Source organism: Thermobia domestica, chromosome 2 (genome assembly GCF_964235325.1).
Source record: "Thermobia domestica chromosome 2, izTheDome1.hap1.1, whole genome shotgun sequence".
Lineage (NCBI taxonomy): Eukaryota > Metazoa > Arthropoda > Insecta > Zygentoma > Lepismatidae > Thermobia > Thermobia domestica.
In genome coordinates this window covers 32,576,752-32,648,840 of record NC_137455.1, presented here as the reverse complement: position 1 = coordinate 32,648,840, position 72,089 = coordinate 32,576,752, and the positions used below count along the sequence as shown (strand labels likewise).

The following is a 72,089-nucleotide window of genomic DNA, read 5'->3' as shown; positions in this document are numbered from 1 at the left end:
TTTAATCTCTTGGATTGCGAGCGAAGCGAGGAAGAAAATTTTAAAGAAATCTACGTATTTCATTGATAACCGACAGCAATATTAATCTAATAGGGCGCCAATACTTTCTGGGCGCGACTCATCTTTTATTCATGTCCAACACCACTTTTTCTTTTTCCTTGCTCGTTCGGCCCCCCCTTAGCTACGGCTCTGCTAGGGATAGAGGAAATTTTTATCAAAATTGGCAGCATACCTATATGAGATTTATCATATGTTTATTTCGCCGACGCCAACAAAATTCTCTATGAAAGGGAACTAGACTAATAAAGTTTGAACAAACGTGAAATAAGTTTTGATTGTTAAATTTTGTTATTTGAAAGTGCATGCTACTGTAAAAGTGATTGATGTAGGAACCTGTGAATCTAAAAAAAGCAAGAAATGTAAATTGTACTCTGAAGTTAAAAACAATCGTGAAAGGTAGAAAGTAAATTACCACATGAGAAACAGCCAATTTCTGAAACATCCCACACGAAATAACTAGAGAATGAAGTTTTGTCCATTTTTACTGTATTCAGCAGAATATTTTAGTACAAAAGCGTGATCAAAATACTAAATTGTGACAACAAAATGTGCTTGTTTTCATCACCTGTTTCAATAGTCTCTTTTAACTGAAGAAAATATTTAATAGAAATTTAGAAGACTGGAATTTACGAATAATTGAGTCAAATACCGAGAAAAGTAATAACATACAATAATTTCAGTTTTTTTATTTTACACATTTTGAAAACTGTAGTATAGTGCGTGGGAAATTTAAGAGCAAAAGGGGGAATTTCTGTCTTTCAAGATGAGATTTAATAAAGTTCCAGTTGGCATCACTGATTATAATTTGTTTTTCGGAGGCTTATGAGAGAAGTCACGTCCGTAAAAATGAGTTTTTATCGCTTCAAAATAAGGGGAAAGTTATCTAATCTTCTAATTGTTGTTTATAAGAATTACAAGATTAGGAACTTTTCTTCCCCAAGTTTGAAGTGAAAATCTCCTTAATTTTTACTGACGTTACTTCCCTCAAGAACCATGCCTGCTATGTTTAAATTAGGTAGATTTGAGTGCACCTCGTACCAGACTGCTATCTCTCTTTCGCACTTCACTTAGGCACCAAATTTCAACTGCAAAGAAAAAAGACCTCAAGACCCAAAGGAGAAAGACCGTCCACCAGTTTAACTCTTTTTCTTTTTTTTTACCATTGTAACGTTATTTAAGATTCCTTTTGTTACATATATTTGCCCACTGTTCGAGTAAGTCAACACGAATCGGTACTTTAATTTATACACTTAATTACAACAACTAACAATTGCATATCTTGGAAATTAGGCTCGTCAAATATATAGAACAACTAACTTTTATTCTCAAAACTCCATGAATAATAATCTTTCTGTTGTCATAGCAACACGAAACAAACAATTATCTCATGTTACAGCCACTACCATTATATGAATATCAATCTATCTCGACATATATTCTACATTTTTCTTCTTCTTCTTCATAACATGTTGTGCACTTTTAAGCACCGTTGAGCAAAATAGCTACAATTAGAAATGAAAGTAATTCTCAGATATACAATATATCAGATATACTATATCGTTGTATATATGGCTCCCGACGAGAACTTCTTAAATTGATTACAATTGAAGAAAGAATCCTGGACCGTTACATATTTTACAGACGTGGTTACCTTACTTTCCAAATAGCCCTCACATATATAAAATATAATACATATATATATATATATATATATATATATATATATATATATATATATTAATTTCATTTTGTCTCAACAATAATCTTATATTCATTTAATAATCAATTCCATTTTAATTCTATAAAATTATCGATGAAGAGGACTTATTCAAAATACGATCCTTTTGCTGATTATTTAGGTCCTAAAATAGATTCTTTAATTCAATATCATCGGAGCTCATAGACAAATTAAATTAAAGTATATTGAAATGTTACATAACGTATTTCTTCCATTTGGGCATAATTAAAATAATTATAAAAAAATTTGAAAACACAATATTGATAAGTGAAGCGAATTACCAGTGGCATATTTACGATTTTGTTTCGCGGGGGGGGGCTTTGCCTGAAAATGTGAAAATTCTGCAAGATATTTCATATACTTTACTATAGTAAGATTTCGGGGGGCTTAAGTCCGGAAGCCCCCCTAAATACGCCACTGCGAATTACAAAGAAATCATAACAATACTAAAAATAAAACAAAACAAGACTTGATCAATATAACGGAATAATACAAATAAAGAAATTACTATATTAACAACTAGCAAAGTTTATGTGGGTTAGAATACAACATATTTTATTTATTAAGGCATAGTTAATATAACTTTGATAGGCAATATTCGTATTCATTTACATTAAGAACATTATTTATATTATCTGTATAAAATTCAAACAATGGCAAATGAAATCATTACGATATTTAAAGTGAAATAAAACAAAAATCAATTGAATGTTTTCTCGGACGCCACAACATTAGCTTAAGTTATACAAAGAATTCGGTTAAGTATTACCAAAGAATTCGGTTAAGTTACATTGCACGACACAATCTTGTATACAGATCTGCCTATTATTTGTTTTCACGGTACCTTGGTTTCTATTTTGAGAATTTCTGCTACCTATGAAATTGTTACGAAACCCATTTCAAGAAAAATTAGATGTACTGTTTACCTGATTTCTAAATGTTATACGATTACTATTTCCATTTCTTCTGAAATTAGGTTCGGTTCTATTACCAGTATAATTGAATCTATCATTACTTCTTACATTAGGATTACATTCTTCACGCACATTGATATTTCGGATTGGAATATGATTGGCTTGGCTTCGGTTATTATTAGTTTGGTTTCGATTAGTGTTACTTTGCACCATTGATTGATTTTCAAAATTTTGTGTTATCATAATTAGATGATTGAAATTAATCCATTGTGCAGAAATCAATATTTGGTGCAATCTAAAAGGTAACAATATCCGGATCGATGCTATGATTCGTGATTCCTGTTGGTATGGATTAATCAATTTTAACTCATTATATACGGAAATCTCAAAATCAGTAAGATTCTTATCAATTTTAGAATCATACCGTCTGTTTCGAACGGAAGCCTCGGCTTGCCCACATAAAATCATTCTCAAAATTGGAAAGCAGTGCATTCTTAAAATCTAAATAATTGCGTAAACTCCTCCTGATCGCTTTGAGCCAAACAGAGCACGGTGGTAGCAAAACGTGTGATAAATTCTTAAGAAATTTGGATCTGTCTACCCCAATTAAATCGCATTCTTCTTCGAACTTTTCTCAAAATACACTTGCAGGTATGTCTTCTGACCTTCCACTAAATTTCGTTAAAGACCTTATTTCACTAAATCTGAAATGATGATGATTATGAAACTGTTTCAAATGATTAGACTTTACGTATCTGGTTTTGCGGCGATGTGATGAATACGGTCTTCCTTTTTCTTTTCCGGTGCTAGAAGCATTATCATCCTTCTCAGTACAGCTTTCCGGTATATCACTTTCTTCCAAAGCTAGTCTGGGTTCATTTGTCCTATGGTCGCTATTGGTGATCTGATCAGGATTATCATTTATGGTAATGATCCTTTCCTTGATAGTGTTTATTTATTCCTGTAATACTTTAATTTGGTTGCTATGCTCATTAACTTGGGTTTCAACCACTTCCACAGAACTTTGTACAATTGTAAATTTGTGCAAAATTTGTTCCATCCTATAGTCTGTTCGTTCTAGTTTAGTGTTCATTTGCTGTGTAATTTGTTCAAATTTGCTATCCATTTTCTGAAACCTAGTATCCATCTGTTGTATTTGCTGTGTCAGTTGCTCAAATTTAGTATTCATTTGCTGGGTAATTTGTTCAAATTTGCTATCCATTTGCTTAAACCTAGTACCCATCTGTTGTGTTTGCTGTGTCAGTTGCTCAAATTAAGTATTCATTTGCTGTGACAAGGATTGACCTAGCTATTTTATAAGGTCAGCCACGTTCGTTAATGTATTCGATCCTGGTGTTCCAACAACACCAACTTCATCATCATTATTACATTATTACTTTCGACTCTGGGTAAATCCATTTTAATATCCCTATACATTTTCCTTTTACTTCTTAATAAAATGTACTCCGTGTTGGCGGTTATTTATGAGATTGCTTACTTTACTTCACACAAATCTCAAGGTTCCTAGGCGGAACCACCATCCAAATATATGTGTAACGTTATTTAAGATTCCTTTTGTTACATATATTTGCCCACAGTTCGAGTAAGTCAACACTTTCTTACTTTACATTACTTCTTCGGTACTTTAATTTATACACCTAATTGCAAAAACTAACAATTGCATACTTTGGAAATTAGGCTCGTCAAATATATAGAACAACTAACTTTTATTCTCAAAACTCCATGAATAATAATCTTTCTGTTGTCATAGCCAGTGTTTCTTTCAGAAACAATGTTCCTGGGGCCCACACTTAGAATTCCGGAGGGGCACTGCTGTTTCTATTCTATTTATTACTATATTGTAGACATATTATTTTGATCTTCTCCGGGGGGGGGGCACTCTCAGAGCTCCGGGGGCAGTGCCCCCCAAAAGCATTTTTGAAAGAAACACTGGTCATAGCAACATGAAACAAACAATTATCCTAGTTATAGCCACTACCATTACATGAATATCAATCTATCTCAACATATATTCTACATTTTTTCTTCTTCTTCATAACATGTTGTGCACTTTTAAGCACCGTTGACTAAAATAGCTACAATTAGACATGAAAGTAATTCACAGATGTCAGATATATAATATCGTTGTACCATATCATCTTTTACCTTCCGACATATATTTTAACACGCCCATCAGAATACAAATGAATGATTTGGTAGAGAAAAACTAACAAAGAATACTTCCTAACCGTACAACAGGTTTAGAAAATGTGGCAAGTGGATATACATTGTATGAGTTTTGTAAAATTGTAGCTGAGAATGGCCATAAATAAATCAAAGTGTAATATCGTCGTCGTTGATACAGAAGGTACTATCTTCAAAAAGCACGTTTGGCAATAACAGGCTAAATGATGCGCAATAGATTAACATGAAACTGATATTAAAATTACCCCTTTTATTACGGCCCTTTGTTATGATTAGAGAGAGAGAAACTATGAAATATACCTCGTAGGGCGATGGAAACAAATATCTTATCTTTCATGATAATTCGAAATATCTTGTTTCAAAATTTTCATATTTCTTAATAATAAGATTTCCATATTTAACAAAAATCCTAATATTTTTTATCCAAATTCTGTATGCGTCATATAATACAGGATCTGTATTTAAAGTAATGAGAATATTTTATTCCTGACACGACTACACGTCAGAGCGCGCTGGGATTGGTTGGAGTTTGACCTTGAAAGAGCTCCAAGCGGCAGTTGCCTGTTGGCTTCCGTTGAGGCATGATCACGCGTGGCGTGGACGTCTGCAAAGAAGTGTGTAAAGAGCAAAATGCAGCAAAGCATTGAACAGCGTTACGCAATCAAATTTTGTGTTCGTCTTGCAAAATCTGGTGCATTAACGCTGGAAATGATTCGGCAAGCGTACGGCAGTGAAAGTTTATTACAAGCTTAAGTTTTTAGGTGGCACAAAATGTTCAAAGAAGGCCGGAAGAGTGTGAAGGACGAACTCCGTGCAGGTCGCCCGTCAACCTCAAGAACAGGAGACAACGAAAAACGTGTGCGAGGTTTGCTAAACTCGGATCGGCATTTAAGTGTTCCTTTTATCGCGGATACGCTAGGAATTAATAAAACAGTTGTTCACAAAATAATCACAAAGGATCTTGGGATTGGGAAGATTTGCGCCAAGCTCGTCCCGAAAGCTTTGACGAATGAGCAAATGCAAAACTATGAGGCCGTTTCGAAAGATATTTTGGAATGCATTAAAGAAAACCCTCAGTTGTTGTACAACGTCATTACCAGAGGTGAAAGTTGGATCTTCGAAAACGACACCGAAACAAAGCGGCAGAGCCCCGAATGGCACATTCCGCTGTCGCATTAACACACACACACACACACGCACACAAATCGCATGTCCAAGTCCAGAATTAAAGCATTGTTGATTGTTTCTTTCAACAAGAAAGGTCTGGTCCATTCAAAATTTGTGCCTGAAGGACAGACAGTCAATAGCTCCTTCTACGTGGAAGTGTTAAAAAAAATAAAAGAGACTGGTCAACTAAGTGCGACCGGAAATTGCCACCGATTGGAAGATTCATCATGACAATACACCATGTCACACCAGTTTCGTGGTTACAGAGTACCTGATGAAAACTGGCATCACAGCGATTCCTCAGCTTCCCTACAGCCCTGACCTTGCCCCTGCAAACTTTTTCCTCTTTCCCAGAGTGAATAAATCCCTCAAAGGACACCGCCACGGAACCCTGGATGCTATCAAAGCGGCATGCACACGTGCTCTGAAGGCTGTTCCAGTTGCTGACTTTCAGGTAGCGTACGAAGTGTGGAAAACTCGCCTCCATAAGTGTGTTGACACCCAAGGAGCATACTTTGAAGACTACTAAAGGTTTGTAGCGATATCTGTAATAATTATGTTTTCAGGATTTATTCTCATTCCTTGAAATAGAAAACCTGTAAACTAATTTCTAACTTCACTGAACCAAGTGACATTGCATCACCTTCCATGATAAGGGCACTTCTCATCTCCCATACAACGGGAAGTCCTTCACCTTCAATGATAAGAACACTTCCCTTCACCCATACAACGGGAAGTTCCTTATCATCAGATCAACAAGGAGGGATTCAAAACCCTTTATCTCCCAGTTATATCTGCTGGTAAAGGGAATTATCCTAGCGAATAGGAATTTTCCAGCATTTCCAGTATTGACACTGGAAGGTTTTAAGACAAGCTTACATTCTTCTTTTGGTGCCAGGAGGAGTACCGACATACCATGGCATCGAATCACGATAGCCATGTTTAAAAATCAACTGAAAAATTACTCCTTGTTTCAGACTTTTCAGAACAATTAACTAAATCATTACTTATTTCGATGTGTATTCTGTCCAACACATAGTCATTACCCTTATTATTATTATTATTATTATTATTATTATTATTATTATTATTATTATTATTATTTATTTTTAAATATTTTATTTTAAATATGTCCTCTTTTCAATGTTCTTGCCATGTTTGGTAGTTTTTCTTGTTTCTTTTCTGTTTTATTTTTATTTGTTGTTGTTGACAATGTAACTAGATGTAGACGGAGTGGAAGATAAGGAAGAAGCCATAACTCAGTCTTTCATAAATTGAAATTGAAACTGAAATCGAATCCCATACTATGACCACAAACCCGATAGAGTCCAATCCGTGATCTGGGAACCTTCCTCAAACCAGGAAAGGGCTACGATCCCAACCTTGCCTTTCCCATATGACGAGTATCGCTTGCAGTATTGGTACTGTACCATCGACTCACCCATTCAGGAGTGGAACAAGCCTCTCCTCCCCCGGCAGGGTGTCTTTTAACATTAGTTGACATTATTTTTATGAGCAAGCAAGATAATTCCAGTGTAGAATGTATAAATATCCCCAATATACGTATTTAACTTTTTTTTTTTTTTTTTAATATTTGACTTCTTGTGTTTATTGATATAGAAAATACTTCTGAGGGCGTGAATTTGGAATTGTTGTTGGGAGTTCTAAAGAAGAATGGGTTGGAATGGAAAGATCGAAGACTCATAAGAAACTTATATATGAACCAACAAGTAAGTGTTAGGATAGGGGAAGAACTGGCGAAAGAGGGTGCAATTGGAAGGAGTGTTGGACAAGGATGCTGCCTCGCGCCAACACTATTTAAGGTCTATGTAAGATCTATCTAGAAGAGATAGTTGAAATAGTAGATAGTAGAAGAGATAGTAGAAGAGATCATTAGTTTATATGATGAGGAAGGCATTTCGGTAGGAGATAGAATTATTAGGGGACGTATAAAATTTGCATATGATATGGCGCTTGTTGCAGACTCTGAAAAGAAAATCAATAGAATATTAGAAGTCTTGAGGAAGGGCTTCGACAAATATGGAGTGAAAATAAAAGTTAGAAATACAAAAGCCTGGTGACTGGAACGAAGCGGTCTGGGTCAAATACAAAAATTGGAGGGGAGAAAATAGAACAAGTGAATAGTTTTCGATATCTGGGTAGTATTTTTAGTAATGACATGAAGTGCGAACGTGAAGTAAAAGCAAGAATAGGAATGGCGAAAGAAGCTTTTAGGAGGAAGAAAAGTCTGTTTTGCAGGACCTTGAATAAAGAGTTGAGAAAAAGACTCATAAAATGCTTCGTGTGGAGTTGTGGTAGTCCCCTCCCACAGAACTCTGCAGGTGACGTCACCCAAAGGGTTAGCAACACTGCTGTCCAGTCTGCGAGCCTGCGAAGCGGATATACTCGGAAAGCAGCAGGAGAGGCTCGTCCACTTCGAACTCGACGGTTGCTGGTGCAGCCAGGAGCAAGTAGTGAGCTCCTAATTCAAGCAAGAAGAATAGGACGTGCTACATGGCAGAATAAATTGCATAAATATCTCAGTTTATCTGAACAGTGGACAAATATTTAGTTAAATACTTCCGCAAAATAAAATATTTTAAATTGTATTCTTAAATATTGAGGCCCTCAGCCTAATAAATATTGTTGTTTATATTCGATTGTTTTCGTTCATCCACCTGGTTAAGTCGCATGCCATTAGCTAGGTAGCGTATTCCTGCTGTTAGCTGCCTTGGCCAACAACGGTGAAATTTTCACTGTTGTGAGGGTTTGTGGGTCTCCGGATCATTTAATTTTGAATATCTCTTCAAAATTCTTTTAATTAAATGAGCCGGCGACCACAGAGTGTTGTACTGTATGGGGCAGAAACATGGACATTACGTAAGAGTAATGAGAAACGACTGGAAGCCTTCGAAGGAGAGGAGAAGAATGGAAGGAATTAGTTGAGTCGAGAGAAAAACGAATGAGACGATGTTCGAAAAGGTGGTGGAGAAAAGAACACTTTTAGATATTATTAAGAGGAAGAGAAACTGATTGCCTGAAAAGAAATTATATCATGAGGGACGTGCTAGACGGTATGGTGGCAGGAAAGAGAGGGAGAAGGCGAAGGAGACTACAATTAATGGACGATAAACAGAAAGATCATACGTGAAGACGAAGAGGTTAGCGGAAGACTGTGGAGCATGAAAGCTTCTCAGCTGTGGCAAGTGACCTGCCAATAATGGAAGAAATCCAATGATGATGATGTCCTACGAAGGACAGAGCTGTGTGACACAAATTTAAAACTGGGGGGAAATGAGGTGATGTGATATTTCAATTTTCCCAGGTTTCCATCCCTTTGTTTTAATTCCTATTGTATATTACTGTAACGAGATTTCTAGTTTTACTTTCCACGGTTATACTTCGTAGACTAAAGGAAACGAATGATTTTCAAAGAAATGGTGGAATGAGGACGTAGGAGAAAACGAAAGAGTCCCAAGAAAACCTATGGGCACAATATTGTTCGACTCATACTAAGCCAACGTGCTCTTCCTTCCCTTATATAATACTATATTTTTTAAAGCAGTGATGGCTAACCATTTTTGGCTTGAAGGCTACATTTCATTTCAGATATCATTAAGGGCGCCGATATTGGGAGGCCGGGGGGCCCGGGCCCCCCAAAGCTATTGTATTTATGAATATACAATATTTGACATAATTTGAATGCAATTTGTCTAAAATTCCTCATATATATAGTGATTGATCTACTTATCTGTTCATTAGCATGCTAGAGAGAACAATAAAACAGTAAGAATGATTAATACAGATAGTATGTCACTGTCACTGTCACCACAATCTATAATTTGCTGGTCGTTTAGTATAACGTAGTCGATGGGTTGGCCCCCTGCTTTAAAGTATAGCATGTATTAACAAGGTAAATTGTTAATAGTAAGCTATTATTATTGAAATAATGATAGAAGCCTACGCTGATATATTTTTTAAAGAAAGGTTAATTATATAGTACGTAAGTGTATATACATGTATAGTTCATCTCCTAAATAGTATATCATTAACATTCCATATTTTGAACTACCGCTACTGATTTTCATATTTTCTTATCATTCTTTTTTCCATGCGTTGCCTCTCTTTAATTATGACATTAGTCAGAACACAGTATTCACTATTGGTAAGAAAAAATACTGTAATAATCTTAGGACGAATCCTGGAGCGGATGACGCCTATTTACAACGTAAGGTCCACAGTTCATATATTTATATAAACAGTGTTACTAATTTATCAAAATTCGTATGAACACAGTATCATGATATCACCTCTTATTATATAGTACGTAACAAATTAAACTTTTACACCCCGTAAAAATTATACACGTAGTTTTCACGAGATGGATCCTTTGTTATATATTATTTATATTTCGTTAGTATGACAACTAAACTCACATCATCAAATCATTATCATAACAAAATATCATCGCATAACAACCGAAAAAGAAATTACTTCTATTTCTCTCTTCATCAACAAACATGGCGGAAACGAAAGTAGCCAATCAGACGATGGCGGAAACGAGAGTAGCCAATCAGACGATGGCGGAAACGAGAGTAGTCAATCAGACAATGGCGGAAACGAAAGTAGCCAATCAGACGATGGCGGAAACGAGAGTAGCCAATCAGACAATTGCGGAAACGAAAGTAGCCAATCAGACGATGGCGGAAACGAGAGTAGCCAATCAGACAATGGCGGAAACGAAAGTAGCCAATCAGACGATGGCGGAAACGAGAGTAGCCAATCAGACAATGGCGGAAACGAAAGTAGCCAATCAGACGATGGCGGAAACGAGAGTAGTCAATCAGACGTGCCGATGTTCTGTTGTTTTTTGGCTTCATTATTTAATAGGATGAAGATATATATGGGTAGATATTCTACTTTATAAGATCCTTGCTTTTCATATTCTTCTTCTTCCTTTCTTGAAGAGCTTGTGCACATTTTAAAAGTACATTTTGCTCATAAATACAAATAAAGATGTTAAAATACAAAGTATCGTTTTATTCTGCTAAAATTATTAAACTCTTAAACTTCTAACTATAAAATCTTTCAATTAATGTTGTTCCATTTAAACACACTTCTTGTGTTTTAATATGGGAAATAAGCTTAAAATCAAAGCAATCATTTTTTTCTACTGACCAATCATCTGAGTCCTTAGCCATTCTGCACTGTAGATATCTACAACTTGAATATATATATATATATATATATATATATATATATATATATATATATATATATATTGTTCTTTAGTGGGACCGGTAGGAGTATATTATAAACAAGTGAGTTTCGTTCCACATTTTGAAACTACGGTAGACTTCCAAATTATACGAATTCAATATTCGAACTTAAAGTGATACGTCTATAACTACTGGCTGCAATAGACTAATGAGACCAAAGATAGAATATGCTCACTGAATCTATATCAAGAAGTCATTGCTCGCTATGCCTTACTGTTGTTGTTCAATGGCGATACAGGTTAAACCGAAAGTCTCTAATTTTAACCACTTCCGGATTGAACAGATGTTTAAGGGAGGAGATTAAACCTACTCTTGGGAAGGTGAATTGATTAAAAAAAAAAAAAAAACATTTCGATGTCTCTCACTGTTTTTTTGCTCTATGAAAATCTGTATTGAAACCAGAAGTAGTAGTAAATTTCAACCATTTCTGGTTTTAGAACAGTGTTGAATGAAAAATGAAATGAAATCTTTGAGTTTTACGTCCCACGGTTATGCCGGTTAGGCTAAAGGAGACCGTGATGATTCGAGATGAGTGAAATGGTGGAATGAAGAATGTGGGACGAAACGGGAGAACCCCGAGAAAACCCACGCACACGGTGTTTGTCCACCACAAAGTCCACACTGCGCGAGCTGGGATCGAACCAGGGACCCCAAGCACCGGAGGTGAACGCTCTACCACTGAGCCACCGCTGTACACTGTAACTGAACGCTCTACACTGTAATATTACCACATTCACATTGGAAATATAATTATTTTATTACCACCTCATTTCGTTTTTAATCGGCCCGGATAGTCGTGTGGTCTAGAAAGCTAGACCACCGATTTATTAGGGATCGCGGATTCCAATCCCGCCTCGGACATGGAGGTTTTTGTTGTACTCTTCACCTTACATTTCATTCTCATCTTTTGTCTTTCATAGTGGTTCGGATCCCACTTTACGCTGTACGTCCCTCCCGTCCTATATAGCTTCGATGCTGACACAGGACGTAAAAATGGCATCACTCAATTTCTCTTTTCAAATCCATCAATCTTTTGTGACACTGCTGACATTGCTATGTTATACTGTCGGTGTTGTTCTGTACGTGAATTAAATTCATGAGACAGACATTTTTAGCACACGTAGCTCCAACAGTGTACAACACTGTACCACCACACTTCATTGTTTAGTGATAATAGTGCATTTTAAATCTGTGCACATTTGTCTACGGTGCTATTTCAAACAAAATACTTTCATACTGAGTTGGCAACACTACCTCATCTATGGCAATACTGTTTGTGGTTCTCGATACGACATTTTGTTCTAATTATATAGTGCACCTTTCGTTTTAATTGCTTTAACGGGTTTCAAGATACTTAAAACATATATTTCCATGATATAATTTTTTGGATATTCAAATGTTGAAGCCCCGTAGGTCCTATCCTTCTGGACTATATATAGCACCTTAATTTTTTCTGATTTTCATTTCTCATGATGGTGCATTTCTCATCTCTACAGTGGTTCTCAAACTTTCCGATAACGCGGACCCCCTATGCATTCGGAAAGTGATCCGCGGACCCCCCTGTTCATTCGGAAAGTGATCCACAGACCCCCTTGCAATGTTATCTGAAATTTTACACGGTATTAAGAACTATACTGATTGGAATTACCATTGACAAGAAAAAGATCAAGAAAAATGTTGCAATAACCAATTTATTCTAAAGATACATGGTTGTTTCCTAGTGAACGAAATTTCAATTGAAAATACAGTAACTTTCAAGACTGAAAATCATTTTTTAAAAAGGAAGTTCACTTGATAAACAATGTTCTCAAATGTGGGGTCACTAATATGAGGAATGAAATTCTTTCTGTTTTTCCATAATTGCACTGAAATCCGGATAAGTTTTGTCACCATTAATCTTAGGTCCGATTCCACATTTAAGAAAATTTCGCTTTAAGGCTTTCATATTGCAAAGAGCAGAAAAGGTCTGTTTACATGAGTAAGTGGTAGGGAAAGGCATCAAATAATGCAATGCCTTTGTAGACAACTCTTCATACTCACAGGGTAGAAATTTAGTAAAGTAGGAAAACATTTAAATTTACAAACGTAGGTATAATTTCTAATTGCTTTCTTTTTATAACTGAAAAAAAAACGCTACTGCATAACAGCTGTGAGTTCCATTTCATTACAACACATTTCAATTTTTTGGATTTGCGAACACCCTGGCTAGGTCCCACGGACCTCCAGGGGTCCGTGTACCCCACTTTGAAAACCACTGCTCTATCAGATGTGCTATGTGCCAATCAGAATTTGAGCGACAACTTGTGGGACCTTTTCTTTGTCAGAACTATTCGCATTGCAGAAGATTGCAGCAATTTGCTCGTAAGTAACTTCAGATAATTGCTGAAGGTTCAGATTTGTAAATGTATTAATTAATAACAATATCATCTCACCTTCGAGAAGTTATTAAGTGCACTAAAGAAAAAAATACACAAGATAGTTTGCATAATGTAAGTTGGATTATAAGTAAGCGGAAGCAATAAACAAAATTAAGTTATGCATAAAAATTTGATTTAAGATGTCAGTCAGTTCTTACTGTTTACATAGCTGGATTTCTTTTCTTTCTTTTTTTTTTCGTGAAAACTGCATAGAAACAAGATACGTTATGCATCTTATATGTCGTAAGTGCACTTTTTATGTTTTATATTTAAGGCTTGATTTAAAGAAAAATATAAAAACGTGAAGGCCATTAGATTGAGAGTATGTTCTATTAATGTTTTATGTCACTCTTATCTATCTCTATCAGGAAAGCTGTCAATTCTAATAAATAAGGAGGACGACGGTGTTAGTTGAATACATAAATAGCGCTATAAAACTAAGTAGTCTTTCTTTTGTTTCTTGGATAGTGGATTGGCAAACAACACGGTTACGGTTCAGGTTGTTAAGAATAACGCTGTGTTTATAGCAATAACTTTTAATTCATTCTTAAGATTTATGCTTTTGACCTTTCACACATAAATTAAATCTCCTCTATCGTACAGGTGACACAAATCGTATAGAAGAGCATACTTTTACAGAATACGAGGTGTGTTCAAAATGTATCGAACCTTTGGTTGGCAAACATACATATATCCAGTGGCGTATTTAGGGGGGGCTTCCGGGCTTACCCCCCCCCGAAATCTTACTATAGTAAAGTACATGAAATATCTTGCTGAATTTTCACATTTTCAGACAAAACCACCCCCGAAAGTTAGCAAAGCCTCCCCCCCGAAACAAAATCGTAAATACGCCACTGCATACATCTATTGATTTCGAAACCAGAAACACTAATCCCCTTCAAAGTAGTCTTCTTGGGAATACACACACTTTTCCTAGCGCTCGCACCATTGCTGGAAACACTTCTGCAACGCAGTTTTTGTAATGGTGAGCAATTGCGCCGTCGTATTCCGCATGATGTTTTCTCTTGACTCATATCGGATTCCTTTCAGTGGCATTTTCAGCTTGGGAAATAACCAAAAGTCACACGGAGCCACGTCGGGTGAATAGGGAGCCTGATGACACACACAAATGTTGTGTTTGTTAGGTGAAAGCCTGAATCCAATTTCGCGAACACACCCCTCATACCCAAACTCTCGATCGAAATTGAATGTACCGATCCGAACAAATGGTTTCCGCTTGGGTGTCGCCAAGCTTTTGGCAAAGTTTGATGCAATATCGCTGCTCAAAGTTTTCTGTCATTTTACAAAAAAAGACTTAAATCCGATGACCGCTTACTAGACGTCTTCACTGTTGGATGACTGGCAGCAACTGACGCTTTATACGGGCGGGAAAGAATTCACGACTGTGCATGAGTGTCTCCTCTACATCTACACTGAAAAAAGTCTCCTGCGTTCCACTGGTTTCGCGGGAAAAAAGTAAGGTTCGATATTTTTGAACATATCACGTGCCTATCACTTCTTCTCGCAAGATACATTCTAGTAATTATTAATTGACTATCTGGGTAGTTTCCGCTCATGAAAAGTAAAGGTTGCCCTCATTTGAACCTAGTCGAGGTGGCCCACGAGCGATATTAGAGCAAGGTCTCACAATATCTTCATTTTACCATGTAGGTACGTTGAAAGATTATAATTCATTCATCACTATTTAATACTGCATTTATTTTCTCTAAAGAACTTACTTCCTTCTCTAAAATAGAATAAGTTTTAGAAGGTTACGCCTTACCAATATAAACAAACGACTGCACTCGAGAAGGGACACATGGTTAGTATACGACAAGGTGGGTTGTATCGTAACGTGAAATTGGCGGGTGTATTGGGCACATAACAGTGATACGTGTGGGTAAGCAATTGGCACCTCATCGCCGAAATTGGTGGGTGTACAGGGCACATAACAGTGATACGTATGTGGAGGCAACGGACATCTCCTCACAGAAATTGACAGGTGTACTGAGCATATAACAGTAATGCGTGTGGAGAAACAATAGTCACCTCCTCACAGGCAATGCGGCCACACTAAGGAATATGACCGCGTGGCCATTAACGGACCGTGCAACGTCTACAGTATTAACTGGAGACGGTTATGGTCTTGTCTTGGTCGACAGTTTGGCATTTTGCCCATCGAAAATGTGTAAGGTGCATACTGTATGATGTGTATTATAAGGACGGTATCTTGCTCGTCACATTCCTTCAGCACATGTATCGGTGTGTAGTAGACTTATATACAATCAAGGTGGTAAGCCATACCTCAGGAACACATCCAAAGCATATGATTTGATGTAACGGCGTATAAAGGCTTTGATTACCACAACTGATCTATCAAGATTAGAGGTGCTGCATTGTAGTAACGTTATAATGATTTCTGTACAGTAATGTAAAGAATCAGTAAAATAGACTATGTTTCATTCCACTCATACGTGTTGTGGTATTGCTGAAAGTTTCACAAGCAGTTGTGTATTTACATTAATTAATATTTAAAAATCTTACATGAAATTATTAATTTAAATTTGATTTTGCATAAAATTAAACATTTTATTCCAATGTTTTATTCACTAACAATTTTCTAACATCCTTAAGGTTCTTTGAATTTATTAAACATTAATGATAACTCTCGCATACAGTAAATAATCAGTGGTTTGAAATTATACCCTTGTGTTATTCTTAAGTGAACAGCACAGACATTATTTGATCTGGTTGTAAAAACATCTCTTGGTTTCTTTATTACGGATGTCCGACACGAGCCCATATTCCACGAACAACACTCAAATCCAAATATTTTATTAAAAAGAATAATGATTTATTATTTATTATATATTCTTGCAAAGTCGAACATTGTCATTTTCAGAAGTCTATTTTTAACACAATTCATACATTCTGACTAATGTTCATAATGGTTGAAACTGGTTCGAAGGCATGTTCTTTTAGCGAAAATAAACCTTTTAATATAAAAGAATATACACTAGTAGGGTATAACGATATCGTTATATGTACTTTTTGTAGTGAACAAGCCTTCTATATAAACATTTCCTTTAAATTGTTCACGGAGGTTGGAGAGACCGCTAATGGTATTGCTTTCTGAATGAGGCTTACCTTTTCCTCTCCGCGGCCTAGTCTGTCGAGAAATCTTGACTTCTGGCCACAGACAGAAAGCTAGTCTTCGCAAGAGGTGGAAATGGCTAGATTGGGAAGGGAAGCCACAGGCTGGTTGGTTCCTTTATACGAGTCTAAACGCACTATCGCTGTTGGTGGTGGTTAAAATGTACATATAACGATATCGTTATAAGGGTACTATAATAATACATTCTTTCAGGAGCATATACAACTGATGTAGATATTTTTATTTTATTTCGGTTGCTATATTTAAATGTTGAAAACACTCATCATATCCTAAATATAATATTCTTGTAAGTTACGTTCCTCTTAAGACCACACAAGTTAAAGCGGGAAAGCTTTCATGCAGTAAGGTGTTCAGCTGATCTTTCCATCGTGACATAGATATTTACAATTTTAATAGTGTTTTCAGCTATAGCTTTCCTTTATATCACTCTTTTACCTTCTACAGTACTTTCTGACACGTCTCTCAGCGTACAGTTTCTCCTGAGACAATGTTGCAACTAGTTTCTCTTTCTGTTTCTTAATGATTTTCACTATTCCTATATTCTCCCCTACTATTCCTAAAACTTTGTGATTTATTTTCCGTTCAATTGAGGTAATCTTTCGTTCTCCAATTCCACGTTTCGAGAGGCTGTACTTATGTTTAATCAACTACGCGCAGTACCCATGCTTCTGCCCCATACAGTAAAATACTCCACATTGAATACAAAACTAAATATTTCATAAGTGTTCTTAACTCTTTATTCAAAAACCCACACAATAAAGTTTCTTTTTCTTACATGTTTCTCTGGTCATTCCTATTCTAGCTTTTGTTGTATGATGACACTTTGTTTTCACTAATAATACTTTTCTTAACTCTTTATTCAAAAGCCCACACAATAAAGTTTCTTTTTCTTACATGTTTCTCTGGTCATTCCTATTCTAGCTTTTGTTGTATGATGACACTTTGTTTTCACTAATAATACTTTTCTTAACTCTTTATTCAAAAACCCTCACAATAAAGTTTCTTTTTCTTACATGTTTCTCTGGTCATTCCTATTCTAGCTTTTGTTGTATGATGACACTTTGTTTTCACTAATAATACTTTTCTTAACTCTTTATTCAAAAACCCTCACAATAAAGTTTCTTTTTCTTACATGTTTCTCTGGTCATTCCTATTCTAGCTTTTGTTGTATGATGACACTTTGTTTTCACTAATAATACTTTTCTTAACTCTTTATTCAAAAACCCACACTTTATTTGAAACAAATCTTTTGATCCAAACATCATTATTATTTTTTCCTTACTAATGTTTATTTTAATGTATTTTTTGCAGGTTTTTCGTAAGGTTTTAAAAATATTCTTATCACATTAATGTTCTACTTAAATTTCGAATCATGAACTACTTCATCTGCAAACCATATTTACCTACTCCTTCAATCTTGTAGTGAAATATTTTGCCTACATACACTTTTCTTGATTACTATTCCTACTCATATTTGTTGGTTCATATATATCTTTTTTGTACGTTTCGGTTCCTTCATTCAAATCCAGCCTTTTAGTACCTTAATTAGTATTTTGCATTTCTCTAAGTTGAAAGCTTTTTAAAGATCAGTAAACACTACACAGTTTCATGTTCTTTTCTTCTTAATAAACCTTTTAATGATTATTGTTAATAAGTCTGAGCGCTCCTTGAGCTTTTGCATCAGATACCCCAAAAATACCCAAGCTTATTCTCTTTTCTTTCATACAACCTTCCCTTCAATACAAAGCGTAATTTTTACTGTATGCAATATGAGATAAATTGTTTTGTAGTACTTTTATCTATCTGGGTTCGATTTTTTAGACAATGGCATTACTTTTGCCTGTAAATAAATCTTCTTGCAGCTTTCTCGTTTTATGTATTTCATTACAGTTAGAACAATACTTTCTTCCCGTCATTTCTGTCCATGTTCCTTACGAATTCAACTAATATATTATCATTCCCAATTGTCTTTCCATTTTAATAATCCATTTTGCTTTCTTAAACGTAAGTTTAGTTTGTTCCCGTTAATCATCTTCGACTACTTAGTTTTCTTCTCTAGCTTCTAGACCACGCAGCCTATATCTATCCCAATATAACACTTAAATATGTTCTTTCCATTCTTCCAAAGCTTCATTCTGCTCGCTATTTTCCCATTCTCATTTTCTACTGTATTCGTAACGGCTCGTTATTTTATCCTAATTTCTACAGTTTCCTTGTATTTCCCTACTCTTTGTAATTCTCCTATGCCGTTCCATTTTCTTCCGGTGAATTATTCCCTTGTTCTGTCTATTTCCCTTCTAATTTAAATTCATTTTTTCAAGGTATTATTCTTTTCCAGGTATGCCTTTCCAACATTTCCTTCGGAATCCATGGCTTCGGAATCCGTGGTTTGTTCGTCATACTATACTACTTCCGTTGTAGCCTATTGCATAAAAAACTATGCTGCTACTTACATATCTTTTCAGCGTTTGGACATATTTCCCTCCATATTCTCGTATCAAGCAATATCTTTTTTTTTTTTTTTCATTCATTTTCCGACTTTTCAGTATCAAATTTATTTGATGCGTTCAGTGTACAAGGGAATCTAGTCTGCGTTTGGCCATTTTGCCATATTTCATCTTTAAGATCTCTATGTAAAGCAGTAAATATATCTTATAATGTAAAACAATATTAACTTTTCCATGTATTCAAGCGTATTGTAGTACAAACTTTACATCCCTTTTTACACAACTTTGGTAACTGAATATGATTCCCTTGTGCTCTGAACACCCCATTTCCTACTTTTCTCCTGACGTTTCTCTGTTGGATATTGACTTTTACCAGTACAAGAATATGGCCAGAAATAAGTCAGGTTTTTGGCAATAGTCGCATTATTTGAACTATTACGATATATTTGCTGTATTACAGGGGCGCATCCTCGGGGAAGCACGAAGTCCGGACCCCGAAAACATCCTAACTCAACATACTTTCTCAATAAAATTACCCTTGTTTAACAGATAAATTATTGATGTAGCATGAAAATTTGATCTTACATTTCATCTGTACTCTTTCTCTTATAAAAACATTTTAGTTCTATCATTTTTTTTCTGAAAATATAAGTGAAAGTATTTCACAATTACTTATCGTCTTTTCGGGTGCAGCCCAAAGTTTGGACCCAAAAAAAAAAAAAAAAAAAATCTGGGCGTGCGCCTGCTGTAATATAATACAGGGTGACCCAACAGTAGTTAAACATCCCTGTATTGATCAAGTATAACATTTTATTTGGTCTAGGAATTAATTCGTGCGGTTGGACAAGAGATGGCGAAACGAACGGAGCGTCCCACAGTTCCGTGTATCCACACATGTGTTGCAAACCCCTGTCATCGCGTATCGTTCGTAGTATAGGGCAGTGGATTAAAGCGTCAACAACACCAGTTTGTAGTTAAGTGAACATGGCGCAATTTGTGCCTGATAAAGTGTTTTTGCGGGGTGTCCTGCTGCATTACTTTAACATGCAGAAAAGTGCGACTGAAAGTCATCGTATTTTGGTGGAAGTGTATGGTGACCATGCTCTAGCTGAGCGAACGTGTCAGAAGAGGTTTGCACGGTTTAGAAGTGGTGATTTCGGCTTGGCAGACCAAGAGCGAGCTGGACAGCCAAAAAAATTTCAAGACGAAGAATTGACAGCATTGCTCGAGCAGGATTCGTGTCAAACGCAGGAACAACTTGCAGCAGCATTAGGCGTTGATCAAACAACAGTCTCCAAACGCTTGAAAGCCATGGGAATGATTCAAAAGATGTCACATTGGGTTCCACATGAATTGAAAGATAGAGACGTTGAAAGACGAAAAACCATTTGCGAATTGCTGCTTCAACGACAGAGCAGAAAGGGGTTTCTGCATCGAATTATTACGGGTGATGAGAAGTGGATCCATTACGAGAACCCTAAACGAAAAAAGGCCTGGGTGAAACCAAGTTAACCAGGTCCATCACAACCAAAACGAGATATTCACTGTGCAAAGGTTATGCTGTACATATGGTGGGATATGAAAGGTGTGGTGTACTATGAGCTGCTGCAACCGGGTGAAACTATGAATGGAGAACGTTATCGACGACAATTAATGCGTTTGAAGCAAGCTCTGGCCAGAACACGACCAGAATGGGAGAACAGACATGATAAACTTATTGTTCAACACGATAACGCTCGCCCACATGTCGCAAAACCGGTCAAAACCTATTTAGAAAATGTCGGATGGGAAGTTTTACCCCACCCGCCGTATTCACCAGACGTTGCTCCTTCGGACTACTACTTGTTCGATTGCATGAACAACGATTTGATTGGACAGCGGTTTACTTCTTCAGAAGATATCGAAACATGGGTCTCTGACTGGATCCCTTCCAAGGATGAGGACTTCTTTCGCCACGGAATCCGTACATTGCCTGACAGATGGGCGAAAGTGGTGGCTAGCGATGGACAATATTTTTCTTAAGGTATTTATGTATTTTGTGTTTGTACTAAAGCTTCAATGTGTGCGTACCAACCGCACGAATTAATTCCTAGACCAAATAGTTTATGGATTTATTTGCTTCGATTGTTCCGGGCTTAAGTTATAAGTAAAAAAGACATTAAGAACAAATAATAAAGAAACTAGGTCTACCTGTTTGCTAACAATAAGAAATGATATAAAATACAGTGAGCTGATCAGTACGGGATTGTATACCTACCTACTTTGAGGACACCCTGTATGATCAATTTATATTTCTGAGCATTTATTGAGGAGTTTAGTATACATAAACGTTTTGTTCTATGTAACCCAAACATTCCCTATTACGATTATTTCTCTCTGTAGAAATAGACATGGACTAGTACCTCTCCTCCTTCCTAATACTTATCCTCAAACTGTATTTAATACAATACTACTTCCTGTCCTTCCCCCACAACAACCTTAATATCTCCAATTACAATTATGTCATCCTCTTTTCTTCTCTAACAATTTCTTCTATTTTCCTACGATTTTCCTCTTCAGCATAGCATTCTTACACTATTATCAACAAATCCTATTCTCATTATCTTCCCGTTTAGTCGCTTAACGAGCAAACAATAATTACAACCCTCTTCTTATCACCCAAGTAAAATACTTATATCTTTCGCTTGGAAATCCCCAGTACACTTTTTACCTCATTTCACATTTTTTTTTTTTACCCAGTTGATTATTCCTTAACATTTTCTAATTTTCTTCCTTCTAACATGGCATATGTGTTCCTGTTCTAAGTGTTCCTGTTCATGTTCCTGTTCTAAGTGTTTTGCTTTCGCTTCTCATATTTCATTTCCAATTATCTTTCCTATATTTTTACCCTACTAAACATAAGCAAGTTATATAGGAAGTTTCATTCAATGGAATACTTAATCTTTCTTTTCCTTTTCATGATCGTTATATAATGTTACTTTGCGATGCATTCACCTATTGGCATTTACTGACGAAAACAATGTTTCCTGATCATTTTCATTGAGATGAAAAGGAAAAACCTATTGAAAATATTTAGTGATGCTCAAATGTATGCTGTCAAGAGTGATAAATTCCTTTGCAGAAGTATCTCACTCAGGTGATATTGAAGTTTCATAAGAGGGGCCAGCTTCATCTTCACTATCTTCAGATATGCGTTGAGAAGTATCAGCGGATATATTATTATCATCAGAAATGCTAAAAAGGTCGTCAGGAATTATGCTAGGATTACAAGGAAAAATTCCTGTTACTTGAAATCCTATAACTGCATTTCGAAGTGTTGCTGCTTTGTTCCATGCAACAGTTATGAACTGTGCGATTTGATCATTTGTTATACTTTTATCGTTATGGGCTTGTACCCACGATTCTACTTGTTTGTCGTAAGCTTCTTTAAACGAACCAACAAATAAATGATACAGTGGTTGAAGATCATTTGTAATATGACTTGGAAGGCATAATATAATGACATCGTTTTGCTCTGCGTAATCTAGAAGGTCTACGCAATGGATATATGAAGCAATCCCATCTAAAATCAAAATGGTTTTACCTGATGGCTTTCGAGGGATGAAGTGCTCCTTGAACCACTGCAAGAAAATATCTGAAGAGCTATTAGATGATTGTTCACTCTTCAAATAAATTATTGATCCGGTAGGTAATCCATTCTGAAATTCTTCTTTCTTGTTCACATTGTTTACTATAAACGCTGGAGGAAGAAACGTTCCTTCAGCATTACAACAAGCGACTAAGATTACAGTTTCATCATTTTCTTTCGATGTAATTGTGTTCAAAGTTGTTTCTTTTCTTGTAAGATTTTTAGAGTTATTGAAAGAAAATTCAAACTCGTCTACATTAAAAATGTGCCCAGGTGAATTCAGAATGTTGTTATCTTTCATCTTAAGCGCTAAGAGGTTAAAAAAATAATCAATTCCCTTTTGAGTTAACCCATACATTCTATTGACAGGATAATCCTTGATTTTTACCGACAGCTCAGGGTTTCTACGAAGAAAAGAATTAAACCACGCATAACCAGCCATACCTTTATCCCGTGAAAACTTATGCCCAATACCTAACTTTTCCGCAAACTTATAGGCTAACACACGGATTGTTTGCGTATCAGGGGAAAATCCCAATTCTGCTAGACGACAAATATGGGCAACCAATCGCTTCTCATTATCAATACCTAATACTCCATCTGGTCCTAAACCTTTCTTTACGAAATCCCCTATCTTCATTCTTCGGCCCAGTGTTCTAGCAGGAATGCCGTAGAGCTTTTGGGCTTGTCTTTGGCTTATTTCACCAGCGGCCACTCTGGAAGCTGCTTCCCTCAATGTTACTTCCGACCAGGACGCTCTGGCTGATTTTCTTCGGTAATTTGAAGGCATTTCCTAAAATAAAGATAATGGTAACAACAAATTAATGAGCAGGATATCTATAATATTTAGAAAATAAAACATACATGTGATTTTGAAAAGCAGTTTTTCCAATACATACGTATTAGGATGCGAACTACCACTTAGAACACTGGAATTGTCTCTGCGTAAGAAGAAAGAAAAAGTGTTGGAAAAGGGTGAACGATGCGGCGCCCCGTAAAGGTATTGGCGCCCTATTAAATTATTATTGCTGTTGGTTTACAAAAAAATAGATTTGGTAAAAATTTTCTTGGTCGCAATTCAAAAGTTTCTAATACGCAGCCCAATAACGTTTTAAACACATAGTTTCTATTGTATTGAAATTCCATCTCTCATCGATGGTATGAAACATTGTAAATAGTTGTAAATTTCCATAACTGTTTTCCAAGTGGATCTGTATACCAACCAAAGATAGTTTTGTCAAGTTTAACAAAGAGTTCAAAACAAGAGTCTTGAAAACAGCTCTTATCTCTAAAAGAATACATAATGATAGCTTTTAGCTGTTGCAATGGTCTGTCCAAGCAGGTTGATAAAAATTCAGAGAAGCATAGTAACAAAAGCGGCTTCTCTTATATGCAACAAAGAAGAAGAAGAAAAGGTTCGGTAAGATGAGTGTAGGGAGCCCCGAATTCTAATTCGCCCCAGGCACCGAAATCTCTAGTTACAGCTCTGCTACGAGGTTAGATTTTAATATGCCGCACATGCAATCTTTTGTGTTTTCTATACCTCAGAAACTACTTGACTTAAGACACTTGGAAAAGAAAAACAGTGCACTCTACGCAAAAAGCATTTCATTTTCTGTTATATACATAGTTTTCTCATTTTGTTCTAACAGTAAAATTAGCTCCAAATTCGAGCATCGAAACTTACAAAATTTCAATTTTCACACCAGTATTTCAATGTTAAAGGATAAAAACGTAAATTCTCTAACATTAATACCCTTGCTTTTTGCTCTTATGGCTCTAAAGAGCTTATGCATGGAGTTTGGAGCCTGATATCCTTTTCATTTATTTTTTAAATCCATAAATTTATGGCATTTATCGATTGAATTATGTTTCACATTTAGAAAATATTAAACAAAAATTAAAAGTTTAAAGTTCATGATAATTTTGAGCTTTCCTCTTTCTAGTGTAATAATGAAAAGCTTCATACTTCAGTATTGCTTGCATCTTAGTAGGTAACGTGGTTATCATAAGCTCAAATTTTAATAAGTTTACGAAAAGAGTTTTTCGATTTTCTCGAAAATTACGCATAATAACTTAATTCGCCCATAGTACTTTGTTCAGCTTATCTATCGATGGTGAATGTCTCATGTTTGGGCATTTTCCCCTCGTTACATGCGAATAATATTGTAGATAGATGGGCATCTCTGGTGGGGGGACGCGTCCCCAACAAAATTTTGTGTAGAAGAGGGAATGCAAGAAGGCTGGAAGGTACTTATTTGGAAGAAGTAAAGAAATAGGAGAAATAATGAATGTTATATTACTTGTTAAATTAGTAGTTTTGGAACGTGTATATGCTTATATGAAATTTGTCTTCTGAGTGTTGTACTATGATGAGAGAAAAAGACAGAAACTAATGGATAGTATTGAAACGTCTAATTGCTATGACAAGGCACACTTTTCCTGCAGATTGACAAGTTCGACACAACTTTCAACTTCTTGAGTATGGTATGGGAAATTTAAGAAGTCAAACACAGGTGCAGATTTGTCATGCATAAGTGATAAGATACGAGTTTCTATTGTCAAGTTTTCGAGCACTAGTGGGAGCGAGAGCTTACATTTCCTCCAATCTATCAGCTCACTGTAGTCCGTGGCATCAAAATTTATTGAAGGTGCCATAAAAGTTCTAACAGAGCAATTAAGACAGCACAGTGTGCTCCAGATGTGGCTATATAAGATCTTGGTCCTCTCAGTTAATTCTGATGGCTGATGGTGCAAACCGGGTCTTATGGTAGCACGTTTCTCAAACAAATCAAACAAACGAACTCAAAGTGCTTGCAAACTATATTATAAAGACGTCTGGTTCGACATAAAGAGATATCAGTCAGTGAAAATATGGACCTAAACATATTTTGAAGGTAGTTCAAATAATTAGACATTTGCCAAACAACATTAAAACAATCATCGATCCTATGATTGAGGGAAACGCGTTCTTTTGTCATCCAAAGAACATATTGTTGGCTATGAGAGTGAACGAGAGACAACACGTACGAGAGTTCGGTTACACGAGAGAGCTAGAGACAAGAAATCAAGATCAGAAGGACAAATCTATTAGAACTTTTATGGTACCTTCAATAAATTTTGATGTCACGTACTATAGTGAACTGTTAGATTGGAGAAAATGTAAGCTGTCGCCCGCACCAGTGCTCGAAATCTTGACACAGAAACTTGTATCTTATCACTTATGCATGATAAGTCTGCTCCTGAGTTTGACTTCTTCAATTTCCCATACCATACTCAAGAAGTTGAAAGTTATGTCGTACCTGTCACAGTCTACAAGAAAAGTGTGCGGACAAGAAAACAGAGATGGCTACATTCGAGTAACTTTTCTCTCAAGACTCACAATACCAAAATTTGATTTTTTTTAAATCTGCATTTAAGACAATATCCTTGACTAAATCAACATAATTTAGCACATCCTAATCCATAGGAGAGTTGAGTATGGTGTGGGTGGAACTCGAATTGCAGCCACCTTCTCGTGGAAAGTTCTGAGCTATTTCATGAAAAACAAAGTTGAGACATGGGCGAAGAGCTACAAAATCGCTATAGAAATAAAATGTATAAAATCAGTCACATTAACGAATTAATAACAAATATGACCTCATACAACTAAAACAAAGTACATAGACGCCATAGAAATAAGAAAAAAGTCATCTGTATATTTCTTGCGTAAAGGTAAATTTTTGCGTTTTTGTCATTTTTTCAAACTTTAAGTCGTTTGTGCAAACTGGAGATCCAAAGTGTGATCTTTTTCGTTATTTTTCCATTGATTAGCACACAAATACACAACTTTTGAGCCCTGTTAGAATTCGATACTCAAAAATCTGATTTTTTCGCATAAAGGTAAATTTTGGTGTTTTGTCATTTTTTGTTTTTCAAATTTAGGCAGTTTGCGCGAACTGAAGATCCAAAGTCTGAATTTTTTCGTTATTTTCCCATTGATTAGCATGCGAATACGCAACTTTTGAGCCCTATTAAAATTCGATATTCGAAAATTTGATTTTTTTCGCTCCACCCTAGTAATTATACGGTATCGTAAAGATAGCACAATCAAGAAGCATGGGTTATGGAAAAAACTCTGGACAACAACGGAAAGAAAAGTTTGGAAACAACATTGCATAGCACAATCTAAAATTATATGTAGAAAGTTGAACTGCGAATTAAGAAGGGGAATAGACAAAGACGGAGAATATATAATAGACCTAAAAGTCACAAAAGAAAGGATAGGGAAATCTGAATAATGTGTATGAAAGTAAATTCAGTATAAATAGAAAAGTAGCAAGGAAAAATTACTACGACAATTTCGAAATTATGCATGAAAATGAATCTTTAATGAACAAAATTCAGCTTGAGATAAAGGAAAGAATACATTGAGTTGTATGACAAAAAGAATAAAATGTGTATTTTGGACATTAGAAAAGTAAACGAAGTACATAAGAATCACAAAGAAAGTGCGATATTAAAGTAAACAATATATGTATTGCGTTTTTTAAGAATATAGGAGAAGGAGAGAAAAAGAAATAGTCGGAATTTGTAATCAAATGACAAGACAGCCTTCATAAAACGTCTCACAGAGAGTTATGACTTCATTAGCTAAAGAATCAAGAAAAATATGAAGACTATAGAACTACGCTGGAGTAACCACATAATAGAATTTCAGAAATCTGGCCCAAAGTTGCATACAAGAAGTGATGGTCGGTGGTATTGTTCCAACACAAAACATCCTAACAGATGTTACAGTAGACTCTACTCTCCAACTATCACAATATTTACAGAGCATGTAAATATCCCCAAGCGACTACAAAATTGTTAGGATGCGTAGCCACTCAGATAATATAGGCTTGGTCTGTCTTGGAAATTGTAGTTTTCATAGCTGTCTGATGGTCAAGTTGACATCATATCGCACACGTGCTAGATAAGGCCTAGGTCCGGAGATCTATCAATCTAGAGTTTAAGATGTATACTGGGTAGAATACACTGGTTCAACTGGAGGTATGCGGACATGCGATATGCTGCTAAAAGATGTTTTATAGTAAGTGTCTGGATAAGGTCGGAGAACAAGATTGACGACATCACGAACGTACACGGTACTAATCGTATTTCCCTGAATGAAGACATGAGACGAGCGGGATATAGACTTAATTCCCAGTCTCCTATCAAATACCAGAAAATGAAATGTGGATCCTAAATGATATTAAGAACCCGCTGGATTTTTCCTCTTACTTGCAAGTCTATACACACACGGAAACATTTTTGTATCTAAGATAAACACTACTCTTATCACTGAATACTACGACTTTCCACTCACCTTGCTACAACAATCTCTCCCGATACCACCGAAGACTTTCTTGATGATGAGCTGGTGTCAGGAGTAGTCATATGAAAGTAATGTAAGATGGTAGATCAATATTCAAAAATCGATTTTTAATATTTGTGCATTCACTGTGTTTAGTGTTCGGGGAACCACGGAGGTACTGATTGTACCAGTTAAGGCGGCCCGAGTTGCCCTTCTTTCCAGTACGTCGCAAAGGTATTGAAGACAGTATGTCAGTTATGCGAACCCTCTGCCTTTCATCACCACTAACGATGGACCATTGACAAGATATGACACGCAGATGGCAATTCAACGCAATGACCATCCAACCTCTCGCTACTTCAGTATATAGTCACGCTCGAAGACAATTTTACAATAGATCGTCCCGGGAATGATCTACAGTTAAATACACTCGTTTTTTGTCCGATAATAATCTTCATACTATTAGCAGCATTCCCCCTGCAGATACCAAAACAGTTTCCTGTTTATAATGGCCAGTGTGCTGGGACTTTCAAACTAAGATCAGCATTCCCTCTACAGACACAGAATTGCGTGATGCACTGTGTACTGACAGATCTAAAATGCATTAACACCAGTATCTTAGTTTATTTTCACGTCACATGCAGCAAAAAATAATAATAATAATAATAATTTTCAACATCAAAACGATTATATGGATGATGAAATAACGAAATTAAACAGTTATCATTTGGAAGGAAACATAGCACAAAGCTACAATTACTTGTAGTTTCCATCGAATAAAGTAGATGAAAGCTTTTCGGACAAAAGGAGAGAATTTTAGGTAGTATTTATTGATTTAAAAAACGCTTTTACCTGCTTGAATTGCGTAATCAGAAAGATGTTTAGGATGAAAAGAATGATCAGACTCGGGAGAAACTTATGAACTAACCATTAAAAGTTGGAATTGAAGAATTGATATAAAATAGTTGATTTGGAAGAGGTATTCGACAAAAGTTTTACTTTTCATAATTGGATTTTCTACATCTACATTATATACTATCTAGAAGAGTAGCGAGGAACAGTTTGATTATGAAGAGGTTAATTTGATAGGACTTACAAGAACTAGTACATTTGCTTTTCAGATTATATGGTTCCGTTGTGGAATCTGAACTGAAATTTAATACGATGTCAGAAAGGATAAAGAAAAATGTGAAAATAATTTGAGAATAAAAGTATGAAAAAAGATAAAAGTAATGGTGGCTGGGATGATTGAGGCTATGACAATTGTAGAAGGCTGACAAGGGAACATCTTACATTGATTGTAGCATTACCCAATCAAACAATGTGCAATTGATAGAGGAGTGAAGAAAAGTTAGAAATCCAAAGTTTTACGAGTCGACACCCAAAACCACAGGAGATACAGAGGAAAGAAGAATCTAGAATCATGTGAAGATAGCAATGCAAAAGATACACTGACACCCAAAATGATCAAAGTAAACAAAATGGTATTTGCACAACAGCATAGTAAGCAAACATTGTACCCACAAACATGCTCAATAACATCATATGTAATGCAGTATTGCCAACTGAGCAGAAAATGAAGTTTTGTTAAATGGCACGGAACACAAATTATAGTATGTAGAAAATCTAATTATGAGTAGAACCATACCTGTGAGTCATGATGTACCGTGTTGCCAACATTTGAAGATAGACCTATATGAATTTCTACATGAATTTCGGATGTAGAAGAGTACATACATTACCAACACACTGCGGGGCGCTTTATCAACAGCAACACTGAAAAACCGACTTCCAATAATGTGTGAGGTGATACAATATTACGTGCATCCGAAAAGTGAGCTTGCTAATCAATTGTCAATCCAAGCATATGTATCATTTCAGTTTTGTATGTTGTGTACTTGTGTTTGATACTATTCTGATTTTCCAGTTGGGCAAAACTGTTTCGACACTGTGCTTCGTCCCTTATTTTCGTACTTCAGTGATTACATTCTTGTTTGTGGTCTCATATTATGGTTTTCGCTAGTTCGAATCGTGTACTGTATGTACTCTCCTACATCCAAGATTCATATAGGAATTCATATAGGCCTATCCTCAAACATTGGCAACACTGTACATCAAGACGTCACAGATATGGTTCTACTCATAATTAGATTTGCTATGTGTTATAATTTGTGATCCGTGCCATTTAACAAAATTTCATTTTGTGCTCAGTTGGCAACACTGCATTACATATGATGTTATTGAGCATGTCTGTGGGTACAATATTTGCTTACTATACTGTCGTGTAAATGCCACTTTGATTACTTTAATCATTTTGAAGTTCTTTCTTTGTCAGTGTATCTTTTGCACTGGTATCTTCACATGATTCTAAATCCTTCTTTCCTCTGTATCTCCTGTGTTCCTGCGTGTCGGCCCATAAAACTTTGGATTTTAATTTTTTCTTAACTCCTCTATCGATTGCACATTGTTTGATTTGGCAACGCTACTATCAATATACGATGTTCCCTTGTGAGGAAAGGAAATAGAATAAATGACTAGTTTCCAATACTTAGGTAGTATTATTAACAAAAGTATAACATTAAACGATAAACAAAATGCAACGTGAGAAATGGTGAAATATAATCAGTTATCGTCGATTCAGTTGAATTTTTAAATCGTTATTTAAACTTCGACGTGTGATTCCGATACACATTGCGATTGCGATAATTGGAAACTTACCTAAAATTTATTTATTTTGGTAAACCACGTATCGTATATTCATTATTCAAAAAAAAAAAAAAAAACTTTGAATTCCTGGATTTTAACCGTCCCGATGAATAAAAATAAATTCTGCCAGGACAAGACACAGAATTCCTGGTTAATCCAGCCCAAACCGGGACAGTTGGCAACTCTATCTGGACCTCGAGTGTAGAAGACACGTATGCCATTCATATTTCAAGAAGGGCGGTATATTTTTATATAAAATAATGACCCTAATTCCAGAGATTTCTAATGAATTAATGACTTCGGTTATATGTACGTAACGCATTATGCTGGGATTCGAGCCCTGCTTCACTTTTATCATGAATACTCTCATTGTATCACTTCTTACATTATCGATTATCGCTTAGTTATCTGTTTCTCAACTTCCTGCTTTGGACTATAGTTGGTAACCGTAGAACGTGAAACGAAAAGAGAAAGAAATAACTGTCATGTAATCGTTACGTTCTGTCACATGTCACACAAGCCTCGTTACCTCCTTCTCAACCTTGCTTCTTCTTGATGAAGAAGGGCTATGAAATTGGGAGCAGATAGTACTCTCGATGCATGAGTTGACACCTATGGTTTAGAACAATTCCTCTACGTCAAAGTGGCCGGTTGTTGCTAATACTCTCGCCTTTGGTGCGAGCGGTCCCGGGTTCGATTCCCGGTGGGGACACTCGGTCGAAAAGGTGCAGCATTCACACTAGGCAAATGCCGGGATTGTACCTAACATAATAGTCCAAGGACACTTCCTTTCTTCCTCTCTTCCCGGCCAGTATGATCGCTGAGGGATATCATGCCTCATATGTGTGACCGGCTAATATGGCCATAGATGCCGAAAGCCCAGAAATCTTATTTCTAATCCTAATCCTAGTGACGGACTAATATGGCCATAGATGTCGATAATCCAGAAATCTAATTCCTAATCCTAATCCTAACAACGGACTAATATGACCATAGATACCGAAAGCCCAGAAATCTAATTCCTAATCCTAATCCTAGTGACGGACTAACATGGCCATAGATGCCGAAAGTCCAGAAATCTAATTCCCAATCCTAATCATAGTGACGGACTAATATGGCCATAGATACCGATAGCCCAGAAATCTAATTCCAAATCCTAATCCTAACAACGGACTAACATAACATGGCCATAGATGCCGAAAGTCCAGAAATCTAATTCCCAATCCTAATCATAGTGACGGACTAATATGGCCATAGATGCCGATAGCCCAGAAATCTAATTCCTAATCCTAACAACGGACTAACATGGCCATAGATGCCGAAAGTCCAGAAATCTAATTCCCAATCCTAATCCTAGTGACGGACTAATATGACCATAGATGCCGATAGCCCAGAAATCTAATTCCTAATCCTAATCCTAACCACGGACTAACATGGTCATAGATGCAGAAAGACCAGAAATCTAATTCTAATCCTGCTCTATGTCAACGAGAAGTGTACGGTAACGAAATGGGTCAATTCGTGGCGAAGTTCGAAACTGAAAGACTATCTTGGGTAATGAATGCATTTTTTCTGATTAGTGTTTGTAGTTTCAGATGTTAATTAGGACTGTTATTAGTAAAACTTAGCCTAATACAGACCTAATTGATATTGTTTAGTTCTGTGAAGACTTGCCTCAAAACATAATGCGAAAAATAATTACATTGTACATGTTTTGTATGTGCGGCAATCTTTTCTTATTTGTAGGGGAAAGATGACACACATTTCATTTTAGCTGAACACTTTCCTTTGATATGTTATATTGAAGATGCACGAAGAAGGTTTCGAAAACTTCTTAAGAATGTATTGTTTATATTAGTACATGAAATAACATTTAACTCACCTTTGTTTAAACTGAAATGCTCCAGTTTCTGTTAAAATTACTAAGAAATTTTGTTCTTCACTTTTCCTTCAAAGCAATCGACTTCAAGGCGCGTGCCATTCAATCAATAAACAAGCTTCCACATGGAACTAGTGCTGACATCTGACGAAAATTTCTGAGAGCTTAAATCTGTGCCATCTCTACTAGGTACTGTCGCAGCTTATCTCCTAAATGGATTAAAAAAAAAAACTAGAATAGACTATATCGCTTCTAACATTTTACAATAAAATGAAGTATATATCGGTGTATCGTATACCCTGTGAATGCGGAAAGGCTTATATAGGACAAACAGGACGCACCATTGAACAACGTTGCAGAGAACATGAAAATTACATTAGATTATTCCATCCAGAAAAATCAGGTTTAGCTGAACACAGTTTAACAGAAGGCCATAAAGTTTTATTTAAGGACACATCCATCATTACCAAGAGCACCAGTTACTGGACCAGGATAATAGCCGAATCTCTTGCCATAGTACATGAACCGAACAACGTTAATAGAGACACTGGATTTCAACTCAGCCCCCTGTGGAACACGGTCATCAGTACCACAGCAAAGAAAACGACACACAAACATCCAGATAACCCTCAGCCAATCACTAGCACAGACTACGGAACATAGCCAGCCAATCACAGCTCCAGTTTTTCAGATTGAACCAGCCAATCAGGAACCAGCATTTTCAGCCAATCAGGAACCAGCATTTTCTCCAGCCCAGAGTATATATTACTTATATCCGCTTGTTAGACTCTCCCTCTCGAACGAGTAACTGGTTCAGGCGAACTGATTAAAACGCCAGTCACAACAAGAGGAGCTCACCTAGATTGTTTTTGGTGAAGAATAGGCTGTATAAGCATATACGCTTAACGAGGCCAAAACTGAGAAAACATTCGGGCGAGCATTTAACAACTATGGAAGGCGTGTCCTCGTAGTTGTTAATCTTTTTCTCTTTCCAGGAAGAACACAGCGAACCACGTAGAGCGTCGAGAAGTTTATTCTTGTATATTTACAGGTGTAGCAGAGAGAATATACGGCCCTTTTTAGAGCCACAGCAGATCGTCAGCAACAGAGGAGCCGAGCAGTGAGGACCAGGGATTTGTCTGCCCAGAACTGAAGCTTTTTCTTCTTTCTTCTTTTCGTTACAGGTGCAGTTCAGCGAGTGGCCCTTTTCAGAGCCAGCAGAGATTGTAAGTATCCACGATAAGCCACATTCAGGCGCCCAACTGCAGAAATTGCTTTTTGAAGGTTGTGTTAGGGTCCGCAACGAAAGCATTCGGTGACAAATCCTAAGATTGCTGTAGCAGGGATCTCCCGAAGCAACCCTCATTAAGCAAGGACTGCAGGGAAGTCGTCATTTAGAGCACTTGGGCATTGTGCCCACATCATACTAAATAGCGTTACAGGCCTAGCGCCTGCCCACAACTAGCGAAAATCCATAGAAATTGTACTGTGCTGACAGAGTTACGGTCCTTCACAGGGCCATAGCCCTCAGAGCACACTCTTTCCATTGGCGACAATGGTTAAGAGACGGACGAGGAGGACAAAGCGGGATGTTGAGTCCCCCTCCCCCAGCAGTGAACCGGAGGCATCTCCCTCCAAGAGCAAAGGAGAAGACAAATCTCCAAAGAGGCTCGAAGTTCACTCAGCCCCATCATCTATAGACTCAGACAACGAAAGCTGTCAATCAAATAAGTCATACTCTGATGCTGTGAAAGCAGTTCCAGAAGGCATAGATAACACACTTTTACTCAGTAAGGGGTCACTTGAAACAACACCTCAAGCAAACAGAGATTCAGACAGCTCTTTGGCCACACCCAAGAGAAAGCGATACCCTCCCATAACAATTAAATCATTAACAGATTACTTGTACATTAGTAGAACCTATGGTGAAATAGAAGCCCGCTGTACCCGGGGAGAGGAATACAAAATCACACCTCTAAATGAGATCACAAACATTAGCATCCTAAAGTACTTAGAGAATAAGAAGATTGAGTTTTACACAAACTCTCTCTTCAGGCCAATCAAGGTGGTGATTAGAGGGCTCCCCCGGGAACTTGCCTCCGACGACATCCAGGATCATCTTAGACAGGTACTAGACTCCCCTACCCTCACTGTCTCACAGATGAGAAAAGCAACAAACGCGGGAAAAGAGGCTTTGCCCCTTTTTCTCTGCACGGTCCTGGATGGGGAAACTAAACAGCGACTCATGAAGGTCCCTCATATCTTCCACATTCGTGTCAGATTTGAGGAGTACATTCAAAAGAGTGTAGTGGTGCAGTGCCATCGGTGTCAAAGATTTGATCATGGCAGCACGAACTGCAGGCTAGCGCCTCGCTGCGTCAAGTGCGCAGGGAATCACCTGACACCTGATTGCAAGAAAACCCGCGAACAAAAGCCTAAGTGTGCTAATTGTTCAGGAGAGCATCCGGCCAGTTACAGGGGCTGCACAGTTTATAAAAAGATTGTGGAATCGAGGCAAAGAGGAACGACATCCAAAACTAGCGCAGACAACATTGAGAAACGAGTAAACGCACCGCACAACATAAACAGGAAGACGACACAAACAACACACACAACAAGACCTGCGTTGCTACCTACCCCTAAACCTGGACTGCTTCCCACTCCACATCTTACACCTTTACCTTTACCTAACTTAAGGGGCACTCCCCAACAGTCACCAATCATAACCGGAAACTCACGCACAGCTCCGTCTGGGGTCGTGCGAGATCCTATCCCTAAGAGTACACAGGGTAGCAGCAGAAACATACACAAAGACAAAAACTCAAAACATACGCAACAACAAATACACTTTAACACAGACAGTGATACATTCTCACCCACTGAAGCCACCACAGACCCAGAACAGAGGAGGAAAAACATTAGAATACGACAACAGCGCGCCAAAGCCATAAAAGACAACGCAGACAACGCATTTCGGTCACTGCAACCAAGTTTAGATTCACTTACGTTAATGCTTCATGATTTCAGTGTTCACTATGACAGACGTAAAACGCTGTTCTACGTTCAACGTCTGTTAGAGTTTTACGCTGAAAACAAACATGAATTCTTTTTAAACGTCATAAATTTCATAATCAGAGTCGCTCAAACCGCTGATGGGGCACCGCGTTAGGAAACAAACAAAAATATTAGCTTGGAATGCACAGGGCATCTCCGAAAAGAAGGACGAACTGGAGAGCTACATAAATGAAAATAGCATCTCTATAGCTTTTGTGTCAGAAACACTGCTTTCAACGCACCACAAATTGTATATCCAAGGGCACCGTATTCTCAGACATGATCAATCAAATACAAATGCAGGAAGAGGAATCTTGGTAGTGGTTAAGTCCGACTATAAACACGAATACGTACCCATTCCCCAATTAAAAACAATGGAAGCCATCGCAATTAAAATATTCGTTAAAAATACTCCGGTTGTATTAGTTGGAATATATCAATCACCAAATACAATCATAGACACAAACGATGTCACGCTTCTTTCCCGCCTGGGAAACAGAGTTTTATTAATTGGAGACTGGAACAGCAAGCATTCTGTTTTCAAATCAAAAAGAGCTAACGAAAATGGAAAAAAGTTGCAAAATTATCTAGAAACATCAAGCATTGAAATATTCACGCAAAATGAACCAACTTACTATCCTCATAATTGCAACAGTAATCCAGATATCTTGGACTATGCATTATACAGGAATATTCAATTACCGCTCTCAATAATTGCTGATGATGATCTCCTTTCAGATCACACAGCAATTATTGTCACAGTAAATTCAGAACAAGACAAAGAGCCACCACTAAAGAGACTAAATTATAAGAATGCTGACTGGACCAGGTTCCAACAATTAATATTAGAAGGACTAAATAGAAAGATTGAAATACAAACAAAAGAAGATATAGATAGTGCCGTAAATTTTCTAACCACACTTATTAAAACTACTTCAGAGAAAACTATACCCTCTACAACTAATAAGATAGATTTAAAAACACTACCCCCAAAAATTTTAGATATGATAAAAACGCGGAACCGACTTCACAAAAAATATAACAAAACTCGAGACCCACTTTATAAAGCGATCGTAAATAGATATAGAGTTTGCATTAAAGAAGAAATATCCGCGTATAAAAACCGCATCTTTGAAAACAAAATCTCAAAAATGTCACTAAAAGACGGAAGCGTCTGGAAATATACTAAGAATTTAACTACAAAAAACATTAACACGCCATGTATACATGGAAAGAACGGACTAGTCTACTCCCCAGAAGAGAAAGCCGAAGCCTTGGCTGACTTCCTAGAGGGTTCATTCAAACCAAATCATGAGCTTGAAGATCGTAAGCACGATGTAAAAGTTGAACGGACAGTAAGGGAATTCTTAAAAGCACCCCCATTAGACAAAATTAAGAAGACTAATACTGCAGAGCTAAATGGTATCATAAAACGGCTTCGGCCACTGAAAGCACCAGGTCCTGATCAAATACAGAATATAGTTTTAAAACACCTCCCTAACGCATGTATATCATACTTAAGTCACATCATTAACAACATAATGAAACTTAGCTATTTTCCAAATGCATGGAAAATAGCCAAGGTGATCAGCATTCCTAAGCCCAATAAGGATGCTAAATTTCCTCAGAACCATAGGCCTATAAGTCTTCTGAATACAATGGCCAAAGTAGCTGAAAGCATAGTGTTCAGAAGACTCAGAAGCTTTCTATCAACAAATAATATAATCACACCTGAACAATTCGGATTTAGAGCACAACATTCTACAACACACCAATTAGTGCGTGTAATAGAATTTATAACAGACAAATACAATAAAAGACAAATAACAGGCGCGGCCCTGCTAGATGTCGAGAAAGCATTCGATAGGTGTTGGTTCCCGGGAATCCTATATAAAATGATACAATATAAGATTCCTGACTATCTAACCCATTTTGTGCATTCATACCTTAAGAATAGAAAATTCTTCGTTGAACACGAAAGAAAAACCACCAAGGAAAAAGACATTAAAGCAGGAGTCCCTCAGGGATCTATGTTAGGGCCACTTCTTTTTCTAATATATGTTAATGATATTCCAAAAACAACCAAAACACAGATAGCAATGTATGCAGATGACACAATTGTGTATGCGTCATCTTTCTTGCCAAATCAAGTTACAAAGTATATACAGAATCACCTAAACGAACTTAAACCCTGGTTTAAACGTTGGAAAATTAAAGTCAATGCTGAAAAATGTGAAGCCATACAGTTTACTAAGAAATACAAACGAAAACCAAACAACCAATTAACTCTTTATAACACACCAATAGTATGGAAAGATAAAGTTAAATATTTGGGAGTAATACTAGATAAAAGGCTTACCCTTAGATACCACATGAACTCCCAAAGAAATAAGGCTAGTGCTAGACTACGAACCCTAACCGGACTTTTCCGCTCACCTGCCCTCAATACGCAGAGCAAAGTTATATTATACAAAATGCTAGTTAGGCCAATAGTCACATACGCTGCACCAGCATGGGCTTTCTCTGCACCTTGTTATACGCGGGCTCTGCAGAGACTTCAGAACAACGCTGTGCGCATAATAACAAATTCTCCCCGATATTTGCCTGTTCTGCGCCTACAGCAGCGTCTAGGGTTGACTCTGATTGAAGATCACATACAGTACTTAGTAAGGAACTTCTATCACTCTGTGAAAACAATAGAAAACGACCTTGTGAGCTCTCTGGGTAGCTACACAATTCCAGAAAGCTACTACAAATACAAACGCCCGCTTCATGCGCTAAAATAGAAACATATCCAGAACACTTTTCAGAGTATTAAGAAAAAGAAAATGTAAATATGTACATAAAAAGGTATGACGAGGCCTGTTGGGCAGAAAAAAAAATTAAATAAATAACTAATACATCCTACTTAAATCACTGATATATCACTAGTATTAACAAAACTGACAAGTCCAATAGGATACTAATATCAATCATATCCCAAATACTATAATATAACTAAATACTACATAATCGTGTATATGTATATATCTTAGTCTCATTTTAGATTGACGCAGTCCAAGGATGAAGAAGACGAGAGACTTGCATGAAAAAAAAAATAACAAAAGTCCCACTAACAAAGCTTGTCCACCAAACTACAGACAACTTAACACAATAGTATAACTCACACTTGACTTTTTAAGTTAGGGAATCAATACAGACAGTAAAGATGCTTTTACATGGATTTTTACCACCCCTTCTTAGTGTGGTTTTGCCATGTAAATACTTGAGCATGAGCATGACCGATAAAGGGGGTTTTCCTGGACTCCAGGTGTTTCCAGGTTTCTCCTCCTACTACCCAAGCCAATGGTGAGGCGAAAAATCTTCACGCGCTTTCCTATCTTCTATTTTACCCTTCTTTCTTTCTCTAATACACACTGTCCGGTAAATGTCTTTGGATAAAAACCGTGACGCGACACAACACTCGACATGCTGCTTTAGATCTCTAACTGCATGTAGGAGGTGCACGTAGATATAGGTTGGTGCATCACTCAAGGGGGCGAGCTTTCTTGCTAAGGGGCCCTCTTTATTCTCTAATTTATTTCCGTATTTCCGTAATTGCCCTGATGACGAGAACGATGACAGCTCTCGAAACGTTGGCCTATCCACCAGTTTTCACCTGGCTGATTGCCCGAGAAGAACTTTATCATATACGCCGCCAGGAAAGCTTCAAATCTTACTTCTAGCCTATAAGTTTCTACAAAGTAGTGACTCTAGCCTATAAGTTTCTACAAAGTAGTGACTGTAGCCTATAAGTTTCTATAAAGTAGTGACTGTAGCCTATAAGTTTCTATAAAGTAGTGACTCTAGCCTATAAGTTTCTATAAAGTAGTGACTCTAGCCTATAAGTTTCTATAAAGTAGCGACTGTAGCCTATAAGTTTCTATAAAGTAGTGAATCTAGCCTATAAGTTTCTATAAAGTAGTGAATCTAGCCTATAAGTTTCTATAAAGTAGTGACTCTAAAATATAAGTTTCTATAAAGTAGTGACTCTAGCCTATAAGTTTCTATAAAGTGGTGACTCTACGTAGTACTGAGTATTGTTGCTGCCGCTGGACGCTTTCACTGGAATAGTTTGTCTCAAAATTGATTTTAAATAATTATTAAATGCTTTTACGATTTTTAAACTCTCAAATTTCGCGACGCACTCTATGAGACTGTGTGACACATCAGTGTGTCGCGACACACCTGTTGAGAACTATTGCGTTAACGTGGGATCTGAACCACATGAGCTCCCACCGGCATTCCGACCTTGCAAAAGCATTCGCTAATCACATAGCTGCAAGGAAGCTGAGGGTTAACTTGAGTCACTTTACATTTCTAGCTGATTATTTTTTGCACACACATTTATGTAATCAAACAACTGAAAGTTTCAGAAGGCTCAACCATTCTAACCACCCTCTAGCTGTGGCTTGTTCTGGTTTCGACTCCCGATAGAGCTATGTGCCTCCTATACAAACGCAACCGACCAGTGTTTCGAATCCTACTTTAAATAGTAGGTTCTGTCATGTATAACTTCATACTTAACAGGCCTTAAAGTGAAATCAAGCGGTAGAAAAGTGCTTTCTCGTATTTGAATCGTTTCCGATACAGACTCTGGTGCGAGAGACCCAGCGTCTGATTCAGATGGGAGCTAACTTGGTTCGCACATCATACTAAGCTGTACGGTCATATCTCATATGACCTCGGTGCTGAAAGGAAAACTTCACTTCAAAATTCCAAAGCCACCAACTACATGAATAAATAAAGAGATAAAATATTAAATGCGAGGGTATATAATCGTTTGCTATTACTGTTGAATAAGGTATTTCAAAGGTTGGAATTTGTACCCAGCCGTTCTAAGTAAGAATTCTTCAAACAGTTTTTCCCTTCACTTGTACTGGGGAAGCGCTGGGATAATACTTTTAAGACATTGACTGCCATACTAGAAAAAAATCCCTAGAAGCTTGGATGTGTTATTAAGAAACCAGATTAAGAACTCATTCGTAAATATTTTCTGATTACAGTGTAAATTGACCTTGCAGATTACATCTGGAAATTTGTTCAATACTCTACTACTACTACTACTATTATTATTATTATTATTATTAATAATAATAATAATAATAATAATAATAATAATATCGTTACAGCCCACGAATGGGTATGGGCTTTCAAACAGCTTTTTTAACCTGAGTCATGCATAATCAGCACATCGAAATTGAAATCTTTGAGTTTTACGTCCCACGATTATATCAGCTAGGCTAAAAGGAACGGTGATGAAGAGAAAAATGTGGAATGAAGAAAGGGGGAGAAAAGGGAAGAATTCCGAGAAAACCCACTAACACGGTGTTTGTCGACCATAAAGACCACTTGACACGAGCTGGGATCGAACCAGTGACGCCGGGCCACCAGAGGCGAACGTTTCAACACTAAGCCACCATGTCCCCTAATCAGCATATCTACTGTTATATCGTGTTTTATTTTGGGCTTTCTGGACAGAACTTTACAGCAACTTACAAGTTAGCTCCTCTTTATTCTTATCATGGGAGTTACAATAATAGGAAGTGAACTTTGTTTCACAGTGTGAAACTGCAGATTTACAAACTATGAGAATTTAATGCTGAAACAGAAAATAATACGTCTATAACTTACGGCTGTAATATAGGGATACGTTCAAGGATGGAATAGTTTTTATTAGTTTCCCAGTTTCAGTTGAGTTAAGTAAGGTGCTTTTCAGCTCTATGGGAATAACTATTGGAACCAGAAGTGGTAGATTTCTACAACTTTCGGTTGCCATAGAGTAATAACCTAGAACATGGAAACTGTGCTTATGATACTGAGCCCATATCAAAGAGTTGCTTCACGCTATTTGTTTCTGTTTTTCATTATGGCGATCAGTGTTGAAACCGCAATTAGTAATTTCTTCATTTCTGGTTTAAATAAAGGGATGAAAGTGGAAGCAAAACTTAGAACACTCTATCTCTTACCGTTGTTCCTCTGTAGATTGAAACCGGAAGTTGTAGTTGCTTTTCTACCACTTCCTGTTGTAATATAGTAGGAATCAAGTTCAAGATAGAACTGAATCTATTTAGAAGACACTGCTTCTCACACTTTGTTGCGTTTTTTTTTCACTATAGCGTCAATTGTAAAATCCAAAAAATAGTCATTTCTACCACTTCCGGCTTGAAAAGAAGGATGAAGGTGAAGACGAATTCTACTCTTGGGACGCTTAACCAATATCAAAAAGTTAATTTCTCGCCACCTCCTACCATTTTTGCTGTATACAGATTAAAACCGGAAGTACTAGTACATTTGCATCATTTCCGGTTCCAGTAAATAATGTTGAATGTACAATTTAGCCAGCTCATGTGGTTCGGATTCCACGTTAATCAGTAGGTCCACGTCTCATATAGCCTCGCTGCTGAAAGGGACGCTAAACTAAAATCAACAACAATTTAGCCAGCATTATCTTTAGAAAGGTCAATTGGGTTGGGTTGATTGAGTTTAACGTCCCTTTCAGCAGCGAGGCTACATGAGACGTGGACCTACTGATTAACGTGGAATCCGAACCACATGAGCTCCCGCCGCGAATCGAACCCAGGTCTCCCACGCCGGAAGGTCAATTGGATTGGACACACCTTGCGAAGAAGTTGTCTTTTTCATATCATTATAAATGGAACGATGAAAGGCAAGTGAGAAATAGGAAAAAGAAAAACACAACTGACTGATGAGTTGAGAAATGAAATAAAATATTAGGAGTTAAAAGAGGAAGCTGAAGATCGGGAAACATGGAAGAAACATTTCTAGGCCCAAACTTAAAATTCATTAGTTTCAGGACCTCCCAAAAGGCATAATTCTTAATCTTTTCTTTCAGTTTAACGTCCCACGATTATGCCCTTTATGTTGAGGGGGACGATAAGGTAAATGAATGATGATAGAAGAATTGGTGGAATGAGAAAGTGGGAGGAAACGGGAGTACCCCGAGAAAACCCACATACCCGATGTTGTCCAGCACAAACTTACTTGGCCAGAGATCGAGGGACCCCACCCACCCGAAGTAAGCACTCTACCGCTGAGCTACCGTGCCCTAAGATAATAATAATATACTAAATCAATTTTTTAAAAAAAACTCTTCCCGTTATCTACAGGGTGGCCCAAAAGTAGGTATACATCCCTGCACTGATCAAGTATAACATTCTAGCTTACGGGTTTATTTGCTTCGGATGTTCCGAGCTTAAGGTATAGGTAAAAATACTTTAAGAACAAATAATAAAGAAACTAAGTTTATCTGATGGATAATAATAAAAAATAATATGAAATACAGTGAGTTGATCAGTACGGGACTGTATACCTACTTTTGGGCCACCCTATACTATGGTGTTAACGTTGAATGAAGCTCTGCGTAGCGTAGTCGCTAATTCTATCGCCATTGGTGGGAGCAGTCCGAGATTTCGTTTTCGATGGGGACACTCGGTCGAAAAAGTGTTAAAGCTTCTCCAGGCTAGTCATCTTGAGTGGGGTTTATCCTGGGTTTTCCTAATTCACACTAGGCAAATACAGGAATGGTACCTAGTATAAAGTTACCCAGGTCACTTTCTTTCCTACCTCACCGAGTAGTGTGATCACCGAGGATGTCATCCCTCATATGTGACGGGCTAAAGTGGTCATAGATACCAAAAGCAGATATAGGGCCTTATGCAGAGTCATTTTGAGATAGGATTAGCGTCATACTAAAGACCTGACTACTGCAGGAAATATATGTTAGTCGAACTCGAGTATGGGCACTAATCACGTGTCAGAACGACTTTGCATAAGGCTCATAATTCCTAATCTTAATTTTAGTCAACGTTGAAACCGAAAATGGTTTATTTTCACCATTTCCAGTCTGAACAGAGGGGTAACGGAGTAGATGGTTCGATTTCTTTGTACGATGACTCGATTCCAAACCACCGCTTCTCGCTATCTTTGAACCATTTTTGCTCTGATATTTGACGACAAACACACACAGCCGTTCTATAAGATTTTCATACTTCTGAATAGCATAGTTTAGACGCCTAGTAATACTATTTCACACAGGTAAATGGTTTGCGTCCTATCTTTTGCTCCGGGAGAACCAGATTGTATTATCGGTGGGAGTGCATGTGTTATGGATCCAGTGACAGTTCTTGAGGGAAGTCACATTGGTACAAGTTAAGATTTTATCATTACAAACTAAGACAACTTAAAATATTTACTGATTTTTGTATACAGTTTATATCGATAAAATGCATAGTACTTCCCTTACCTTTTTAGTGATAAAACGTTAAGTTTTACCGGTGACCAGTTATGAATTTAGAGATTTCAGTCATGAATTTCGAGAGTACAAAATTCTCCCCGCGGTCAAACCTCCCATCGTGCTCAATGTACATTATCAACTATTTTCCGTACCTTCATTTCCTACATTGAAATTATCTACGGAAAAAAAAATCTGTAATCACCATTGGACCTCCCTCAAAAGCCGCCACTGTGTGAATAATGCGTTAGACTATAGACCCCATCAGGTGCTTACCTGGTAAAAAGAAACGTTAAACATTAAAACAAAGAAATAATAATAATTTATCGCATTATTACTACTACGCGAGCTGGAGTAGGATAGCAGTTTACTTCTTACTTCGAAATCAACAGGTCCTGGACTTGAATCCAGTGACCAACCGTCTGGTCTTGCAGGGATTTTCTAGTTTCCATCAGCAGAATGCCGGGGAAGCATCTTGAACTACGGGCTTCAGCGGCTTAAATACAATATTATTATTTTGTTGTTGACGGTAGATGATTGCAGTTATAATTTTTGCAGGTTGATATATTTCGAACAAGTACAAAATTAAATAGTTTTCCATTGCCAAAAGTTAATGTTCCCTTTTATGGATGTACGAATATGCATCTAATGCAAGAACACTTTCTATCTAGCTACGCTTGTACTAGCAAGAATATAAAAGCCTTTCAAAATAAGGAAGTGTGTTAACAAAATGACAATTTTTAATGTATTAGAAGGATACGAATAACTTCAATGCTTCTTATCTCTTTCCTCATTCGCCACAAGTAATACAGAAACGTGCGCCATTTGTAATAGCACTTAGTTGCCAGCTGACCTTGTAATGGGTTGACGAACGTTCCCTCGCGTTTAAAAACGCAATGAAACGGAGTTAACTCTTGTAACATGTGAACCTCAGCTAGATTAATTATATTTTTTTTTCTTTTATCGTTACAATAATATCAAATGAAATTAATAAGGTTGAACGTAAGAATTCAAACACTTACCTGTAATGGTTGTAGAGTAAAATTCTCCTAGAAACAAACGAAACAAAAACCTTACGTTAATCACAATATGTGCTTTGCGCCGATCGTTACTCTGTGGTTGTTACTACTGCACCACCTGGCGGTAGCCTTGAAAATCTGAGCACGCGTCATCTTTCCTACACTGCCGCCATCTCTCCTATCTTCGACTAACTGCCAACTCACTTGCGTGAATCCATAGTGACGTCATGATTTCCTGTTCGTTACCATGGTGATCTTTTTTTTAAATTCCATGCAGTGCGCAGCTGACAGCCGTTCGGCGAGTAAGATTAGGAACAAAACAGTGGCTGAAGTAATGAAATCATAATTACGTAAAATTGAATAAAATAAATGTGATATCTCTTTAAATACAGAGTACACTTGATATTTCTGTGTTTGGAATTAATTATAAAACTACCATTTGAATTACAGTTGTATCCGGCTTTACAAGTATCTCATTAGTTCGTTAAAAAAAAAAAATGCTCAAACTCACAACTAGCGTAAAAAAGATATTACTAAAAATCAAAATCCTAAAGTCAATGAACATGAACGTCAGGAGCATCATTAGGGGGTTCAAGGGAGGCAATTGTCCTCCTAGATTTGAGAAATATATACATTTTAAGAAATAGTATAATAACATAGTATACTAATGAAAAAGTGAAATATTACTTATAACGAAGAATCTTGCTCGTCCCCCATCGAAGCAAAACTTGACATTATATTTCTGTAGTTCAACACTGAACTGTGATCAACAAATAGCGTGGAAGTTCGTCGGGATCGTAATACGACAAATGATGCATGCGTTAAATTAAATAATAGCTACTTTTGATAAAGTGGATACTTTCAAAAATCTAGGATTAATATTAACAGACGAAAACCATGTTCACGAACAGCGGCGCAAATCTGTCTTCAATATTGGGGGGGGGGGACAAGTAAGTTTTTTTTTTTTTTTAAGCGATGCTGAAAATATTTGTCAAGTAGAAAAGCAAATCTGTGGAGGATCAGGGAACAGAGTTGTCTTTAAAATTGGGAAGCGGGCAGATTTGAGACTTATTGTGGCGAGACATCAATTTCATCTCATTTTCCTTTGTGGCAATCGGACACAAATCATCACATTTTTTCCCCATAAAAACACATTTCAAATCAGATTATTGAGGAGACAGTCCCCCCAGTTCCAAGATTGGAGGGGACACGTCCCCCTCATCCCCCGGGATTTGCACCAGTGTTCACGAAGAATTTAAATGTCGACTAAAAGCAGGAAATTCATGTTATTATTCAGTTCAAAATGTATTGTCGTCGCGAATTGTCGAGGAATTTGAAGCTTAAAATATTTTAAACGATAATCATGTTTGTTGTGTTCTACGTTTGCGAAACATGGTCGCTTAATCTGGGGAAAAAACGCAGACTGAAAGTATTTGAGAATAAAGTCCTGTAAGAAATATTCGGATCCAAGAAGAAAGGGAATGGAAAATGGCGGAAACTTCATAACAAGGAACTACATAATTTATACCGTTTAACAAACATTGTTAGGGTGATCAAGTGTAGGAGGCTCAGGTGGGTAAGTCATGTAGCCAGGAAGGAAGAAAATATTAACGCTTTCAACGTCTTAACTGGAAGGCCGATCGGAAAACGGCCATTAGGAAGACCTAAGCACAGATGGGAGGACAATATTAAGATGGATCTCGCAGCAATAGAAATACAAAGTAGAAACTGGATCCAGTTGGCTAAGGAGAGAAGTTAGGGGAGACCTTTTGTGAAAGCAGTATCGAACGTTCGGTTTTCATAGGCCGTAGAGTTAGCTAATTAGTTAGATACAAATTATTTCCTGCAGGACAGGAAACATTCCTCCCTTTTTGTATTGTAATGGCAGCCTTTAGTTTGATAATGATTTCTCCGCTACAGGGTGCTAAGAGATTGGATTTTAAGAACTATCAAGAAGTAACGACAAAGCGAATATGAATTAGGGTTGTTAACGGCTCGAGCGGCTCGGCTCACGGTTTAGTTACCACCGAGCCGAGCCGAACCAACAGCTTACCAAACCGAGCCGGCTCGAGCCCTCGGCTCATTTGGGCCGAGCCGATGGCTCATCGCAACCGAGCCGGCTCGAGCCGATGGCTCACCTGAGCTGAACCGAACGAAGCCGATGGCTCATAGCAACCAAGTCGGTTCGAGCCGAAGGCTCACCTGATCCGAGCTGATGACTCGCCTCAGCCGAACCGAACCGAGCCGATGGCTCACCTGAGCCGAACTGAACCGAGCCGATTGCTAATCGCAACCGAGCCGAGCTGGTTGACATCACTAATATGAATTTGCATTTACCTTCTTGCAAAATTGGTAAACTTCATGATAAAACTCGCGCAGGAAGGAGTTAATAAGTGAAATGAGAGTCAAATAACAAGATAATATTTCCTTTATTTTCAACTTATCTTCAACGTTAGTACTATATATATATATATATATATATATATTTTTTTTGTTTTTGCACTTTTCTTATTAGTTTTTTTCTTTTTAACATAAAGACGATCAGTGCATCTGTATTTGAGGTCCAGTTCCGAGAACACTGCTTTCGTGAGGATGAAACCTAATATCTGAATCTAAGACCAATGCTCTACTTCCTTGATTCATTCAAATCATGATCAAGTTAGTTTCTTTCTTTTTTTTTAAAAAAAAAAAATAGCACTTTTTTTTTTTGTATTGTCTGGTCTCTACAGGATATTATTCATTGTGTTTATCCGCCAGAGTACCGGTTTAATCAGGATTCTTTCTTTCGCTGCGGTAACAAATTTACAACACATTAATCAAACAAGAGTGTATAATAAATTCCAGGCCACACACGTAATACAGCCTGACAAGGACGGAACCTTTGCTACAATTAAAAATAACAGCTACATACATTTTATGACGCTAACTCTTTTTATCTTACTTTATCATATCTTTTCCTTTTTCTATGCGTTACGTGTGAAAAGATTCACATGTGGGAACACTTTGAGATGAAGTTACTGACATTAATCCCTTGTGAAACGGGACCTTCTTCTTCTTTTTTTTTTCATTCATTTAAAGAGTGGTGTGGTCCAATGGGGCATATTTAGGTAATATGCCTTTCTGGGTTCTCAACGTGCTCAGGCCCTGCCACTTTGGTTTCCAACCGTCCGGTATTTTACCGGACAGTTCGGTTTTTGACCTCCTTATCAGGTGTCCGGTGTGGCCTCTAAAGCTGGTAAGGTTTATTTTTCAAGTATAAGTTGTGCATGCCATAATTATATTCGCAATTACATTTACTTTTCTGTTTTAAATGCGATGTATTATTGATGGTAGACTAAATACATCTATATACATATATATAAACTAACTAACTAACTAACTCTATGACCTGTGGAACCCGGAGGTTCAATGCCGCGTTGACAAAAGCTCTCCACTGACTTCTATCCTTAGCCAATTGAATCCAGTTTCTACTTTGTATTCCTATCTCTGCGAGATCCATCTTAATATTGTCCTCACATTTGCGCCTAGGTCTTCCTAATGGTCGTTTTCCGATGGGTTTTCCAGTCAAGACTTTGAAAGCGTTTCTACTTTCTTCCATTCTAGCTACATGACCTGCTCACCTAAGCCTCCTAGACTTGACGACCCTAACAATGTTGGGTAAACCGTATAAATTATGTAGTTCCTCCTTATGAAGTTTCCGCCATTCCCCATTTCCGTTTCTCTTGGGTCCGAATATTCTTCTCAGGATCCTGTTCTCAAATACTTTCAGTCTATGTTCTTCCCTCAGAGTAAGAGACCATGTTTCGCAACCATACAGAATAAGAGGCATGATTATCGTTTTATATATTTTAAGCTTCAAATTCTTCGACAGAATTCGCGACGACAAGATATTTTGAACCGAATAGTAACACGAATTCCATGCTTTTAGTCGACATTTAATTTCTTCGTGAATATGATTTTCGTCTGTTAATATCGATCCTAAATATTTGAAAGTATCCACTTTATCAAAAGTATTATTTAATATTTTGACGCATCCACAATTTGCCGTATTACGGTCCCGACGCACTTCCATGTATTTAGTTTTCTCTACATTTACTTCTAAACCCATGTCCCTGCAAGCGTTTAATAAGATCTGTGCATTTCTTTCTATTGTTCTCCTAGCATCCCCTATTAAATTTACATCATCAGCATATGCCATAACCTGGTGAATACCGATCAACTCTAGGCCCTGGTTGTTATCTCTGATTTTCCTTATGGCGTATTCCAGCACAAAGTTAAATAATAATGGCGATAACGCATCTCCTTGTTTCAGCCCATTTTCGACGTGAAAGCTCGTGGACAAAAATTTTCCTACCCGGCCTTTACTTTGGAATTCATTTAAACATATCTTAATTAATCTAATTAGCTTTCTCGGTATTCCAAGTTCTGTAAGAACGTTGTATAATGTTTCTCTCCTAACCGAGTCGTACGCCTTTCTAAAATCAATAAATAGTTGATGCACCGGGGTATTGTATTCCCACTTTTTTTTTTCGAGTATTTGGCGAATGGTAGATATTTGGTCGATAGTTGATCGATTTCGTCTAAATCCGCACTGATAATCTCCAATAACTTCATCTATGTATGGGGTCAATCTTGCTAATAGAATATTTGAAAGGACTTTATAGGATGTTGACAGAAGAGCAATGCCTCGATAATTATTACAGTCAGTTTTGTCGCCTTTCTTGTGAATTGAAACAATGATGGATTCTTTCTACTCTTGTGGCAATTATTCCTTGTTGTAGATAAGGAGAATGAGTTTGTGTATCTTGTTCCACAATTTTTCGCCTCCAGCTAAAATTAACTCAGCCGGAATTTCATCTACACCCGGAGATTTGTGTTTCTTTAATTTCTTTATAGCGTTTTCTACTTCTATTCGGTTGGGTTCTGGAATATACGGTTCTGCGGTGTGTCTCTCCTTTTCTCCACACACATTAATTTTTGGCTGCGTGTTCAGCAAATCGTCAAAGAAATCTTTCCATCTATTTAAGAGGCTATCCGTATCAGTGAGAACTGTTCCGTCTGCTTTCTTTAATATATGAGCACGAGGTTGATAGCTTTCTTAAATTCGCTGATCCCCTTATACATGTCCCGAATATTTTTATTTTTACTATTATCTTCGAATTACTTAATTTTAGCTTCCAAAAAATCGCGTTTCTTTTTGTTCTAAAAGTTTTGGAAGTTTCCCGCCTGATATCTGCTAAATTTTGTGTAGTTATTTCATTCGGATTTTGTAGCCAGCCTAATTTTACCTGTTTTCTCTTTTCTGCTAGATTAAGGTATTCCTGGTCGAACCATGGTTTGTTCCTACGTATTTCCGCGTGTCCCAATTTTTCTAATGCTATCTCTAATTTCAATCCAAGTATCCTCAACACTAGTGCACTCCGGGTCTTCTAAAACCGAGAATCTATTCGAAACTTCAATCTGATATTCCTCTCTTACCTGGCTCTCTTCTAATTTCTTTAAATTAAATCTCTCCGTTTTCGGACATTGAATATTACCTTTATTCAACGATAATCTCTCTCGTATTATCGCTACTACCAGGTAGTGATCAATGTCACAATCAGTCCCTATAAACGACCGGACATCAATTATGCTAGATTGCCTTCTTCTATCTACTAAAACGTGATCAATTTGATTATGTGTTTTTCCGTCTGGTGATGTCCAAGTGTATTTATGAACGTCACGATGTGGGAATTTTGTACTCTTCACGATTAGGTTTTCGGATGTTGCAAAGTTCACGAATCTAACACCGTTGTCATTATTTTCCTTATGCAGACTTTCGTTCCCTATAATCGGTTTGAAAATATCCTCTCGTCCTAACTTCGCATTGAAATCCCCTAATAGAATTTTCATATGGTATCGCGGGAGTTGGTCAAATATCCGTTTCACTTCTTCGTAAAAACTGTCTTTTATATCGTCACCCTTATCTTCAGTTGGAACATGTACATTTAGAACAATAATATCACACCACCATCCCTTAAGAGTAATAAAAGAAAGTCTGTCAGTAACAAATTCAACCCGTTTAATTGCTGATAATATTCGTTTGTGAACAAAAAAAACCCTGTTCCTAACTGGTGATTTTTATTTCCTTCCCCGTAAAAGAACGAAAACTTTCCGGAATTAACAGCTCCATTTCCTTCCCACCTAACTTCCTGAACTTCTATTAGGTCCATCCTGTATTTCTCTAACTCACTCGTTACGGATTTTAACGCGCCTGCCCTATAAAGACTTCTAATATTCCATGTTCCAAATCTCATGTCCATTTTCTTTTGCTGAGGTCGTGCCAAGTTATCAGTCCTTGTCCGAGGCTTTTGTGAATGTTTCTGAACAAGTGCCTTTTTTTACAGGATGAGGTTGTTAGCCTTACTCAAACCCCTAAGCTGGAGGACAACTCCTAGTCGTCTGTCCGCAACTGCTTATTCAGTATATTCGCAGCTAACCTCTATATCTAGAGGCCTTCTCCTCGATCTGCAACCTGAGGACGCGCCATGCCGTGGAGACAGGTACCCACGTTACACGAGTATATATCAGGGTGAGTCAAAAGTCCTTGGACACCTGCATAAGTTTGAAAATCGACGGGAAAAGTAAAAAGTGATGATGGGAACAGAGGTTTGATGAGGAGCCGAAACTTTTGGAGTGTATGTCATTCATGGCCGCCATCTTGAAATCCTCCATTTTGGATTCAAGTTATTTTTAAAAAACTGAAAGGGGATGTATGACACATTAAATAACACTAGCTTGAGCTCAGCAATTTAGTGGTGTAATTTGTTTTTTCCTATCTTATACAGTTCAGAAGTTATTAATGTTCAAAGGTGGGAAATTACCTTGATACTGACCCAGTTCTCTCTTTGTTCCAGGTGATCTAAAATGGGTTTGACACGTGAACAGAAGATCGAAATCATCCTTATATCAGGAGAACGCAGCTACCGAACAATAGCAGCTGACTACAACAGACGGCACCCAGACAGAGAACCGGTATCGCACAGCACGGTGGCTCACGTGATCACCAAATTCCGGGAGACGGGCTCTGTTCAAGATAGTGCACGTAGTGGGCGACCAAAGACTGTCAGCAATGAGGAAACTGCAACGGCGGCTGTTGCGTCGTTTGTGAAAAGTCCTAAACGAAGTACCCGTCGTGTGTCCCTAGCATGTGCAATAAGCCAATCCTCCGTTGTCCGGATACTGCACACCAATCAGTGGCATCCTTACAAGCTGCACATGCAACAGAAACTGAACGAGGATGACCCTAATCGCCGGTTGGAGTTCTGCATGTGGGCTACTGAACAATAGGAACTGGATCCTGCGTTTGCCAAGGGCATACTGTTCAGCGACGAGGCGTATTTCACTTTGAACGGGGAGGTTAATCGACTGGGTTGACCCAAGTCGAGAACATAGTCCAGCCCAGGTGATGGTATGGTGTGTCATATGGGGCACCCGCATCATTGGGCAATTTTTCATTTACAACACCTTACCTGCACCACAGTATCTGATGCTGCTGCAGGACCTTGTGTTCCCTGCCACACTGAACGCAGACGGCATTTTCCCATTTTATTTTCAGCGCGATGGAGCCCCTCCACACTGTGGACTTGGTGTCCGTGAATGGTTGGATGAACAACTGCCAGGGAAGTGGATTAGTCGGCGTGATCCCGTGTAGTGGAAGCCCAGATCCCCTGACTTAACGCCCTTTGATTTTTATCTATGGGGACATCTTAAGCAGATAGTGTATGCTGAGACAATCCGTGATTTGAGACACCTGGAGGAACGCATCCAACAAGCCTGTGACCAAATTTCAGGAGACATTCTCCTCCATGTGCAGTCGGAGTGGTTGCGGCGACTACAGTTGTGCATTGCACGGGATGGACACCACGTAGAACATGTGTTGTAGCATTCAGTATCAAGGTAATTTCCCATCTTTTAACATTAATAACTTCTAAACTGTACAAGATAGAAAAAAAAAAAAAACAAATCTCACCACTAAATTCCTGAGCTCAAGCTAATGTTATTTGATGTGTCATATATCCCCCTTCCCATTTTAAAAAATGACTTGAATCCAAAATGGCGGATTTCAAGATGGCGGCCATGAATGACACTCCATGGCCATACACTCTAAAAGTTGCGGCCCCTCATCAATCCTCTGTTCCCATCATCACTTTTTACTTTTCCCGTCGATTTTCAAACTTATGCAAATGTCCAATTACTTTTGACCCACCATATATATATACTGTACATATGCCGACTCAACCAAAACTAGAATAACTAAGTTTAATAAATGATTCGAAAGTAACTAAAGTTATTAGGTTCGAACTCCGAATCGCTTAATTTTATGGGAAGTAACCACTTTCAGGTTGTTAACTTTTTATTTTTTATTTTTTAACGAGTGATGTCACAATCTTAAGAGTATACGTACTCCAGGAGGGTGTCCGGTATTTCCATTTTCAAAAGTTGGCAACCCTATCCGCCATTCTTTATCACCTGGAATCAGTGGCGGATCTTAAGGGGAGTTATATTGGTAAGCATTACAATTATATCGTTACAAACTAAAGGAAGAGAACTTACCTAATAAAAAAAATAAAATAAAATCTTTCAGATTTATGTCCAACAATTATACTCCTTAAACTAATTGAAGTCGAGCGATTGATGAAAGTGAATTATGCTGAGATAACACAGGTTCGCGACAATTAAAAAAAAAAATCTTCTGATTCTTATAGATTTTTGCATGCTGAATACTTGACAAATACTCAACAAATTCTACCACGTAAAGCTCTCTTGCATATTTAGATTTACAGCTTCCGCAGCTACCATTGAAGGAACAGTCTTGTGAGCTATTTCTATTAGTAAATCCTTGTAGTTAACATCAATTCTAAAATATTGATAAGGAGTACAAAATAAGGGAAAATACAAGGCAGTATTGGGAGGAGATGAGGAAATTTAAATATATAGTGGGAGAACGGACACATTGCACTAGTGTTGAATGCTTAAGCGGGAAACTGAAAATAGCGAAAAGCGAAAGAGAACCAGCAGAAATATGAAATAACAAAATATTTCACAGGTCAACAGAGTGGCTACTGAACATCTATCAATCATAAATATGTCATCAATAGCAATTGCAATTCTGTTTTACGTGTTAATGAAGTGGAGGTCTCTGAGAAATTAATTATTGAGAATTAAATCTTTCAGTTGAACGTCCCACTGTTATTCCCTTTCGGCTAAGGTAAACCGACGATTAAGGTAGCTGAATGATGATGGAAGAATTGGTGGAATGAGAATGTAGCAGGAAATTGGAGTACCTCCAAAAACCCACGGACACGAGGTTGTCCACCACAAACTTGCCCGTACCGAATCAGGGACCCCGGGCACCAGAAGTAAGCCCTCTACCTCTGAGCCACCGTGTTCTCCTTAAGTTAGCGTGTTATACTCCATTATTTTGCAAGCAAACTGTAAGTGATGGAAAAAAATAAAGGTCATTTTGGGACTCAGCATGCCCGAAAACATAATAATCAGTGAAATAAATTCATGCAGCTGACAAAAAATTATTTTTACAGAACTGTGATAACTCATGGCATGAGAGTGTGAGAGAAAATGAGAGAATCCCCGTGGAATTCCATGGACACGATGTTATAGGGGAGGGCAGAGCAAAACAGCTTACTTCAACAGCCTCAAGTGGCAATAGGTAAAGAGGGCAGAGCAAAACAGTTAACTTCAACAACCTCAAGAGGAAAGGAGGGCAGAGCAAAACAGTAAACTTCAACAACCTCAAGAGGAAAGGAGGGCAGAGCAAAACAGTTAACTTCAACAACCTCAAGAGGAAAGGAAGGCGGAGCAAAACAGTTAACTTCAACAGCCTCAACTGGCAAGAGGAAAGGAGGGCAGAGCAAAACAGTTAACTTCAATAGCCTCAAGTGGCAACTAAATTAGGATGAGGAAAGTAAGGATGGTACCAAGATCGAGACTAGCCTCTGTAACTATCGCGTCGGTCTCATCTTGAAATTTTGAGACGACCTCGAGACGGGTGTTCATAAGTCGACACGAGACCATGACTCAACATGCCGACACTTGCTCGAGACAAGACAGGCACTTGTGATTCAAATCGACACCAGATGAAATCAACTCAGCTTCCATCTCTATCTTGAATATTGACTCAAATTTCCTTTACGCAAAATTCATTGCATTGTTAAATTATTATTATTATTATTATTATTATTATTATTATTATTATTATTATTATTATTATTATTATTATTATTATTATTATTATTATTATTATTATTATTAAGTAATCTGCCTGTTGACACGTCCTGGGACTAATGAGTCTTTTCTTTCTTAGGTCCGGGTCTGGTTATAAAGTCGGTGACTATTTCTGGATTAGTTTTTGTTGATTTATGAATGACAAAGTCACGGTTATAGGTTGAAATTGCTGGTTTAACATGATCAATAATCCGTTTATACAATATTTGTTTAAATACTTTCAGAAAAGTACATAAAATTGGCATGAGTCTAAAATTAATAATTTCACATTTATTTTTAGATTTAGGCATCAGGCAGACTAACGAGGATTTCCATTTATCAGGAAAGGTGCAAGTTTTAATGGAGAGGTTGAAAGCAATCCATAAGGAATACAGCCTTTCATTATATACGAAGGTATTCAATTAGGTTCTACAGTTGTTCTGGACTTTAAACTTTCTATTGCCATTTTAATTTCTTATAAATAAATGTCATTAACACACAGAGTTTCTAGAATTTCATTCCCGTTCCTTGATAAGATGTTTACCATTGTCACACTCGGGTTAGAGGCAAAATATTGAGCAAAAGTATTAGCTTTTTTGTCAGTATGAAGTAGGTCCAGCCCTTCAAACTTCAGTGTAAACCAAAGAGATGTTTAGTCCTATTTTTTAAGCCTCTTGTCAGGTAAAAGATTTACTGCAAGAAAGCTTTCACTAACGACTGCATCATCTCTAGGCAATTTCCATTAGTCCTATTTTTTTAAGTCTCTTGTCAGGTAAAAGATTTACTGCAAGAAAACTTTCACTAACGACTGCATCATCTCTAAGCAATTTCCATTAGTCCTATTTTTTTAAGTCTCTTGTCAGGTAAAAGATTTACTGCAAGAAAACTTTCACTAACGACTGCATCATCTCTAGACAATTTCCATTAGTCCTATTTTTTAAGTCTCTTGTCAGGTAAAAGATTTACTGCAAGAAAACTTTCACTAACGACTGCATCATCTCTAGGCAATTTCCACTGACCCCCCAACATAAATGTTTGTGACTTCTGGTTATAGACATATTTGAAAGATCATGTCGGTTTTTGCCTGATCTAAAGCCAAACATTAGCTTCCAGCGACATGCTGCTATGATTTTTTTTACCAGAATTGCTGCAAGCAATCGTCGACCATGCCATGTTGCTGAATGGTAGGCCATATTGAACAGGTAATATAATTATACTTCCCAGTATACGCGCCCGAATCACCATAATCATGTGTTCCATTTTTCCTACCCTTCTTCCTGGACTCATACCATGCTCTAACTACAGCGCCGCACTTCACCTGGTTGCAAAAAATTCTCTCACTTTCTTTTTTTTATGTAACTCTTGAATGCATTGAATTAACATATCTAAAAAAAAAGCTTCAGACTCCTACGTTCATTAGAGCCCGTGCTGTACCACTCAGAACACCATTATTTTAATTATAACCACTATGCTGTATATATACCGTACTGCAACTGCTTAGAAAAATATGGAAGTAAAACTATTTTTAAAGTAAAGCTATTACCTAAAAGTAAACAAAATCATTTTTTATAGGTAAAAGTACGTCTTGTCGTACTACCAAAATGAAAGATACGAAACATAAACGGAAACTGAACCAACTACATTGTAATGTACCACGTGCTTGTGTTTATAAACATCACAAGTGCTCTTGTTTGTAAACAACAACCATATGTATTTTATGATGGACTACTACGCTGTATGTTGGATTACTACAAGAAGCAGAAGACAGTCCACTAACACTACTTAGTCACATGACGATAAGGAAGCAGCAGCGTCACAGTTGCGTGAAGCGCTAATACAGAGAAAATAATTTAACGAACAGTTACCAGTTTGCGACTGGTTACCTTTCTTTTAGCTTGCTTGAAGCTTTAAGAGACATCTAACTTAAAAGCTTTAGTCTGCTGTGAAACTTTAGGCTTTTCTTTTCTCTCTTTCTCTCTCTCTCTCTCTCTCTCTCTCTCTCTCTCTCTCTCTCTCTCTATTTTTTTGTTTGTTTTAGCTTTAACTTTTGCAATATAAATTGTAAAGCAATAACCAAAGAAAAATAGCTTTTACAAATTTACTAAAACAGGAGAAAAATAATAAAATGCACTAAACAGATATTTATATTAGGGTAAAATAAAGGATTTAGGTCTACAAGCACTGAGGGAAAAATAAAATAAAATTTTTGAGTTGTACGTCCCACGGTTATGCCGGTTAGGCTAAGGGAAACGGTGATGATGAGGGATGAATGAAACGGTGGAATGAAGAAAGTGTGAGAACCGCGAGAAAACCCACGCACACGGTCTTTGTCCACCACAAAGTTCATTTGGCGGGAGCAGGGTTTGAACCCGGGACCCCAAGCACAAGAGGTGAACGCTCTACCACTTTTTTTTTAATAGTCACTTTATTTTCCTATATACATGGTATTACAGAGTAGATTTACAATGGAGAACAAACATGTCTGATCAGCAAAGTGAAGAAATAAAGTGATGGTTTTATCCTACTTGTCCAATACCACCTTAAGAAAGTTTTCAAACGTTTTGTTTTCCTCCAAACACTGACACGTCTTCCATCTTGTTCATCTCAAAAAATCCATGTAATCTTCCACTGTGAGGAAAGATCTATAGCTGCCAATATACCAAAGAGTATTGGCTATTAGCCATGATACAGCGTTATTTTTAGATTTCGGATAGTACTTGTAATCAGGGTAAATTATTATTTCAGGCAAGATAGCATTGGGGGATGTACGACATATTAACGCTAGCATCGTTACAAGTTGTATCCAAATGTTCTTAACGGTAGTACACGTTGTAAGTCTATGTATCAATGTATCATCATCTCCACATTTTGCACAGGCACTTGCATCGGAACGTTGTATCGCGGATAGGCGTTTGTTTGTCGGGAATAAATCATGTATAACCATATACCAAAAACTTTTCACCTGAGATGTCAAAAAGGTACAATGCAAATTAGACCATATTTGGGACCAATGTCTGCATGGATTTTTTGTGACTATTCTTGGTACATATTTGGTAGTAGATCTGTCCAAGAGAAACTTATATAAAATTTTTGAAGTCTGACATATTCCAGGCACTTCCGTGGGTAAATAACTCCATTCAAGTATAATTGTTTGCATATATTTTGGGCTATGTTTTATGTAATAATAATTTGGTGGATTTGGGGCAGGTAATTGTGGTGTCCAGCAACGTAGCCATTGACTTGTGTGTGTATCATCAAGATGAAACAAGGTGTAGGTGCGCATGAGAAGTAAAGCTTTACATTTAAGATCTATATTAATTAATTTTAACCCTCCTAGATTGTAATCATTCATCATAACTTCTTTTGCATTTCTAAAATAGCACCCTGTCCAAATAAACCATCCGATTACTAACTGGAGTTTCTTAACATATGTATCTGGTATTTGATAAATTTGTGCAGCATACAATAGCTTTGAACAGAGATACGTGTTCACGTACCAAATTCGCTGAACAAGATTTAAATTTCGATACCGAACTATTGCACTATAATGTCTAATTGCATTCACAATTGGAGTCCAAATTGCATTCTCTTGATCGTCTTCTCCACAAGTAAACGTAATTCCTAGAATTTTCAGTTTTTGTTCCGAATCATATTGCACAAGATTTGATGACATAGCTCTCCATGACCAATTATTAAACATCATGCATTTACTTTTGTTAAAATTTATTTTAGCGCCACTCGCAGAACAATATCTTGTTAAAGTACGTTGTACATGTATCATTTGTTCAGTAGTAGTACATGTTACCGTGACATCATCTGCAAAGGCCACCACAGTTATAGTGCGGAAATCATGAAAATTGGCTTCCTTGTAGCAAATTAGTGTTCGTAATAATGGTTCTATTGCTAGTCCAAAAAGTAGCATAGACAAAGGACATCCTTGACGGATCCCTCTCTGAATTTTGATTGGTGTGCTTAAGTGGCCATTAATTTGTAACTGAGGGGTAGCGTTTGTATGTAGATCTTGTATGTTTTTAATGAATCGTGGTGCGATGTTATAAGCAGCTAAAACGGCATAAAAATAATTATGTTCCAATAAGTCAAACGCATTTTGAAAATCTACAGAGAGTAAACATGCTGGCACTTTCCGAAAACGAAAATATGCAATAATGTCACGGATTGTACTTAGTGCATAATAAATATTCTTTTCTCGAGAGAAGGCTGTTTGATTGTCGCCTAGTATTTTGTCGACAAAGAGGCTGATGCAACGTTTATAAACTTTAGTGATTATCTTGATGTCTGTGTTTAAAAGCGTAATAGGTCTAAAATTTTGAATGTGTCCAGACGTTCCCTTTTTGGGAATCATAATTATTATCCCGTTGTTTTGAAGTACATTGCCGTGTTCGAATATTTCGTTACTAATTTTTGTGAAGACGTCTCCAATGATATCCCAATATTTTTCGTAAAACATATAAATAATTCCATCTTTACCAGGGCTGGTATGCTTACTTGTAGATTTAATTTCAGTGAACAATTCTTCTTTTGAAATGGGTGCAATCAAACTGTTATTATCAATATCTGACAATGAACCTGTTAAGTTATCAAAAAGGAAAGGCCATTCATCATCTTTCGCCTGGTTGGCTGTAAAAAGATCTCTATAATATTCCTGAAATTGAGTCATAAGCTCTGAAAACGCTGTTATTTTTCTCCCATCAACTGTGGTTATATAGTCTATAAAATTATTGTTTTTCCGTTTGAGTGTTTGAACTACATGATAGAGTGTCATGCGTTCATTCGTCAATAAATCGGCAGTTTGAATATTATGTTTATAGGTATCGAAGTATTGCCTTTGTTTTATTAAAATTTTTGCTTTTATTTCTTTTACACGCCAATAGGTCTGGGGAGTCGCATTAGCTTTCCACAAATCATTTAATACACTATATAAAAATTCTAAAGTATTTCTACTGTCCCGTTGTTTTTCGGCACTCATCCATTGAAAAAACTTCATAATTTTTTCTTTTGTATAGCGTACCCACCAAGCGTTTAATGTAGGAAAATATTTTTGTTGGGTACACCAGTACTTCCATTTTTCATTAAATAGCAGCTTTGTATCGTCGGAAAACAAAAGCTGTTCATTCAGTTTCCAATACGAACGTCCATATGTCTTATGTGTAATACCTTGAACTTTTAATATTAGGGAGACCGCTGCATGATCAGAAAAGGAGGTCGGAACAATTGAAAGTGAGCATACATTATGTAATATTTGTTGGGAGACATACATTCGGTCAAGCCGTGATTTAACTGTCGAAGTTATGTACGTATATTCAATATATGTATATTGAGTAATCCAAACATCGTGTAGCTTTAGTTGTCGCACTATATTGTCCAATGCATGACATTTATTAAAATGTCCTGTTGTATCTTCTTTTCTCAAGACACTGTTAAAATCGCCACATAACACAATATTGGTCGTTGTTGGTGGTATTAGGGGTATAAGGTCTTCATTAAAAAAGATTTCACGTTCAATCCGTTTCGTTGTTCCAGAAGGACTATATACATTAATATACAGGACATTATCACACACCACACTGATACCTCTCCCTGATATAATTCGATGCACTTGGTCTACCGATATTCCTTTTTTTATTACAAAAGCAGTACCTCTCCCATCTAACCCGATATTCACATATGCATTGTAATTTTGTACAAATTCGAATTCCGAAAACACAACTTCCTGTAAACTCAAAATGTCGAAATCATGGATTTTAATAAAATCCACCAGTGCTCGTTTTCTTATAGGACTTGTAAAAGCATTGATATTTAATGTACCTATACGCCTGGCATTGGGAACTACAATATTCATTACTTCTTAGTTAGTAAATATAGCTGCATATATATGGGTGTATACATACGTTCAGATTTAATTTGACCTAGTAGATCCAAAAATATCAACACTTTTCATGTTTTCTGCGCATGTAAATGGACAGAAGTAGAAACGAACATTATAGATGCATTTCATGGAACCACAGTAAATATACAAAAGTAAGAAAAAACTATGTTGAAGGCTCGTTCATATTAGAATCATTCTGTACTTTTTCTGATTCTTTGCTCTGTAAGAGGTGTTGATTGCCAGTCTGACCTTGTCTTTGGCTGAGCTTCCTTTTCTTTTTCTTCGTTGAACATAATGATGGTGTACCGGTTTCTTCCCCATCCCGTAGCGTGGAGACAACACCAGTTTCGTTCATATTTCCCGCACTTATAGTCGCCTCGTGCACATTTGCTGACTTTGCGTCAGCTGAACCGGGTTGTTCCGGTGAAACTTTCTCGGCAAAAGCATCACTTTGATTGGAGACCTCAGTGTTAGAACAAACGGTAGTATGTACGTGTTTGGTCCTTTTGCTTGTACTCTGTTCATGTATTTGTTCTTGAAGGGTTAATGCTTGTTGGTTGGATAAGGTACTGAGCAAAGTCGGAAATTCAGTTTCAAAACATGAGTCAGCAAGGACAGGATCTTGATTTATTGGCTGTGCCTGTGCTAGAGGAAGTCTATCTTTTTCGTTAGCACTAATGCAAGCACTTACAGAGCTGGATGCACCAGTCGGCTCTTTTTTGAAGGGTGTAATATTGCTGTTACTACTTGGTATCGTTTGCTCTGGTAATAAATCATGTAATGTCGTATTGTGGGACGGTTCCCTTTTTTGACGGTTTTTGTTCAATAAACAACTATGCACAAGATGTTGGTCTGAGCCACACAAAAAACATGTTGGTGGCTGGCCATAGTAAGATACTGTTGCACGATGACCATTGATTAAGAGTCGGGAGGGGATATGCTGTTTGATTTCCATGTAGACTAGTCTATTCCCATTATTTACAGGAAAGAGAAATTTTTCTGACCACTGTTCTTCCACAATTTTTTTAATGTTTCCGTACTTACGTAAGTCAGCACTGATTGATGGATTTTCAACTTCCATAGGCAAATTGACTATTTTAACTTTTGTTACATCCTCATTTACACTCGTTATGAACACGTCACTTACAGTGCCGTCTTCATGCTTGAAAAGTAACTTATCCGGCAAAGTTCGTAAAATATTGTCCATGGCACTTTGGGATATAAATTTGACATATATACAATACTCATCACTATTTAACTGCAAGCCCTCGATTTGATCAATATGTAACTTGACAACATCTGCTAACCAAACATGAACTTCAAAAGGTTTTGGTCGAACACTCATTGTCTGTCTATCAAATGAAAATTTAACTGTATTTTGCCTTACCTTTTTATTCATAACTGTGTTTCTCTTCTACTGGTGCAAAACAAGAGTTTATGCAAATAAACAGATTTTCTGTCGATATATCTATTAAAGAAGATAATGTGATATGTTTACAGCACGAAACTCACAGAAAAGCCTGCCCTATTGCACAGCGCGCAGAGGCATCCACACACTTCAGCAACCACACACAGACTACCACTGAGCCACCGCGGCACCCTACAAGCATTGGGAGTGAGTCCTCAACTTTGGGAGACATCCAGTGCTCTTTAGTTTAAGTTCCTTTATTTTTTTTCAATAAAAATATCCTTATGAAAGCGTTTTGATATTATTTACATTTTAGTCTTTATTCAATATCCTTGCAATTAGTTCATTTGTAACCAACCAAATTTCTGTGATGGTTTGGGTTGTATAGACAGTAGACATTCAATCATTATTTATAAATAAATTAATTTTAACAAGAATTTTAGGAATGATCTAAAAAAAATGGGTCAAAAGATTGCGATCTTGATCAATAATTAGCTTTTAGATCAGGGTCCACAAAATTTTTGAACGACCCTAAATCGAGTTTTTGTATTTTCTATGGAATAAGACATCATACTAAGTTAAGTGATAGTTTGAGTTTGGCTACAATCAGTGGTGTATTTACGATTTTGTTTCGGGGGGGCTTTGCTAACTTTCGGGGAGGGCTTTGACTGAAAATGTAAAAATTCTGCAAGATATTTCATATACTTTACTATAGTAAGTAAGATTTCGGGGGGGGGCTTAAGCCCGGAAGCCCCCCCCCCTAAATACGCCACTGGCTACAATATATGTAATTCTCCTAGAGTGACCAGATTCTGACAAGCGAAAAGTAGGACACAATTACATGGTATATGGTAGTATATTGTAGCCTACTGCGTCGGCAATACGCATGTCCTCATTTCATTTAACGTTAACCTTAAGGTTAGTTTAAAGGGACAAGTTTCGCCGCTAGATGTCACTACAGTCTTCGTATCTCATGTATTTTTTACCTTTCACGAAAATTAACGATTTCTCTTATAAATTTCAACCTAGAGACTTCAAATTTTTTAGAGAAGGAACTTCATAATCTATCCAAGGGAATAATCCGTGCTGATTTTTTATTTAGCATTTTCTTTATTGTTGAAATAGCTTGAATGTTGAAATGGATATCCAAACCTTTAACAATGTAACTGTTTCAACAATGACGAAAATTCTAAATAAAAAATCGGCACAGATTGTTCTCTTGCATAGATTATGAAGTTTCTTCTCTAAAAATTTGAAGTCTCTAGGTTGAAATTTGTAAGAGAAATTGTAAATTTTCGTGATAGGTAAAAAATACATGTAAGAGATACGAAGATTGTAGTGACATCTAGCGGCAATACTTGTCCCTTTATACCAACCTTAAGCTAATCATTTGTTTTTGTTAAAAACAAAATAATTGAACAACAGTATTGAAGGAATTCAACACAACTCCAAATCCATTGATGAATGACAAAGTAGTTTATTTTTATGAACGTACAGAGAAACTTCGTGTTTTGCTAAATACTTTTTTTTTTTCGATTTTCGGATGCCGCCTCCAAATTTCGTCCCCCAATTACTAATCACCATTCCTCGTTTAAAGGAATCATCCCGAGATCCGAACTTGTGTCCACAGATTAAAAGCAGCTCATTTAACATCTGTGTACACCCAGGAGGAATAGCATAGTTGAATAAACAGAAAATAAATAAAACGAGCCCCAAAGTCTCTCTCTCTCTATCCCATATACAGGCACGTAGCCAGGAGTTCGTAATAGGGGGGTCCGAGACATGAAATACTGTGGTTATCACACCAGAGTTCGATTATTCTGAACTATTTTACTGGTAACATATATTGGTTTGTTTAGTCTGGATTTTGTAATGGGGGAGGGGGGAGAGTTTGATATGAAATATTGTGGTTATCATACCAAGAGCTTGATCAATTTAAACTATTTTACTAGCAACATATATTGGTTTCTTAAGACTTTAAAATTAGGACATGTTAGCAAGGGCGCCGATTTCTCTGTAAATTTGGGGGGGTCCATTCAGATGTAGAAGGCATCAGGATATGAGGATTTTAAGACAAATTGCATTTAAATTGTGCCAATATATTGTATATTCATAAATACAAGAGGGCCCACATGACCTTTGCGGGGACAGGGCGCTTTCGGCCCCCCAGGATCGGCGTCCATGCATGTTAGTAAGTATTTTAGTAACAAACTATGAAGAAATCTCGAATGAAAGAATATTTATAAAAATATTTTTAAAAATTTACCATATCTACGTTCCTTCTTTTGTTCATCCAAATATAACAATATTCCTTCATTATGACCTCAACTATTAAAAAAAAAGTACGTATCCAATAATGTATTGTAAAATATTTTATATCTGCGTTCCTTTCTCTGTTGAATCAAATGTTAACAGGTCTTGCTTTCCACATAACTTTTTTGTTTTATTATTCCGTCAACTACTGTCTGTTCGAAATGACAAGTCAAAGGACCAGTAGAAAACATTTTCTGAAATAACATATTTGATACTACAGGGAAGCGATGATAAAAAAAATTATTTTTTATTTTTATATTTATTTTTATCTTTATATTTTTATCATTATTTTTAACGCTGTTTTTTTCTATTTCTTGTTTCTTTTTGTTTCGTCCTTCCTTAATTTTTATTTCTGGTCTCGAAGGGGGGGGGGTTCGGACCCCCCGGACCCACCCCTTGGCTACGTGCCTGCCATATACTAAGATTGGTCTAGATGCATTGGATTTTAAAAAAAAAACTTCAAAATATGCCCAAACAACAACAAAAAAAGTTCTAATAACCTTCATGGAAAGATAAAAAAAGAAAGTGACCAAGGATTAACCTATAGTAAATCTTTATTCATACTAAGAAAAAAATGTCTCGGACCATTTATCTGGAAGTAATGAATCCAGCTCTTTATAGGAGAGAACCATTTATCGCGCATGTTTCCCCAAAATTGGCGGAAGAATACTAAAGAATCGCTATTTTAACTAAAGCATTAGATTAGTCTAGTTTCGCCTCCTTAGTTAGACGTCAGTCGGCTCTAACAAACAGAAAAAGAAATAAAAGCATTGTAGAAAGGCGTAGGATACACGATTAATTCATGGTGCATAAGTGTGGCGCTAATAAAGGCGTGGAAGGTGAAACAGACATTAAAATTTATTTTATAGGAATAGAGAAATAATTATTTATGTAAAGACAATAAGAAATTTCAAGTCGGAGATTCGTGTGGAACACAACACGCGAAAAGATGAAGCTTTGTAGTAACAAAATCTGAAAAAATACAGTTCAAAAATCGTTATAAACAAACAAACAAAAATGAAGAAAATTTTATAAGTAGAATGCAAAATATGATGAACAAGAGTTGGAAAATGTAAAGCAAAATATTATATTAGTGACACAATTATTTCAAAAAACCCAATATAGCTCAGGCAGTCGTTTAAGGCTGGATATTCAACACAGGTAGAAAAGAAAGAAAGTACAAACATGCAAAAACATTGCAAGGATAAAGAAAGCTAAATGAAAGCGGTATCTATGAGCAAAGATACCAGAAATATTGAAATGTGCTATTTCTGTTTATCGGCACTCTTGATGTTCATGTGTATGTCCTCTTAAGATATTTACAGTAAGTAATGCACTTTTGTTTTGCAAAAAAAAAACTTGTAACTTGTAAACAAAATTAGTCGGTCTCGAGTTCGCACTAAGCTGTCAATATTATCCATTCACAACTTTCTGCTAGAATTCTATGTTAATACTTTATACTTTTTCCGTTTTCATGCTAATCGTGGTTAAAGACTAACTGGGTCTGGTATAATTATGACACAAATTTCTTTCCGCCATCTCCTTCCATTTTTAGATGAGAAAGAAACTACAAGGTTGTTCAAAATTGAGAGTACACCCAAATAAAATTGTAACAATGTAGAAAATATAAACGTATAGGCATTGAAGTATTTAGGGGGGCTTCCGGGCTTAAGCCCTCCCCGAAATCTTACTTACTATACTAAAGTATATGAAATATCTTACAGAATTTTCACATTTGCAAGCAAAACCCCTCCCGAAAGTTAGCAAAGCCCCCCCCGGAAACAAAATCGTAAATACGCCACTGCGTATAGGTAAAGAACAGCGCGGATATACAAAATCGTATCTACAATATCTCTATGCGTGTTTTTTGTTTCTCAGTTGTGTCTTGTGCATGCGCTCTGACTATGTGGGTGCTCCGGGGCACCAGCACCCACACAAATAATCTTGTGGATGAGGTGCACTCACAAGATTTTTAGTTTGGTATAAACAAAATAAAATAAGTATTTGTCACTTGTCATTATCAGAAAATAATAAGCGATTAAAACAGAGATTGAAGTAAAAAAAAAAAATTTAACTTCTAAAACATAATTGTTTGTTTCAAATGTGTTTGTGCAAAGGCAACCCAAGCAACACACTTTCTTCTTCATTGCCAGTCTCTGGCCTAATCAAAGGCCGTCCCTACAAAAAAAAAAAAAAAAAAAAAAAAAAAAAAAAAAAAAAAAAAAAAGACCTATATTGTGAATAGAATCTAGCACAACCCTTTATGACAGTGTCCATAAAAAATTTTAACTAACAGGAAATCAATGAAAAAGATATCGAGATACCACTGAAAACATATAACGCCATTGATATGCATCCACATAAATCTTGTAAAGTCGATGCCGTTGTCTTGTGACTGATGGGCATTGTCAATACCTAACTAAGTTATAACGACTTCCTTGCGTTTCTCTCCAGACGATTGCGCTAAGATTGTTTATTGCTCTGGCGTTTTAGTTTATCTGTAATGATTAGAACCCGGATTTTTGTGTAATATCAAGCCCTAAAATATGTAATAAAAATATCTGAAATAGCTATGTAAATTCAGAATGAAATATGTAGTATAAATGTTTATTTTTAACATTAATTCTTATTTTCTTTTAATTTCTTTATTTCTTAAAAGGATTTACAAAAATTCAAGTTACAATATTAAAATGCTTACATTAAGAGTTCTTGATCTTCTGCAATGTACATTATAATATTAATTACAGTTTGAATGTATTAAATTATTTAATTTACAATATGTATCACCAGGTACATTTCAAAATGTTCAGAAGGAAATGTTCGTTGCCCACTCACTCAAAAAGCACTTACAAAAATCCAAATTATCTTTAATCTTGGAACTTGTAAAAAGTAACACGTAAAAAAAAAAAACCCTACAGTTTCAAATTTGAATTCCAAATTATATGAATGTTGCTGGCTTACAGACTTACCTACAATTCAATTTGGCAACCCTACTTTGCAGCTAATCAAAATGCATAGAATAATATTTTTATAGTGAATACCGGTATCTTGTTTCCAAGAAGAAGAAAAAAATGCTTCATCTAATCGTATTGATGGTCGAATGCAGACTGGACATCTCGGAACTCTGTTTTACATAGGTTGCACAAAAAGTATGGTCAACACTTTTATCATGTCAGAACGCTGTCTAAGCACTACAAGAGCTCTGTCTGTAACTGAAAAAGGAACGTGAGACGATTAAGTATGGACAAAGTGATAACGACTGTGTCTTAATTAGTCAAAAGCTACAGTGTCGTAAAGTAGAGGAAGAAAGTGGAAGTACATAACAATATGTGTTGGAAAAACGAACAATGTGTGTGGATCAAAATTGAAGTGGCACATGGCACAGTGCACGTTATCTCTAATGTTTTCAGGGACTATGTAACGACCATTTCGCCAAAATGAAAGAACCACTTCGCGGGAATCACAACGACACAAGAGAAGCCATCTTCGGTGTCCTATGGCGATCCCTGAGGGACATCAATAAAAATTGATGCGCTGACGGTGTACGGCACTTCCACACGTGAGGCACAACGTGATTACGTTCAATGTATGTTACGGTTGTTCTGTGCATTATGCCCGGTTCAAATTATCATAATGTTGCAATTAATTTTTATCCAGCTCTTGTAATGAAAATACAACGTGATAACTCGAAAATTTTTCACCGGAATATTTTTATCCAAACAAACTTCTACTGCTTACAGATTAAGAAAATCCATTATTCATTATAGTGGCTATCAAGTCTTATTCACAAAACCGAATCGAGGGATTGCAAATACCTATTCTTTCCCCGAAGGACTTGGAAATGACTTACAACGCTGGAGAGAGTATGATCCCCATAATCTTCCATTCGGTGAGACTTTGGTAGCTACAATTATTTATATATTGCTAACTAACTTTAAGAAATACATTTGAAGCTTACACCAATAACTGACATATCAATTTGTGCAGGTACTAGTAACTCTACCACGGTATTCATACTTTGGACTGACTAACACATGAAACAAACAGTTTGGTTGATTTCCTTCGATTTGTTCAAATTGAGTTTAATGAATTTATACCTATAAACTTTACTTTTCAAACAACAGAACATTCCATTTAGTTTAAAGTCATGTGTCATTTTTACGAAGAAAAATAGTTAAATTGAAGAGGAACGTCAAAGAATGAAGAACATGCCTATTTTCTTTCCCATCCCTCGCATAGATAAACTTTGGGCCGTTTAAAGGGTCACTGTGAAAAAAAGTCAATTGAATATCTACTCCACTACTGTACACGGCATTGTTGTATGCAACTTTTATAAATAAATCATAATCACGATCGTAATAGTGTTTTTTTTTTTCCTCCAAATTTCTATAAGACGAATGATTAATAATGCTGCTGTTAAACAAAGTAATTTATAAAGAGCTGTCAATTTGCTGTGAATCTTCTCATTTTAAAGACAATTTGCTGTGAACTTTCCGTTTGAAAAGTTGAAGAATCAAAACATTTCGGCACACAAGCGTGCGAGTTCAACAAGAAGGAAAAGCTAACGTGCAAGTTAATACCACAAACGCCGTTATAACTTGAATAACAATTGTTACAAAATAAGGCGAAAAAGAAGAAAAAAGATGTTACATTTATTTGCCTGCACGTAATTCACCCTCATTTGGTGTTGCTGGAAGAACGAACCAGCGAGTGTAATGATTTTCCAGGAAAAACCAATAATGCACACAAGTAGTTCTTCCATTGTTTGTTTCATGGAAAAAATCATGATTAGAAAACCGTTACTGGACTCATGCATGTTTGTTTTCTCTTCTGAAATAGTACGTGATCCTTAGTTTCGATACTGGATTTTTAAAAAAATCAAAGATACCATGCTTTCAGGAAAGTAAACAATATCTATGGGTTTTTATAATGAGAACTAATTTTCACACAAAGATTTTATTTTGAGTTTACCGTTCCTTTCAGCAGCGAGGCTATATAAGACGTGAACCTACAGCTTAAAGTGAGATCCGAAACACATGAGCTCCCGCCGGGAATCGAACCTAGGTCTCCCCCGCACAGAAAATCTAACAAAGTAAATTGTAATGTGCATCGTAATACTGAATACTGAAATTAATAGCTAGTTCTATTTTTTTTTTAAATTTTGGAATTAGGAGGATTCTAATATTGGTTGATAAAATTAACGTTCCTTTTCGGCTCTGAGGTTATGTGATGGGATCTTCTGTTCGGAGTTTGATCCGGAACATTAGTCAAGTATGTACCCGAGGTAGGGGCCACCCACGGGGAGGCCACTAGGTCCGGACTTTCCCAAAAAACATACATTTGTACATTTTCTCAATAAAAACTATACTTGTTTAACGGGGAAATGCTTGATATGGCATGAAAATTTGATCTTACACATTATACGTTCTCTTTCTCTTCAAAAAGGGGAAAAAAAATCTTCGTACTTGTGAAAATATAAGTGGAAGAGATTTACAATGACATCGTATTTTCGGATGCAGAATAATACCCGTTCAATACTACATAGACGTAGTAGCTTGTGGTATTGGTCCCCCCCCCCCTTCCCCAAAGCTTGAACTTCTACCAACAAAAATTTCTGGGGCCCCCGCGTAGCGTAGTCGCTAACGCTCTCGCCTTCGGTGCGAGCGGTCCCGGGTTCGATTCCCGGTGGGGGCACTCGGTCGAAAAAGTGTAACAGCTTTTTCAGGCCAGCCACCCTGAATGAGGTTTTCCTGGGTTTTCCTCATTCACACCAGGCAAATGCCGGGGTGGTACCTAACTTATAGGTCCCAGGCCGCTTCCTTCCTTCCCCAATCCTTTATTTCTTCCCTTTCCCCGGATTGTGTGCTCGCCGAGGGACGTCATCCCTCAAATCGTGAAGGGTTAAATGGCCTTAGATGCCGAAAGCCCAGAAATCCAAATCCTAAATCCCTAAAAATTTCTGGGTGCGCGCTTGATCAGAGGCAAATCCATACACTAACTGGGACTCGAACCCAATACAAGGCACACAGTCAGAATAATTACTATATTGATATAATTTTCTCATTAATTACTTCACTGATCAAAATTGAATCTTCACATGCTATACTGAGTAAAAAGGAAGCGGAATATGTGACGAAATTTTGTTTGCTTGAATGTTTATATTCTTTTCCAGCACCAAAGTTACATGAGGTATGGAGAGTTCTATCCCCAAAATGTACCAAGGAATAGTGGCAATATATTATTTTCCTTGTCTCCTATGCTGCTGAAGAAAACTTGAACTTAGGTCTATATCTTATCTTACATTCGTTGTTTCTTGTTCCTACGATTAGGCACTAAGGCCAAGGGAGACGGTAATGAGATCAATGTTAATGGGGGAATGAAGAAAATGGGAGAAAACGGAAGAACCGCGAGAAAACTACACACACACACACACACACGGTGTTTTCCCATCTACCATTTCATTCGTTGCTCATCATCACCGTCTCCTTTAACATAACCGGCATAACCGTGAGACGTAAAACTCAAAAACTTCATTTCATTTTCATTTTCCGAATCCTGACAATTGGAACGGAACAGAAAGATGTGCACACTGTCACTCGTACATGATACGGAATTTGACAACATGCAAGAGGACTTTTTGTCTTCTTTTGATGTTACGAATCACCTCCCGAAGTATGTGCACATCTTCCTGTACCAATTGTCAGGATTCGATTTTCGATTTCAAGTTGGCAACTCTGTCAGTCTTACACAACGCAGAATTCGACAATGTGCAAGAGGACTTTCTGTCCTCTTTTGTTTTCATGATTCACCTCCCTGAAGTTTGTGCAATCTTTCAGGTTCACTCTTTTCCCTATGCAATATACAGGGTCGTATCCAGGATTTTCTGACGGGAGTGCACAAAT

The 72,089-nt window shown here is 37.0% G+C and overlaps 1 protein-coding gene and 1 non-coding gene across 3 annotated transcripts; one reads left to right on the top strand and one right to left on the bottom strand.

Annotated features, from left to right (window-relative positions):
- Window positions 1–20,364: 20,364 nt before the first annotated feature.
- On the bottom strand, window positions 20,365–45,486 carry LOC145671319 (uncharacterized). Of its 2 annotated transcripts, XM_081740318.1 has the most exons (3): window positions 45,320–45,486; window positions 32,954–33,159; window positions 20,365–23,823 (listed from the first exon to the last, which is right to left on the bottom strand). In XM_081740318.1, the coding sequence occupies exon 3, from the start codon at window positions 23,818–23,820 to the stop codon at window positions 22,531–22,533; it is 1,290 nt and encodes a 429-aa protein (XP_081596444.1). In that variant the 5' UTR covers window positions 23,821–23,823; window positions 32,954–33,159; window positions 45,320–45,486; the 3' UTR covers window positions 20,365–22,530. The 2 variants fall into 2 exon arrangements, with proteins under 2 accessions (XP_081596444.1, XP_081596450.1); XM_081740324.1 differs by lacking the exon at window positions 32,954–33,159 and having other exon boundaries at window positions 22,194–23,823.
- A 25,320-nt stretch (window positions 45,487–70,806) lies between these two features.
- Window positions 70,807–70,881, top strand: TRNAR-UCG (transfer RNA arginine (anticodon UCG)). The gene has a single exon. It is a non-coding gene; the product is annotated as a tRNA-Arg (tRNA).
- Window positions 70,882–72,089: the final 1,208 nt, after the last annotated feature.

What these genes read in the sequence shown, in the direction of transcription:
- LOC145671319 (XM_081740318.1), bottom strand. Translation starts at nt 23,820, where the DNA reads ATGCCTTCAAATTACCGAAGAAAATCAGCCAGAGCGTCCTGGTCGGAA.